Below are 72089 nucleotides of genomic sequence, written 5' to 3' on the forward strand. Positions count from 1 at the left end.
TCTTAAAATCAGCCTCGGAGACAAACTGAATATACAATACAAGTTACCGAAGCTCTAATAATAAAAGACCAAATGTCTTATAAAATCTCTTTTCTTTTAGTTAAAAATATGAGGCAACAAGTAATTCTTGAACTCCTTTCATACAACTAATACAACCTTTTTACGTTACTAACGAAGGTATTGAAACCCATGCTCTAAACAGAAAAATCACCTTCAACTTCATAACAAAACCACAAAGAGAAGCCTAAATATTTTACAAGAACATTCTATTTTAGAAATAAATTGCCTCATAAAAGACAAAGAAAATCAACTCGAATTCTTAAAAAGAAGATTTAGAATTCAAAAGAATAGAAGAAAATCTTATAAAACCAAACATCATAGAGAAAATAGCTTCCTTACAAAAACACATAGAAAACTATATGTTCTACTCTACCCAATGCCTTTTGGGAAAGAAAAAAGCATATCGTTGATTTACCTTATGAACATGACTTTTCTAAAACAAAATACCTACCAAAGCTCGCCCAACACAAATGAACCAAGAAGTTTTGAAATTCTGTCAAGCGAAATACAAGATCTCTTAGATAAAAACTCATAAGAAAAAGCCAATCACCTTGGAGTTGTTCTCGCTTTTTTATGTCAATAAAAATGCTGAACTTGAAAGAGGAGTTCCCAGTTAGTCATTAATTATAAACCTCTTAATACAGCCCTTAGGTGGATAAGATATCCTATACCCAATAAAAAGATTTGTTAAACAGACTTTGTAGATCAAAAATATTTTCAAAATTTGACATGAAGTCGGGATGAGTCGGTTGATAAGGATAAATACAAGACAGCCTTTACAGTCCCTTTTGGCCAATATGAATGGAATGTTATGCCATTCGGCCTAAAAATGCCCCTTCAGAATTCCAAAGAATTATGAATGAGATTTTCAACCCGTATTCAGAATACATCATAGTTTATATAGATGATGTTCTAGTATTTTCTTCCAATATAACATTTATCTACTTTCATAAAAATAATAATACAAAATGGTCTTGTAGTTTCTCCCACTAAAATTGCACTCTTCAAAACCAAGATTAGATTCTTAGGTCATTACATTCATTTAAATACTATAACCCCATTGAAAGATCAATCTCTTTTACCGATAAATTCCGATGAAATCAAAGACAAAACTCAATTACAAAGGTTTTGGGTAGTCTCAATTATATTTTAGATTTCTTTCCAAATATAAATATCCTTTGTAAACCTTTACACCAAAGGTTACGAAAGGATCCTCCACCCTGGACCTCTGTCCATACAGACATTGTCAAACAAATCAAAATGCATGTAAAAGATATATAATGCTTACACCTTGCTGACCCTTCCACTTTCAAAATAGTTGAAACAGATGCCTCAGAATTAGGATATGGTGGTGTTCTCAAACAAGTCAATAACAACAAAGAACAAGTTGTTCAGTTCATTTCAAAACATTGGAATTCCACTCAACAAAATTATTCGACAATCAAAAAAGAAATACTTGCTATAGTTTTATCTATATCAAAATTCCAAGGAGATTTATTAAATCAAAATTTTCTCTTGAGGATTGATTGCAAATAAGCCAAAGACGTTTTACAAAAAGATGTTTTAAACATTGCATCAAAACAAATTTTTGCCCGATGGCAAGCCATACTTTCAGTATTCGATTTTGACATTGAATTTATAAATGGTTCTTTAAATTCATTACCTGATTTTCTCACGAGAGAATTTTTACAGGGGATACAATCATGCCAAGACCCAAAAAAAGACAAAGATAAAGGCAAAGGCAAAGCCACCGCGAACCCTCCAATACACCACCAAAGCCAAAAGGCTTAACATCCGTCAAGACATGGCTCTAAATGGCAGAAAACAACCAGACATTCTTACAACAAACACCTTTGACAACGTAACCCATATCATCCGAACCCATGCTAGCCTTTAATCGTTAGCCAACATACTACCAAAAGAAACAATATTGCTATTTGCCCGTCTTTACAAAATGTAAAAAGAAAAGCCATCCAAAGGCCATAGAGGTAAGTAAAAATCCTTCCCGCTTGCTACACAAAAACAAGCGGAATACAAAAGAATTTCGAGTGAGGTGGTTATTAGGCCTCGGGCAACCCCCTCCTTCTCAAAGGTCAAAATTTTTCCCCAAAACATCTTTCCAAAAATTTTGATCGTGGAAGACGGATTCTTCGATGAAGATCCAATAAAATTTGCAAAAACATATTTCCAAAAAATTGGCTTTTCAAACCCCACAATACAAACAAAACCCTTGCTTATTATGAGCAAATTTTAGTGGAAACAGAATCGGCAAGGTTCACTCACTTTGCCGATAAAAACAATACGTAAAACATCCTTTATTCCACTATATCCATCAGTAAAGTCATACACCCCTCACAATGGGGAGCCTCACCCCATACACCCAGAAAATTCCAAACCAGACTTACCCAAAGCCTACCATACTCCTCCTCATATACATACTGGGACTACCAACAAGCTTGGTGGAACGTCTTTTCAGACATTTAATACAAATTTCCAACACTCCCGGTTATTATTCTTCAAAGACAATTTCCCAAGACAAAGCTTACCAAACTGGTTTGACTCGGTGGGATCTCTTTGGTCCTTTAGACATAATATTACACCCCATAGTCAAACAAGGATACAAGGTTTTCAAAGTGAACAATTCATACCAACACCTCATGATATAAGGTTCCCATGCCTTTCGCATTTCTTCATAATATTCAGAATCTCTTGGGTACAAAGATGGGAATTTGAATACAATACATCCAATAAACCAGGTGTACCAACTTGTCCGAAAATACAAAACAAAATGGTGGGATGGATTCAGATTTTTGATCAAGGATCCATGGCTAAAAGCCAGAAACCCAAATAATCGCATCCCCATCAAATACATCAAGATCCGGATCATCCAAAACAGAGGATTACCGCAACATCATCACAATGTGGAAACACTAATCAAGAAGATCATCCGTCACATCACGGGAAACACTAACGAAGGATCAATGGGATCGACAGAGATTAAACTCAAAGACATCACATGCCAACACTATTACGAGCGGCGCAAATGCTATACACCGTACCGTAATAGACATACACTGTTCATACACTATTCACTATTCACTTTACATGTTCACTCGCACGTTCACTTTACACTTTGTTCAAAGACCTTTGTAGCAATTTCACCGTAGCACCCACTATAAATACACCCTCTCAACATAGAAGAAGGGGACCGAAATTTTCAGATTTCTCAGATTTCTCTCTCTCTCTCTCTCTCTCTCTCTCACTTGTAAACCCTCATCTCTTCCATCTCCATCCTCATCTCTTCCATCTCCAAGCTCTCTTACCTTGTATCCCCTGGTTTCAAAGTAAGTTAGTTTTCACATACATAGTTTTATATAGGGTTACCAACTTACATGATAGTTGGTTAACCATTTCTTGTAATACACATCAATACTCCCTGGAGTGCGGATTACCGCCCTAGTGGATGACTTGATGCTTTAAGTTTCTGCATCTTTCAATACATGTAATTTCAGCTTTTCAGCTTTATTTAATACAAGTTCAGACCACCTTCATGGTTGGTTTTTGTTTATGCATACTCTTACTTTATATCTTATATATTGCTTTCTATCTTTATATTATTTTTAATTCTCGCGATTTTATTTAAGTCATTTACTTTATTGTTCTTATACTCCATTTTGACTTTTAGATACATCTCTCTTCTTTCATATAGATCTGTTAATCTCTATACTTCCTTGTTCTCTCATATAGTACTCCGATCCTAACCCCTTTATGGTATATATCCATGTGGATATATATATACACATGACCATGATTGCTGCACACATCATTTCATGCGGAATCCAATCACAAAACCATAAACAAAGTAAGTCATATACCATTAATTTAGCAAAGGGAGCAACACTCATACATTATCAATAATGCATTCATGCATTTTCGGCACTACACATAGGAATTCGCATATGCAATTACCACACAAGACTATACATTCACACACAAACTCACATGACATAACAATTATTTAGTAATATCATGTTTTCACATTGTCCACCCTCGAGTCAGATTTACACCGGGTCATTGGCTAGTCCGCTCGAGTCACTTTTGGATCGCTGGTCAGTCCACTCGAGTCACTTTCGGATCGCTGGTCGGACTTCCATGAGACGCTAGCCATAGGCATCTCAGTTCGAGATATCTTGGTATCACATAACCGATGCATTTAAGAGTTGCTGGCCTGGGGCATCCCTATACCCCTAGGGCATCAATGGATGTCTTTTATGTTCATTTCATTTCAAGCAGTTCACACTTCTACACCTTGAATTAATCACACCATACCAACATATCTAGCACTCATGGAATTCACAATTACACATAGAGCCATTTCTCACAACATTCACAAGCATAGCAAGTCACCAATCAACTTTCACGCCACAAAAGGCTCAAATTCCAGAATATGTGCTCACACTATACCTTAGATTTCCACAAGTTAATGATATTAGATTAAAACCAAATACACATCAGTGGGTAGCCAAATAAATTTAATTTCTACCATCAGTAGACCACGATTTAATATTCCATCATCTTCCTATAAACTTTAACTAAATTTGGACCAAAGAACAGAACCAACCAGAACTGCACAGTTCCGGAGATCAAAGTCAATGCCAAAGTAGATGAACTCGAAAAATTCTAAAATTTTAGTGTGTTATAGAAAAGACCTTAATACACGTAGATGGCATACAAAACAAGTAGAAATAACACAACGTGACATTGGCCTATATGTCGCAAAATTTAAATCTGAAGAGGAGAAACACCGAATATTAGAGGGAGGTCCATGGTCTTTCTCTAGTCACCCGGTTATCTTAAAACCATGAATTCCTAATACACCGTTACAGTGTTATGATTTCTCTACATGTGCGTTTTGGGTCCAAATTTTCGACTTACCACTTGAATGGTGCTCGGAACAGATGCTGAGTAAAGCAGTTAGACATGTTGGGAGAGTGATTGAAGTCAGAGTTGACATAAAGGAAGGTTCTAATTTCAAAGTAGGTAGAGTTTGAGTGGATATCAACCTCAGTCAGCCTTTAAAAACATGGCACTTAATCCGTATTAACAGAAAAAAAAAATATTTGGCTAGACTTTCGGTATGACGCCTCCCACACTTTTGCTATTCTTGTGGTAGGTTAGGCCACTTTGTCATGTACTATTAGGAAAAAAAAATTTACCGCGGCAAAAATGGAAGGCAAGGAAAAAATGGCTTTTGGTCAATGGTTACGTGCCGAAGTTCGAGAACATAGTCCTTACTGGCTAACCTTTTATGGTGCTCCAAAGAGATCCACAGAGGCTGAGGATGTGATACCATAAACCCCTCTTTCCTTGATAACAAAGGCCCTTGCGCTACCTCCAACTGAAGCTCCTTTTAGACCAGCTGGTGTCGATGGACAGCAAGCTGGACCATCCTCCACAAGTGAGAAAACCCTTGCTATATCAGAACAGAGGAATATACAAGACCTTCATATGTCAGATAAAGAGCAGCGACTAGAGAATAGGCTCCTAACTGTAATACCTCAGCTAAAACAAAAAGGGGAGCATCAATTGCAGGGTAACATGCATACGCAACAGCTTCACTTGGGTTCTATATTTCCAACATCTCCCAAGGGGGATCTTACTTCTGTTCCTGCAAAGTTAAAAGGTATCCAAGATCAGCACTCGGTTGCCCCAACTACCAAAAAACTGAAGCTCTCAAAACTTCCAACAAAAGTAGTTACTACCAAGAAGTTGAAGAGATATAATCCTTATGAGTCTAGAGTTCATGTCATAGAGGACTTGGATGAAAGCCAACTAATGGACACCCCGATCCTTATCGTTGGAGAGAATAATAGCTGGGCTGAGGTGGCTTGCCCACAAAAGCCACCAATAGAAAAATGAAGTTCGTAAGTTGGAACTATCAGGGTTTGGGATCTACCTTAATAGTTCAAGCCCTTAAGGCCCTAGTGGCCAAAGAAAGACCTGATTTGTTTTTTTTTTTTTTTTTATGGAAACCAAAAATAGATCAAAGATGCTTACAAAACTATAGAGATGGCTCAAATTTACGAATTATTTTTTGGTTAATCCTATCGGCTCAGCAGGAGGACTGGCCCTATTCTGGCAGACAAACATCTCTATCAGCGTGGTCCATTCACATCAGGACATAATGTTCATGCACCAGTAGTGCTTCAACTTCGGCAACATCTTTAGAATGATCTTCGCTGAATTGCAAACTCCAACTCTCTACCTTGGATCTGTGCTGGTGATTTCAACGAGATAACCTATCACTAGGAGAAGGTAGGTGAAATGTTAGCAGATTTTCACCAAGTGAACTCTTTTCGTGAGGTAATTCATGACCGCTCCTTATTAGACTTGACAATAAGGGTTGCGCGTTCACTTGGACGAACAACCGTACGGGTGATGAAATTGTTAAGGAATGTTTGGATAGGGTTTTATACATGGATTGGCGTCTTACCTTCCTGGAAGCCAAAGTGTTCACCCTACTAATAGTAGGGTCGAACCACAGTCCTTTATTTTTAAATACTAAAGCCCTTTTGATCAGGAGACATAGGCCATTCATCTTTGAAGCATTTTGGTTACAAGATCCGGATTGCAAGACAATCATTGCCAACGCATGGGACATCACAACCAGCTCCAATTCTAATCTGCCACAGAAGCTCAAGTATTGGGCTATGAGGTCACAAAAAATGTCAGAACTGCATCTTCAGCTTAACAAATTACAAACCAAGCTGTTACCCAATTCGATAAAAAAAAATAGCAACCAAGATCAAAACAGAAATTTAGAAACTTTGGCAACAAGAGAAACGGTATTGGGCTATGAGGTCAAGGATTAATTGGCTACAATGTGGTGACAAAAACACAAGATTCTTCCATGTAACTACCATCCAAAGAAGACAAAGAAACAGAATACGGATGCTTCTAGATGCCAACAACGATTAGGTGAGAGATGAGAAAAACTTGAAGGGATGACACAGGAGTTCTACTCTAACCTTTTCAAAACAGTGGGATACCGAGACTTTAAACCCATTCTTGACCAAGTTTCGAGTATAATGACCCCTGAAATGAATTCTACTTTGACAGCTAAGGTATCTAGAGAGGAGGTTCGCCTTGCAACTTTCCAGTTAGGCGCTACTAAAGCCCCGGGCCTGGATGGTTTGAACGACTTATTCTACCAATCCAAATGGGCCTCAATTTAGGATGAAATCTTTACGTCAGTTCAGAATTTTCTTTAATCAGGTGTGCTACCTCCACACCTTAATAAGACTTCTGTAACTTTGATTCCTAAGATACCATTACTAGAAAGTCTAGAGCATTACCGTCCCATTAGCCTATGTAATTACGCCTACAAAATCATCTCTAAAATCCTAGCCAATCGCCTGAAACCCTTACTACCCGACCTTATATCCATGGACAAACCACTTTTGTTTCTGGACGACAAATCCAGGACAACATTCTTATGGTCCAAGAGATTCTCCACCAACTCAAGACTCGCAAACGACGAAGAAATTTCTGGGCATTCTTAAAGATAGACATGAAGAAGGCATACGATAGAGTAGAATGAGATTTCCTCACGGCATATTTACTCAAGCTAGGCTTCCATCCTACCTGGGTCCAGTGGATTTCCCAATGCATTTCAACAGGGACTATAAGCATCAAATTCAACGGAGAACAACTACAGTATTTCCAACCTACACGTGGTCTTCGTCAAGGCGACCCTTTATCCCATTATCTATTTATACTTTAGGCAAATCTCCTATCAACACTCATCCACCAAGCAATTCATATGGGAAACCTGAGGGGTATCAAACTAAACAGGTCGTGCCCTACTCTTTCCCCCATGTTTTTTGCTAATGATGCACACTTAAGGAATGTCAAAATATGGCTAACATCTTGAATCTCTACTACCTAGCTACGAGACAGGAAATAAATAGGAATAAATCAAGCTTCTTCTTTAGTAGAGATTGCCCGACGCGCCTTAAGGATAACCTAGCAAGTGAATTGAGAATCCCTATGCTGGATAGAATAGGTAAATACTTAGGCATTCCTTCTAATTGGGGAAGATCCAAAAAAGATATGTTTGCCTGGCTCTTGGGTAGAGTGAACAACAAGCTTGAAGGTTGGAAGGTGAATCTCATTTCCAAGGGTGGAAAGGAAACCCTGATAAAGACCGTTGTGCAGGCTATACCTCAGTATTCTATGTCTGTCTTTAAATTGCCTATATCCATTTGCAAATCTATTGAATAGAAGGTCGCTCGATTCTAGTGTGAAAATGATTGTAGGAAGTCAGGAATACATTGGAAGCAATGGAAGGTTTTAAAAAATACGAAGGCTACGGGAGGAATGGGTCTTCGAGATCTACTAGCATTCAACAAGGCTATGCTTGGAAAACAAGCATAGTGCTTATTACAACAACCTTCCTCTCTTTGGAGTAAACTATTTAAGGCTTTGTATTTCCCATCCAAAGATTTTCTTAAGGCTGACAAAGGCACCCGCCCTTCCTAGGGTTGGCAAAGCCTACTATTAGGAAGGGAGTCGATCTTACCTAACCTTCAGTGGTCGGTTGGCAATAGATCTCAGATCAAAATACAAGAAGATAGGTGGCTACCAAGAGGACAACTCTATGGCCCAATAGCAAGAGAGGAACCTGTGTTTGTTTCTGACCTACTGACGAATAACTTAAATAGCTGGAATGAGCCTTTACTCAACCAATTCTTTGATGCATCAACAGTGAAGGATATTCAGGCAATTCCAGTTAGAGTAGACCTCGCTTTTGACCGTCTGGTTTGGACATCCACAACCCAAGGAACATACATAGTTAAAAGTGGGTATCTTTCAATCAGGAAATCAACTCTAACTATAACCAAGCATTAGGCCTCATCTTCCTATCAAGCACCTCCTCTCCTTTGGAAAAAAAAAAAAAATTGGCAGCTAAGACTTGCTGCTAAGGTCAGAACTTTTCTCTGGTCTGTTTGTCAAAACGCATTGCGACGTGTGGACCCCTGGAGTGCCATAACTTTGTCCAAAGGAACACTTAAGTGCCATAACTTACGAAATGTACACTTAAGTGCCACATTTTAAGAAAAGTGGTGCACCTAAGTGCCATCTCGGCGAAGTTTGCGGAAATCATACGTGGCATTAAAATATTAATATTTCTCGCCGATGTGTCTCGCCTAGGAGAGCTAAGTCGGCTCGAATTCGGCCAAAACGACGTCGTTTTGACATCATTCGAATTTTATAATAATATAAATTTATTTAAATTAAATTTAAAATAAATTTATTTAAAAATTTTTAAAAAATTTAGAAACTTTAAACATTAAAAAAAAAGAATTACAAAATTACAAAAAATTTACAAATTTACAAAAAAAAATTAAAAAATTACTAAAAATTTACAAAATTTACAAAAAAATTTAGAAAGTTACAAAAAAATTACAAAAAATTTACAAAATTTACATAAAATTAAAAAATTTAGAAAAAGTAATTAAAATTTTAAAAATTTTAAAAATTTGCAAAAATTTTTAGAAAGTTACAAAAAATTTACAAAATTTATAAAAAAATTTACAAAATTTACATAAAATTTACAAAATTTACATAAAATTTAAAAATCTACATAAAATTTAAAAATTTCAAAAAATTCAAAAATTTACAAAAATTCAAAAAATTTACAAACAATTTTAGAAAGTTACAAAAATTTTAAAAACTTACGAAATTTACAAAAATTTTAAAAATTTACAAAAATTTCAGCCCTCAACCGGCACCTTTTTTTCTTTTTTTTTTAAATTATTTTTTTGTAACTTTTTTAATTTTGCAAATGTTTTTAATTTTTAAAATTTTATTTTTAAAATTTTTAAATAAATTTATTTTTAAATTAAAATTAATTAATTTTCTAAAATTTTTAAAATTTTTTTAAATTTTCTTTTAATTTTTTTAATTTTTTTTTAATTTCTTTTTAATTTCTTTTTAATTTTAAAATATTTTATCAATTTTTATAGAATTTTATAAATTTTTATAGAATTTTATAAATTTTTATAAATAAATTTTTATAGAATTTTATAAATTTTTACAAAATTTTTACAAAATTTTCTAAAATTTTTTAAATTTTTAAATTTTTTAAATTTTTTGAAATTTTTTTAAATTTTTAAATTTTTAAATTTTTTGAAATTTTTTAATATTTTTAGTTTTTGAAATTTTTTTTTAAAAATTTAAAAATTTAAAAATTTTTAATATTTTATAAATATTTAAATAAATTTAGTTTTAAATTAATTTTTTATTAAATTTTTGGCCACATCAAAGATTAAAACGACGCCGTTTCGCACTTGGTTCGCCGGAAAATTAACACGTCGCGCTGGATTTTGGCCGGATTTTGGCCGGATTGGCACTCAAGTGATCCATTTTACTCCGATTTTGGCACTTAAGTGTACCTTTCGTAAGTTATGGCACTTAAGTGTCCCTTTGTGCAAAGTTAAGGCACTTGAAGTGTTCTTTTGCCAACGCATTGCTAACCAGAGACAACTTATTTAGAAGACGAATTACCTCTGATTCAGTATGCACGTTATGCCATCAACAACTACCTGAAATGATTGAAAATCTCTTGTTTCTCTGCCCATGGACTTCTAATATATGGTCTCACCTTAGCCTTTGCATTCCCATAGTTACAACACACATACATCAAGTGGAAGAGTGGATTGTAGACCATATCATTTAGATGCATCACTCACCTAATCTGGAAACTGTAGCTGCCATTTTCTGGCAGATTTGGAAGGCTCGGAACAAAGCCATCTTTTGTCGACAACGCCCGAATCCACACCATGTTGTTGAAGCTGCTTTTGCTCAAGTCAAAATGGCTCATAATCTTGATCATCACTCGAAACGTCTAACAAGCATCCCATCCAACAGCAGCAACTTTTGGAAAGCCCCTGATCCAGGAATATTGAAGATCAATATTGATGGGGCGTATAACAATGGCGATACCGAAGGTTCTATAGCCTTTATATGCAAGGACCACCATGGGAAGATGCAAGAGGGTTTTACCAAGACTGTACCTGCTTCGTCGGCTTTGCATACCGAAACCCAAGCTTTGCTCTTCACCCTTCACCACCTACTGCAGCAAAACAAATTGAAAGCGCCTCTCCAAATAGAATCAGACTGCCTTCTCTTGGTCGACTCCATCAACAATCAGCTTGATCCTTCATGGGAACTCTGTGCCCTGTTCGTCGAAGCAGTGTTCTCGTGCGTCGCTTCTCTCTTCTTTAGTTTAGGTTTTTGCAAGCATAGGGCAAATTTTGTAGTGGACTGGGCCGCAAAAGCCCACGCAAAAGGGTATCTTTTATCTAATTGGGCCGTCTGTCCCCCCCCCCCCCTTTATTCGATCTTCTCCTTTCGGACGCTTTAGCAGCAGGTTGTATATTTGTTTCCTCTTAATGGCATCTTTTTCTGTCCAAAAAAGAAGAAGTAGAAACTAATCCAATCAACACTAACATTTCTCATAACAAAGAGCCACAGTTATAAACCCTTCGTAAATCATATCACATAAGTTACTCCACCAATTTAATCATACTTTGCAAAAGTTAGACAATCAATTCATAATCTTTCAAGAAAATTGCAACCCCTCTACACCAAATAGATGAACACTTATGGCAAGTCAGTTTTGAAGAGGCTATCAATTGTCATCATCCCATGCTTGTTCCTTCCAAGCACAAAAAGAACATATCTTACTAAAGGGAGCAATAAGCATAAATGGCCGTACCAAACTCATTTCCAAAGTTGGCTAATGTCTTGTGCCCGTTCTCTCGATATGCAGAGCTATCCTCTTACCACCATGGTAAATCAGTTCTTCAACCCTAAGTGCAAAGTTTCCCCTGTTCTACACCTTATTGCCTAAAATTCTCTTGATTCTTCATCCCACTTCCCTTAATTCCCCTACGTCTCCTTCTTAACCTCTTGCCTTCACTGTTTCTTCTTCATCGCAGGTCCTGCATCCAACAATCACCCAAACCACCTATTCCTATTTTCATTGGCTTTCATGTTGCGCAGGACTTTCACCCCTCCTTCGCCCTTCTATTCTCCATATTGACATGCACTTTGACTATCCACAAATCCCTCTTTCACCGAATTTTGTCATGCTCACATCCCTTACAAAGCCATCGACACTTGCATGTATCTATAACCTCAATTTCAAGCCTCAATTCCTCTAGCTCTGCATTATGGATCCCACGGCTAACGATGATAGCTCCAGACTTGCTACTCTCTGCCACAGGATGGACCGTCTTTGGTCTTAACAAGAAATTGAAGATTAGGCAGATGTGGCGTCTTTGGATAAGGTGGAAAAATGCAAACTCATGTTAGTAGGTACAATCTTCTCAAATCCCTTTATAAACTTCTAGGCACTTTAGAACACTTTAAAGCGAGTTTGGAAAACATAAGTGGAAATAACTCAGCGGGAGGCAGATATATACGTAGCCAAATTTAACTCGGAAAGTGAGAAAAATCGGATTCTAGAGGGCGGACCTTGGTTATTTGCTAATCATTTGCTCATCTTTAAGCCCTGGATACCAAATACCCCTCTACAATGTTATGATTTCTCCATTTGTGCTCTATGAGTGCAAGTCTATGGCTTGCCGCTAGAATGGTGCTCCGATGAGATGATCTGCAAGGCTGTTAAAAATGTGGGCAAGGTGTTGGAGGTCAAGCTTGACACCAAAGACAACTCAAACGTTAAGGTGGGTAGGGTTAGTGTAGAATTCAACTTAAAGGAACCACTAAAAATAGGCCAGCACATAAGGATAGGAAGGAAAATAATATGGCCGGATTTTCGATACGAAAGACTACCACATTTTTGCTTTTCATGTGGCAAAATTGGACATTATGCGACATATTGTAAAGACATCCCTTTTATAGCAGCTAAGATGGAGGGGAAGGAAAAAATGGCATATAGCCAGTGGTTGAGGGCAGAAGTAAAATAGAATAGCCCTTACTGGATAATATTTTATGAGCCCAAGGATAACCAGCCTGAAGAGGTGGTGCCCAAGACGCCATCCCCATCTCCTCCTTTGGTCCCTGCACTTCCCCCTTGCATTGAAACGCAAATGGCAACATTGCAGTAGCCTTGTATGTACCACTTACCAGAGACTACACAAAGGGCAGAAACATCAGGCAATGTCAAGACTGTGCTACCGTTACCAATGAAGGGTCTTTAGCGATATGCTGACATCAACAACCAGCTGGAAAAAGGAACTCAGCACAAAGCGGCATCCCCTAGTAACAGTGCATAAGGTATTCTCCCTTTACCTCTAAGGAAGACTACACCAGCTTCAGGTACTAACCAACACCTGCACCTACATGAACACACGAGTATTAATCTCAATCCCAAGAAGCAGAAGCATACCTGACTATCTACCAGAGCAAGTATTATAAAGAAAATTAAAAGATACAATCCATATGAGCTGTCTCCTACACTAGTGGACAAGCTGGATGAATGACAACTAATGGATAAACCTGTTATGTTGGCTGAGGAAGTCGAGCAGCGGGCTTTGGTGGCTGGCCCTCAACATCCACCCCGTGACAAATGAAACTTATTAGTTGGAACTGTCAGGGCTTGGGTTCGGCTCTAACAGTTCGAGCCCTAAAGGCTCTAGTGGCAAAAGAAGAACCGACCTTGTTTTTTAATGGAAACCAAAAATCACGAGGCAGTCTTACAGCGATTGCAACTTCGACTTAAGTTTAAGAAATCTCAGTTGGCCTAGCAGGAGGTATGGCCTTATTTTGGCTTGATCATATCGATATTTTGATGAATCGATCACACCAGCACATGTTTGATTGCTTTTGTAAGGATCAAAGAACAGGTGAGTCTACATCTCACCTGCATCCATGCACCCTCAACCTATTGAGCACGTCAACTCTTTTGGAATGAACTACGACAGGTAGCACTCCTCAATACATCACCATGGATATGCGTTGGTGATTTTAATGAAGTTCTCTACCACTAGGAAAAGGAAGGTAAAAGATTAGCTGATCCAAACAGAATGCAATCTTTTCGTGATGCTTTATACGACTGTTCCCTGATGGATATAGTTAGTAAGGGTTGCACTTTTACTTGGATAAACAATCGGGAGGGGGAAGACTTGGTAAAAGAAAGGTTAGACCGGGTTCTTTGTAATTTGGACTGGTAGCTAATTTATCCAGAAGCTGAGGTGATCACTTTCCCTGTAGTGGGATCGGATCATAGCCCATTACTCCTATCTACTTAAATTCTTCCAAAGCGATGACTTAACCGATTTTCTTTTGAGGCATTCTGGTTGCAGGACAGCAAGTGCCGGGAGGTTATTTTTGAATCCTGGACTTCTCTCCAGAGTACTCAGTCTAATCTACCTCAAAAACTACACAAAGTCTCTGCAGCACTTGCAAGGTGGAGTAGATCGAAATTTTCAGTGGCTCAGCATCAAATTTCCAACTTACAACATCGGCTTCAAATACTTGTGAATCAACCACAAAGGACCACCAATACACGACAACTTCATTATCTCAAGGCAGAGATACAAAGACTATGGCACCAGGAGGAACTGTTTTGGGTGATGAGATCAAGAATCAATTAGCTAAAGTGGGGTGATCGAAATATCAAATTTTTCCATGTAACCACTCTACAACGACGACAGAGAAATAGAATTAGAATGCTTCAAGATGCTGGCAACAGTTGGGTTCGTGATGAGAATGACCTAAAGGCTATGCTAACCAGCTTTTATTCCAACCTTTATCAATCAACGGGTCAATGCAACTATGAAGCTATCCTCAATACCTGCCAGTTAGTGGTCACATCGGAGATGAATGCGTGTCTGATGATGGAATTAACTCACGAAGAGGTTCAATAGCTGCCTTTCAATTGGGGTCCACTAAAACGCCCGGACCGGATGGCTTAAATGGGCTTTTTTATCAAACACACTAGGATATTTTAAAAGAGGATATTTTTCTATCAGTGTAGGATTTCTTCATAAGGGGAGTTATGCCAATAGAGCTCAACAAGACCATCATTGCCCTCATTCCCAAGGTACCACACCCTGAACGTCTCGACCAATTTCGCCCGATAAGCTTATGTAATTATGCCTATAAGATTATTTCTAAGATACTTGCCAATAGGCTCAAACCCTGGCTACCAGATCTAATCACCATTGAACAAAGCGCCTTTGTGAGTGGTCGTCAAATACAGGATAATATTCTTATAGTCCAGGAGGTGCTTCATCAATTACAGATTCGGAAATAAAAAAGGAATTTTAAGGTAGTTCTAAAAATGGATATGTAGAAAGCATACAACCGAGTGGAATGGGATTTTCTCGAAGATTATCTTCTCAAGATAGGATTTCACACCACTTGGGTTCGATGGGTGATGCAATGTACAGTCTCTTTCAGTATCAACCTTATTCATCAGGCTATCGATATAGGGAATCTTAGAGGCATCCAACTCAACAGGTACTGTCCTACTCTATCGCATCTATTCTTTGCAGATGATGCTATATTTTTCTTAGATGGGAAGTTGCTGGAATGTCAAAATCTGTCCAATATTATCAATCAATACTGCTTGACAACGAGACAGGTAGTGAACAAGAATAAATCTGGCCTCTTTGTCAATAAGGACTGCCCTATTGGCTTGCAAGAAAATTTAGCCAATGAATTTAGAGTACCTCTGATGGTTAAAACCGGCAAATATTTAGGGATCCCATCAGACTGGGGCTGGTCTAAAAGAGAAACGTTTGCCTGGATATTAGGACGAGTTCATTCTAAGTTAGACGGGTGGAAAGAAAAATTAATTTCAAAGGGCGGAAAGGAAGTTCTTATTAAGTCTGTTGTCCAAGCAATCCCTCAGTATGCAATGTCAATCTTTAAAATTCCTTCATCTATTTGTAAATCCGTTGAGAAGAAGATTGCTAGATTTTGGTGGCAAAACAATAGCACCAAACCTAGTATCCACTGGAAGAGTTGGGAGGAGCTTAAAACTAGTAAAAGCAAAGGCGGCCTTGGCTTTAGAGACCTTATGGATTTCAATAAGGCTATGCTCAGGAAGCAAGCCTGGCGTTTAATTCAACACCCCTCTTCCCTATGGAGCATGCTATTTAAAGGCCTTTATTTTCATTCCTGTGATTTTACACATGCTAAGAAAGAAACTAGGCCATTGTGGGGTTGGCAGAGCCTGTTGGTAGGACGAGATTTACTTCTACCCAAACTATAATGGGCGGTGGGTGATGGGAGTAGCATCAAAACCGGGGCAGATCATTGGTTACCAAGAGGTATTATGGGCGGTCCACACCTTCGCGATGAACCCAACTAGTGGCAGATTACATCGAACCCACTAGTCATACATGGAACCTTCCTCTTTTATCAAGATACTTTTATGAACCCACTGTAAGGGAAATCCTTACCATTCCGGTAAGACCAACTTACATAAATGATCAAATCATTTGGACTGACTCTACGAACGGCAGCTATACCGTTAAAAGTGGCTACCACTCCATCAGAACAGCAGCCTTAAGTAGTACTCAACACAGAGCAACAACTTCTGCCCACTATCCAGATGTTCTGTGGAAGACAATATGAAAGCTGAAGCTCCCCTCGAAACTAAGAATATTTCTGTGGTTCCTAAGCCATGATGCTCTACCAACCAAAGCTAATCTACATCATCGCCACATTACCTCATATCCAATGTGCCCTATCTGTTCTACCAACAAACCAAAGACAGCAATACATACATTTTTACTTTGTCCATGGACAGCGGCTATTTGGGCACATCCTACAATTAATATTCAGATATCGGCCCAAGGTCTACCAAATCTTGGTGTCTGGATGGCACACCGAATAGAACAAAACCATGACTCACCTGGTATTGAATTTGTAGCAACAATCTTGTGGCATATATGGAAGTCCCGAAACAACTTCGTATTTAGGCAACAGAAACCTAATCGGAGCTGGGTGGTTTCTCTCGCATCAGCTTCTATGCGGACGGCTCAGCTTTCCCATACCAACGGACGAGGATCTGGTGACCATCGCCTCACACCGGATGCACTTTGGAGACCTCCGGATCCTGGTGTCACAAAGGTGAATATTGATGGAGCGTTTAAATCAAAGAGTAATGAAGGGACTATGGTGTGCATTTGTCGCGATCACAATGGAAAATTGCTCGATGGCCTTACTAGGAGTTTTCTCGCCTCGTTGGCTCTGCAGGCTGAATTTCTTGCTTTAACAATAACGCTTCGCTACTTGCTGGAGCGGAGCAAGGTAGATGATCGGCTGGAGATTGAATCCAACTCACAGGTTTTGGTGGAAACGATCCAACTTTCAAGATCTCCTCCATGGGAGGTACGATCCCTCTTTGTAGAAGCGACGGCACTCTTTCAACGTTTCTCCCATCTGCGCATTAGGTTTTGCCGAAGAGGGGCTAATTTTGTGGCCGATTGGGCTGCCAAGGCCCTTAGGAATGGTATACTTTCTCTTAACTGGCCCGTTTCACCTCCTTCTGCTATGCTAGACATTTTGTATTCGGATACTTTAAATGCTGGTTGTAATCTTACTTTTTATGAATGAAATTTCCTTTCAATAAAAAAAAAAAAAAAACTCATTTCCCGAAGTGCGCTAACATCATATTACGACTAACAAACACATGCATTGTATAGCGGAATTCTAATACTAATCTGAACTACGCAAACGATCGCATCTAGGCAATACAGGAAAGCGTGAATCAGGAGAACTTCACACGCCGCTATTTTCACCTCTTTTGATGCATACTTTTTCAGTATGAGAGGTGCAAAAATTGGTGAATGCATTGCCCGCGTTTTATGCCAAACACTTTGCTCTCGAAGCCTCTTTACTCTTGTCAGGTGAAACTTGATCGCAAAGCTAACTACAATAGCCAGGTTGAACTGCGAGAATCATTGAACCAGAATGTCAGCTCAACTTGTGCGACATCGACAGTGAATCAAAAGCACCACACGGTTGCACACTAGCCTTGAAGAAGAAAATGTGTGTGAGAACGAGTGAAGAGGATTCTCTCCCGATTTTATTGGTAAAAATTCCATGGAGAGCACTAGCACTGAGAATTGAAGAGCAATGTGGGAAGAAAGAAAATCCACAAAGAGACCGAGAGATCAATTTGGGGTCTTTCCTTTTTAATTTTTTACTTAATTATAATTTGTGGACAAAATTCCTCATGCTCCAATGGCCAGAATAAGTCGAACGGTGAGTTAGGGCACTTATTTGAGACTAAATCGATAACTGTAAATTTTTATTTAAGACAAGGTCCACTATGGATCATTATTTGAGAAAACGGCTCATTTCATGTTTTTATTTGAAATTTTCCCTAAAAATTTATTATGAGTTTTATCTTACTCATTTATAAATCTAATTATAATTTAAGTTGACATAGAATTCAATTGTTATTTTTGTCTCATATTCTCTTTAAAAAATTTAAAAAACAATCCAAGTTAAAATTAGAGATATGAAATCTCTTCAACAAGTGTGAAGATTGTTGTACCGTGAACAATACCATATAATTAGAGGTTTTAATCTTATGATTTAATGTATCTTACCCCCATGTTATGTAATTGAAGTTGCAGGTAATTTTACTATTTGAAAATTCGGTCCAAGTGACAAATAATGTCAACTACAAAATTGCTATAACATATGTAAGCAAACAAGAGATATATACATAAGGATGCGAGAAAAAGGGAGAATTACAACACCAACAAAAAGTCGTAAACTTATAATTTTGCCAATTTAGTTTTAAACTTTTGTTTTTGGCTAATTCAATCCTAAACCTTTTGCAATTACATCAATTTAATCCATCCAGACAAATTATATATTTTTTATTTTTTATTAATTTTTTCCTTTTTTCTCTCTACTTCCTCTTTCACTTTCTTACCCGTAGTGGCCAACGAGGGTCGTAGCCCTTGCCAGATCTCACCAATGAGTCACCTTGGCCTCGCCATATGCGGGAGAGGCTGCTTTCACTCACGGCAAGGCTGGCCTCCTCCAAATTTGAGCGAAGTCGCCTCGCCCACGACCCCAAGCCTCGCCCAAGTCTAGATGAGGTTACCGATGAGGGTGAACGAGGTCTGGCAAGGACCACAACCCTCGCCAGTGGGCAGCAGGGGCTTCGTGGCCCTCGGCAAATGGCTAGCGAGCCCCGTCGAAGCCTCCCCAACCACTACAAGGGAGAGAAAGAGGAAAAGAAAAAAAAAAAAAAAAAAAACTAGAAAAAATATCAAATAATATTAAAAATTAACATGTCAACATTGGCCGGACAACCGGCAACCATGTCAACGCCAACCGACCTAATTTGGCCAAATGGACTGAATTGACACGATTGCCATAAATTAGGACCTTTTTTTTTTTTATAATTGTCCCATAAGATAAATGGTAGAAGTAATAAACAAGGAGTTAAGTAAAACATCTAAGAAATAAAATTTCAAACTAAGTTCTATCTTATATCTGTATCATTGTCCAAGTAGTGCTAAGTGAAGTTTAAATTTACATTCTGGCTAACATTATAGTTTTTACTTTTATTTTTTACAATATAAGGACACAAGCACCAAAACTCACCTATTCAAAGATTCATGAAAACATTAACTATAATTTTTTTGAGACATTTGAACTGTCAAGATGCAAGTTAACAAAATATATGTATGGCCTGTTAAAGCACTCCTACTTGCATGTAAGTTTGTCTTTGTACACAAATAAATTGTCGCCTTTCAAAATATAATCCGTTAAAAAACCAGAAATATACCTTGAAAGAATATAGGCGATGCAAAATAATATATACACAGAATATTACAGACTAAATGTACTTTTTAAAATAATTATTTTTCCTTTTGAGAAGTTTATAATGCGGTTTTTCTTTGCAATTTTTCCCTTTAACCAAGAATTCCTTGGGACAATTGACTAATTAAGACATTAAGACTGTTCGTTTCACAGAGAAACTATTTTCCAAATTTTTAAGCGTTCTTTTCACGAAAAATGAATTGCTTAAGAAAAACATTTTCCATGAAAGGTTTTTCCTTCTAAACTAAAGAAAAATGTTTTCTACTTTTGAAAAATGAAAAACATTTTCCTCACTTGATCTATTTTATCTTGCACCCCTACAAGCCCTCCTCTTCCTCCTCCTTTTAATTTGAATTATTTTTCTTTTTCTTTTTCTTTTCTTTATTTTTCCTCTTCTTCTTTATTTTTATGTTTCTTTTTCTTTTTCTTTTTTTCTTTTTTAAAAAATTGAGTTTTTAATTTCTTTTTCTTTTTCTTCCCTTTTTCTTCTTCTTCTTCCTTGGCCGATCAGGCCACAACAATGATTAGTAATCGGCCATAGGCCAACTCCAGCCTCGCCCAAGGCTAAATCTAGCGAGAGCAAGGCTCAAGCTTGCTGGATCTGGCAAGCCACAAGCTTGTTGGCCTCGATGGAGCTCGAGCTCGACTAGATCGAGTTTGCAAGCTCGAGGCTCAGCCGATCTAAGCGAGCTGAGCTCATCGATCTAGGGATTAAGTCTTAGTTGGCCTCTAGGTAATCAGCCATCATCGAGGCACACGGTGGATAGAGGAAGGAGGAGGAAAAAAAAAAAAAGGAAAAAGAAAGAAAATAAAAAATTTAAAAAATTTAAAATTCAATCTTTAAAAAATATATATATTAAAATTAATTTGCTTGGTCAATAGAAAATATTAAAATTCAATTTTTTGGTAATTTTTCCCATAAAAATCAAGTTAAACAACAAACGGTGAAAAATATTTTCACTTAAATTTCAGATTTTATTTGAACATTGAAAAATATAAGCCATTTTTATAACGAACGCGAAATATATTTTCCACTTAAATTTCAGATTTCAGTCGAACATTGAAAAATATATGCCATTTTCTTGGAAAATAGCTTCTTCAAAAACATTTTCCGAAAACGTGATATTTTCCACGAAACGAAAGAAGACCTAAGATAGACCTAAGATAGAGGATCTCCTTCCTTGCTAAGGGCAATGTTTACGCGTGTATATGCCATCTGCTAAAGAAGATAAGAAAATACAAACATACAGAAAAATTCACAGCGAAACGATCCGATACAGCATGATGGGCAACAAGCATTATCAACCCCTTGAAAATCTCCCCGACCCCATTACTTGGTATAAATACCATTTCATAATCTCGAGCGAATAAAGAGTCTCTTTTCTGTGGCTCTCGGGAGATCCATCAGTTTGGGTACTTCATTTGGCGTCTTCTTCGAAACTTCCAACCCTATAACAGATTTAGCCGACCTCTCATGTTCTTGGCCCACTTTATTCGATCCTTCTTGCCTTTTCTCCACGATTTCATTTATATTAGTCAGCCCCACTTTGAGATCTCCAGGTCTGTTACCGTCATTAAGTGAGGGACAAAGCGCTCGGTCTTTCATGCCTTCGTACATTAACTTAGTTGCCGTCTTCTTTCCTGCTGCAGGAAAAAATGGACATAAATTGAAGCTCAGAAAAGGTAACATCAAAGTGATGATGCATGGCATTGGATGACAAAGGACACGCAATTTAAGAGGAGCCAATAAAATCCACACCAGTGGAAGTGGTTTGACCAGCTCTCATAAGCAAGGAAATTCAAAAAATGCGACTATTACAATGGGATGTCACATGATGCAGCATAGAAATCTTTGACCGACACAAATTTGGCAAAAGCCCTAATGTCGTCTCATATGCACACTAGTATGCATAACCATCCAAACCAAGTGCATCCTTATTTCAATATCTTCATTGTTTCTACCTCATTCAAGTTTACTGTGCAACTCAAAACTACACAAGGTGATGCAAAGTAAGCAACATTGTGCAGGCACTTGCAAGCAGACGTTGTCCACATCCACCAATCAGAATCTCATGTCAACCAAGTGAAATAACCAAAACACTGCCATTGATTAGCAGATGAGTCATTAGTGAACCAAATTTGAAATCACAAAAATACAGGGCCCCAACTTATTTAGACAAAAAGAAATGGACATCACAAGATTTGAAACACTAAACATGAAGAATCATTCAAATTTTTGGTGCGATATTGGTGGCGACTTCCAGATTTTTTAACTTCTAATTTAACTCCATGGAAAGCAGACCACGCAAGAAAGGCCTCATACGGCAATCCAACGGACCACAACGAAAACACCCAATTCAAGTCATCAACCAACACATGATTCCACATCTTCGCCATGAGCGCCCACTCCTCGTAGAGTCGATTCGACCACCGAGCACATAGCAGAATTCTTCCCCGCCCTCCGTTCAGGCAAGCGAAATCAAAGCAGTCGGCTACAATACCTATGTTACCTAATCAAATCATCCGTGAATCATCCAACGCAGACCACAGAGACCACGCAGAACAAAACCCCATCATCTAAAATGAAAAATTAGCAATAAGAGGTGGTGGTATTGGTTACCATTATTGCCCCCGAGGGACTCGAGGATGGCGGAATCGACGACGAATCTGCGGACTGATGTCAGAATCCGGCCGATCCTGCTCTTGAAACCAACGACTTCGCTGAGGTTCCGAAGCCCCTCCGACTTAGCGGGGTTCGCCATGGTTGGTTTGGTGCGATCAGAAACCCTAGGGAGCGAGCTCGATTCTCGTCGGTGATGGAGCGAACTGGGGAGATTATCTGCGCGGGTGGTAAGGGGTGATATTTTTGCTGGGCCGATTTAGACGGTACGCGGGATGAAAATGGACCAATGAATGACGTGGGCCCACTACCAGGCCCAGTTTAGACAATACGAACGTTTGCTCGAGTCACAAAATTATCCATCTGAATAAAAAAAAAAAAAAATTACGGGAGTTCAACAATTTGGAGTGAGCATGTGTTCACGATGGAATTGGGAACCGGATCGAATAGGCAGGAGGAATCAGTACCAAGCATTTTGGTTCCCTCCTGGCTAAGAACTGAACTGGGAACTAATGAACTGTTTTACATGTTTTAAAGTTTTTATTGTTTATTTTATTTTATGTGTTCATCTTTTTATGAAATGTTATACTGACAAATGGGGATTTTATTGTCACCTTCATTTTCACTTTGTTTAACAAAAAAAGAAAAAAAAAAAAGAAAAAAAAAGAGATTAACTAGTTTTTGAGTGGATCTTGAAATCGATTGAAAACGATTGATAATGTTGTTTTCAAGTTTCAAACTATGCAAAGTAAGTTTTAAGTTTCAAAAATTAGAAAAATCAATTCGATAAAATCCATTCCAAGTTCCAAGTGGAGCTTGGACTGACGCCGGAATCGCTCATCTCTAATAATAATAATAATCTCACTTTGAAATAACTCAAAAAAAAAGCAAGATTTTTTTGCTCCAAGGATAAAATTAATGATGGCCATTTTTCAGTGCAAAGATGTTTTTGTCCAACGCGCTTAATAATGACGATATGTATCACAAACATGTTAGTTGAGCTAGTGTAAGTGTAACCACCTTTCTTTTTAATTACAAGGTATGACTAGCTCATATTGCTTTGAAATTAACGGTTTGAAACTCTAATTTACAAACTTGAAAACCCCAAGAGAACTTCACCATTTGCTTGATTTCCTTGAATTCACTCGAAATTAGCGATTTGAAACCCTAGCCTTCCAATTTGCAGATACAATTTGGGGCTTAACTTTCTCTCTCTCTCATTACCTGAAAAGCATGAGCTAAAACCCTATTCAAATTAGTCGTTTGTTTCAAAGAAGCTTCATCTATTTCGGCTCGGTTGGTGCGACAAACCAAACCAAAATTCTGCAAATTTATGATTGTGGTCAATTTTTTATTTTTTTTAACAGATTGTGGTCAAATTAGCCACGTTAAATATCATGCAAGCTCATTTGAGAATGGTTGCACATATTATACATGTCAACATGATGTATCTCTTTTGATTTAAAAAAAAAAAACGCAATGTATCTCGCTTAGATGCATTTATAAATATCTAAATACATTTCTTGCACGCTTTTTTTGTAAACATGTCTTATGTCTGGATTGGAAATTGAAAAAATGTTAGAAAAGTTTTAAACTTATTATATTAGTGTTAATTTATGTTTAAACTTTTTAATAGTGCCAATTTAGTCCTAAATATTTTGACTTATTACTTTCTATCTAACTTTGGTTGAATATCCACATCAATGCCACATAAGCTGTCATTAATATGGATAATTTTTAATTATATTTTAATATTTTATTATTTTTTTTATTTTTTTATTTTTTTTCATTTTCTTTCTCTCTTTTCTATTTTCCTTTCTTCTTCCTTTTCCGATGCCAGCTGCCACCGGCCATGGCCGAGCAATCCATTCTCTGTACTCTTTAGTTGTTTCAAGAAGGCTCATAATCAATCCACGACCATCAACAATTTTAGTTCTGTGACTATGTCATCTACTGTAGTTCTTTTTAGTTTGATGCGAAAGCTGACTTTAATTGTCACACCTGAGCAATAAACAATTTGAAGAACAACACATCTGCCGGTGTGGTCTTATGAGGGGTTTGAGTCTTATTGGCCTGGACCATGGAGAAAGAAGGGCAATGTAAAAAGGGGTTGGACCATGGTCATTTAAGGAGTGGGGACTTTGGCAACCAAGATGGATCGCTCCCATTGAGCTTGCTTCGAGGGCTTGCGGATGCTTCCATCCTCTCTGTTCACACGGGCCGTGTCGCTTTTGGTGGAACCGATGGAGAATAAATAGGTCGTAGGAGTAATGTGAAAGGACACTTCACTCTGAATTCTATAATTTAAATTTCATGTCACCTGTTTCAAACCTTTTTATTGTTTATTTTATTTTACGTGTTGAATTTTTATGAATTGTTACTATTGGCAAATGAAAAATTTTCATTTAATTATTGTGTTTACTTTTATTTTGCTTACCTAAAAAGGAAATAAAAACAAACTAAAGAAATTGGCAATTTCCCAATTTGAGGGAAAAGTACTAAGAAAGTCTTAAACTTATTGTATTTATACTAATTTAGTCATAAACATTTTTACGTTTATACCAATTTAGTTCATCAAGCCAATTTAGGCCTAAAAATGCTGAGGTGGATGTCAGCCAGACCTATGTGGCACGAACGACATTAATATGGACATTTAAAAATATTTTTTAAAGATATTTTTTTTTATTTTATAAAAAATTTCATTTTTTTTTTCCTTTTGGACTTGGCCAGTCCTGGCCATCGTCGGTGGCTGGATTGGCAATAGGTAAGGGCCGATGAGGCTGTTGCAACCGTTGCTTGATCTAGCCAGGGTTACCCTCGCTAGAGGTCGTGAGGGCATGTGACGACCTAGAACGTCACTTGCTGCACATGCTCTTTCATTTCTTTTCCTTTAATGGTGCAAGTGGAAGACAAATACAAGCGTGAGTAACATATTCATATTCATATTCACTTTCATTTCATTTCATATTCATATTCACTTAGGTTATTCTTTAGGTCACTATTCATATATTCATCTTTCTTTCTTAGATCAAGGGTATTAACATATGCCTGGGAGAGGCCAAAAAGTGCCTATTCTTCACTACTTGGCAATCCCCATTCTATAAAAAAAAAAAAAGAATTCAATTCACGATGCTCCATCTACCTATGTGTCGTCCACTACGTCGTCCCCAAAGTGAAGTGGTCCAAAAAGCTCGCCTTCATAGTTGAGGAACCATGAGACGAAGCACGTGGGGATCCATTCTGAATTCCCGACATCTATTTATAACGTGGCTCTGTAAGGAGTGAAGGTCAAAGTGGTATATGGGTAAACCACATCCTCGAACACACCTCTATGTAGACCGGCACCCCGCAGCGTGCGATGGGAGCAACGTCCATGCTAAAAATCTGAAAAATATAATGGGATGAGCAACCCCTAGTAAGAGAAATAACTAAGCTCTAGACTACACGATCCACCTACCACCTGGTCAAAAGTTTAGTCCAAAACAAGCAAGATCAATCACGCAATATCAATTTGGCACGAGCAAAATGCATTCACACATCAGCAGCACTACACACGAGAGTTCAAGCACACAATTCAAGCACGAGAGCACACCATCGCACACGAATTCACACACTTTGTTGCTTAGTTTCTCATGTGGTCACTTTTTTTTGCTCTCGAGTCACTTCTAGGTCACCGGCCAGACTTCCATGGGACGCTAGCCATGGGCATCTTACTTTGAGACATCTCGGTTCATTGTCCAAGGCATTCAAGGGTCACTAGCCTTGGGCATCTTGAATCGCTCGAGACATCACCGGTTCACTCACCGATGGTTATTTCTGACGTTTGATACAATTTACGCGATTCACACGACATAACCTTTGAATTATATTACACAGTCTCCACGACTAGAATATAAATGTTTCGCTACAAGTAGATGACATAGTCTCATCACACTAAATCATATCATGAACGCATTATGGGCGCCCGAACTTCCTAGCACTTGCGGCTCACATAGAACCGAACAGAAAACCCACAACCTTCGGACATTATGTCAAACATATAGGACCATTATTTGGTGAAACACACACTCCTTGGGCACCAATCCCTCTAGTACCACAGCTCACACAAAATCAACATATAGCGAAACTCGTATCTTACAATTTAGGTCGCCTCATTAGTACGACACATCTCTAGGCTCACGTGCATGCACATGCACACTCATACAAATGGTACTTGAGAACATACGAGGATGATACTCACTCTAAACAATGAAATTTATCAGTGAAGCATCATTACATCAATTTTAAGAAAATCCATCACATAACCTCAATTGACATGCACAAGACCATTCGCGAGTCTCACTATCTTCCACTACAAAGTTTTAAATCTAACAATACCAAAACTTCACAAGGGAATTGATTCTTGCATGCTTGAGTGATTCCTAAACACATTGAATCACCATGGACCTAGAACGACTAATACACCTAGACCGCGCTCATCCGCCAAGCAACAAGAAGATCAAATAGCTTAGTTCTTAGTAATTTCAATTACTTGATGGCTTGAGTAGAGTGGCTTCCCTTCTCCTCCTTGTGTGCTTTGAGGTTATGAGGCTTCTTGAGTGATAGTTTTTTAGAGAAAATTTGAGAGAGTGAGGGAGAGTGTTTCGGCCAAGAGAGGAAGGAAAAGGAGAAGGGAGATTGAGGTTTAGTCCTTTAAACCTTTCCCTTGCATGTCACTTGCCGAGTGTATTGATATTGAAGACACTTGTTCAATTCGTTACATGGAATTGAGCAGTTGTAATAGATAGTGATGACACTTGTCTTGTAAGAGGGAGATTAGTGGGGCAAGATTAGTGGTTCATTGTCTCTTCTCATGCAAAACTATTATCCATTTATTAAGGTTTTAAAATAGCTAATTGTCACTTATACCCTAATAGGTTTCGGCCACAATGAGAGGAACAGGTTGTCCAATTGCCAAGAGTAGTTAGATGGTCATTTCTTTAGTGCTACATTGTGAAGATTACAAGTACAATTGTTCTTAAATATTCTTAGGCCATGAAATCACTAACAACAAAACTGAATGATAATATTAATCTAACAATTGTCAAAGATTGAAGAATTGTTCAATCTCAATATATGACCTAGTACCACTATCTAATAACTAGTGTCATCCTTTATCAATTGTGATCATTTTGATATTGAACCACAAGTTTATATCGTATTGCTTGTATCTAAATCTTTTTTTATTAGGATTCCACAATCTACTTAGGATTGTCAAATGAGTAAAACTTAGGACGTCATAGGGCACCCTTCATAAGACCCACCGAGGGAAACCTCACCCAAGCTGCGAGCCCTCGCCAAACTCAGCAAGGGTGACCCTCACCCAAGCGGCGAGGGTCGAGTGAGGGCGACCCTCGCTGACCCTTGCCATGGTCGGTCACGGGCCATGGCCAATATCGGCCACAATCCATAAGGAAAACAAAAGAAAAAAAAAGGAAAAAAGGAAAAAATAATTAAAAAAATCGTTTAAAAATATATACATCAACACTGGTCATATCACATAGGACGGTCGACGTCCACATCAACAATTTCCGACTTAAATTGACCACACAAATTGAATTGATATAAATGTAAAAATGTTTGGAATGAAATTAGTTAAATTAAAAGATTTAAAACTAAATTGATACTAACACAATAAATTTAGGACTTTTTGGTACTTTTCCTCCTAATTAAACCCTAAAGTTTATGATAGGGTAAATTTTAGATTCAACAACCACCTCATTGAGCGCCGACACTGCCAAGAATCGCAGTCGGATCATCACAACCATTGTCAACCACTACGGGTTTCGAACTGTCAAGCTCAAGAGGGATTGATTGAGGGGGTTGATAGAAGCGGAACAAGGGGAAGATAAACACGTAGACTCGATCAAATCCAAGAAGTTCAGAGTAATTATAAGCCCCATATTTCTCACGTCTCTTCATAGGTTCCTTGAGAAGCTTTTCCGTGACACCTTCCGACGGAGGCTGCACCAGCTGTAAGTACCGCAGCATTAATGAAGGAGGAACCTGAGCGAACAAGCACTGAGCTGATGTTTTGATAATAAAACGCCCGCGGGCGGGCCACCCAGGTTTCCTCCAGAGGGGAAGGAAATAAAAGGTCAGTGAATTGCAACGTGGCAACTACCGATGAATACAACAAGGCTCCCCTACGGCAACAGAGGGGAAGGTTCGCAATGCAGAATAAGGAACTCCTATGGTAATAGATCAAAAAAATCTTATTGAAAAAGTTATAGGTCAAAAAGGGTACGAGAAAAGCATCATGACAGTAAAGAACAGAAGAAGAAAATTGTCATTGTGGAGTCTCTCTCTCTCAAGATAGATAAACAATTAAGCAATGTAATTGTAATTGTTAAGCCTACCATGGGATTTCTTGACCATCCCAGGCAAAAAACTTGCCATTGTCTTGAATCTTTGCATGGTCGATAATTCCCAAGAGCTTCTGCACCGAATACTCCTTGGTGAAAAGCTTGCCTTCCGGAACATTTCTCTGAAACGGCTTCGAGAGATCTGTGTCCACTGTGCCTGGGTGCAGCAAAATGCAGATAACTGGATCCTTCCTACGCGCAAACTCTACTGACACCGTTTTTGTCACTGCGAGAATCAACTCAATGTTTAGGAACATGCAAAACAAATTGATTGCCTGCCTCTTCATAGAGTTCTGTGAAAAGTAGTTCTAGATCTACACAAATAATTTTGGCCAAAAGATCAGGGCATACCAACCATACGGTATAAATGTGCAGACCCTTGGATTTTGGGCACATTCAGCCAAGTGATTTATCATACTTTACCGTCAGCATTTTAGATCATGAAGTGAAAAGTGTGTTTCTGTTCATCATCTGTCGGTAATCTCAGACTCGTCACCTGGCCGCTCTAAGGTCAGCCACACAGGATGATTACTATTAGAAACCTAAAGAAAGATGAAAGGAAGGGTTGTTTTTACACATACAAAAAGCAGACCGTCGAAACTTCCTAAAACTAGAGAACTGGACATCACTCGCAAATGCCCCAGAGTACATAGTATGTCTAGACAATTTTCCTCAGACCATTCTAGCAAATTGTCAGGACAAACTTAAGTGCTTTCATGAAGACGAGAAAAGGAAGAAACTTTACACTGATTCAATGCGGCTTTGGAGGATCGATAAGAGTGCCACCCCCCAAGGCGATTGTCCCCAATTGAACCCACCCGGGCACTGATATTGGCCACAACAGCAACATCTCTATCAGTACCAGTGCCTCCGCCAGCCTTTAGAAGGGGCCACATGTGCTGCTAGGGCAGATTGCATGAGTTAGTGATACATAAATGAAGTTTACCACGACATCAAACTGATACCTCTTCTAATTGATTCTCTTACTGAAGAAGAATACGCATTGTTATTGGTGGCCACAGTTTTAAAGGAAAACTGACTGGCTTTGACCTTCAGTCCAGTCATTTCTGTATGTCAAAAGATTAACTTTTAAAATCAATCCCTCCAACTCTCAATTGTGCAGAACAGCCCCACCACTGGGAGTCAATGTTGTAGCCACTCCATTCAAGACACGTGCCATGGTATGAAGGCGGCACTTAAAAACATAAAAAAAAAAAATATAAATAACATGAAAATTCCCCAAGTTTTAACTAAATAACATCAGAGCCCTTGCATTTCCAAAAGAGTGGGAAGCAATGGAGTTTATAACATCAGAGAAGGTAGAACTCTATGAGAAACTAGAGAAACTTTGTCTGCACAAGGGAAGTTCTTTTGTTACCGCAGACTTTTATTCTTCCTACATTAATTTGAGTAGGTAAAACTCTATGAGAAACTTGAGAAGTTTTGTCTGGACAAGGGAAGTTCTTCTATTACTGTAGACTGAATTCCCAGTTTCCTTTCCTTAAGCCAAGAGACAGTCGATTGAAATAAAAGATACAGCTACATTTGGGCCGGAACCACTATAGAGACATAGTTTGGAAGTCCAAGCTTTTATATATCTCATCTGAAAATTCTTTCTTTGATTCTGTTTTACTCACTGTTGTTTACTATGGAATTGGATAAGTGCCTCCATTGCATACTGAAAAGAAGTTTCAATTGTTTCCAGAATTTTCTGCAACTTGGTTAAGACAATTCCCAGTTGCCATACTTTGGGACCAATGGGAGGCTATGAATAAGACCTCCTATGACCTTTCCAAGAAAAAAAGACCCATAATTACTTAAAGTATCAAAAAACCTCTCAGAAATAGAAATGAGCCAGAGTTATACTATAGAAAGTGTTAAACCTCTATCTACCTTGTTCAATTTCCAGTGTCACCGTCAAACGATTTTCTGTGACATGTCACATGCATAAATTCCTCTATCTAAACAAAAAAGGAGATACACCTAAATAGGAAGGCTGAATTAGCAGTTTCAACATTCTCGTTTTGTAGAAGGTGCAGTGTCATTGTGTATTATGCAAATAAGCGTAAACAATGCATTAAGTGCATACGTATCCATTGCTAAGTCGATTGTCTGAAGAAATTAGGAGTTTGGACAGTTACAAACTAAAAGAGTACACACATCATGGCCAAGAATTGGACAGCTCTAACTTAAATTGAAGAACAAGTAATGCTAGAAAAGTAAAGAAGCTCAGGCATGGGTTAAAATGCACTGACAGTTATCAGTAACATCAGAAGATACTATGGAAGTCTGCTATTTCAGAACCACAAATCAAAGGCAATACCTAAACCAGTGATACCAGCCCCTTTAGCAATTCATTTTACTCATATGATTAGCACATAACGAGATATATAAACATCACCACGAAAAGAAACACCTTGAGAAATTAGAGGCTCAATGACAAATATCTTAGTAATGTCAAGCCAACTCATTAGCAAAAAAAAAAATGCCAATGTAAAAACCCAAGAAAAGTACCTTGATGACAAGGATAGGGCCCACAGCATTGATCTCATATGTGAGCAGCAACGATGACTTCTCTACTTTGAGGAGTGTCGTTTCTGCACTGAAAAACAATGAATAAAAAGTTAATAAGTCATCAAACAGCAGGGGAGGTCAATAATGTAACCTAACCTTACCACATACATAGAGCTCAAGGCCATTCAATAACAAGGAGCTTATAACTCTAAAGCGAATTGGTCTAGGTCGCTTTACCTGGTTGGAGTACATCAGGTATTGAAAGAATTCCAGATGCATTAACCAGAAGATTCAAGGAGCCATATCTATCTTTTATGGACTTTGCAGATGCCTAAAAAGAAATTTTGTGTCAGATGAATCTGTCAAAAACATGAGTAACTCATTCATTAGTTTATAAAATTGCATTTCACAATGCCAAAAGACCGTACATCTCCAGATTGCACTGATATATCTTATTGGTAAGGTACAACTTTCCTAACTTCTTTGCCCTCAAAACCAGGAAACAAAGAATCACGGTCTTTCTAAATTTTGATTTTCTGTGAACAAGATTGTCCCAGCTAAACAGGACACCTAATTATAAAATGCTTGCAGATAATCCACAAAACCTTGCAGATTTATTTTTTCAAAGCTCCACTGAGAAATTAATGCTAAGATGGAGAAAAATGACCTCTATGGTGCTTTCATCAGTCACGTCCATCGGCAGAATGCTAAGTCGTTGAGCAAACATATTTTTGAGCGAAAGAAGCCCTGATGCCTCATTAGGTTTGCGACATGTAGCAATGACATGCCCTTTTTCACTTTTTTGCAGCAGCTGCTTGACCTAATGAAGCAGAGGCATAATTAATAAAGTCCTCTACAGGCTAAGTCAAATGTTCTGCTGCAGCAGATATGGAAATTCCACTCAAACTTGAAGACAAGAGGAAGCAGAAAATCAAATCAGTAGAACTTCCAAATGAATCAATACACTGAAAAGCAGTGATCATTGCTTTAGCATTTCAATTTACACTGTATTTAATTGACAGTGCAAGGTCTTGCAGGGTGGCAGCAAAATAATGGGTTAAATCAAGAGGACTCAGGTCTGAGTAAAGCTAAATCTGGTGAAACAAGATTGGTGTTGTTCATGATGAAGCAGTAGATCAACCTTTTAGTAAGGTCAACTGCTGAAGCTGTAGGATCTATCTGCAAATTAGAAAGCAAAAAAGTGCAAGAACAGCAAGTACTGTTCAAGGACTTTCTTATGTTGTTTGCTGTGGCCATGAATCGCCAAGATCGACTACTTGAAGAAACCACCAACTTCATTTGTAAAGCAATAAAACCACAGTACCATGGAAGAAGTTGACAGTTGACATTCTTGGAATTTGTTTTGCCACTGATGATGGCAATAATGCCTGTGATCATGAAGGCCCACCACAAGAGTTCGGACTTTTTTGCCAACAACAATGTGACAATTGAACACTGATTCTGTATGCATATAGCACAAAAGTGCCTATATTACACATTACTGATAACCATCACAAATTGCTTACTTGCATGTGGGATATATGGGATAACATACACATACAAATCACATTAATATACAGCACAAAAAAACCTAAATCAACATACAACTAAAAAAAAGAGGAAATTCTAAAGTTTAGATCTCATAGGGGTCAGGTGAATTACAAATTACATATTTTTAGGCACCCCTACTATGTCATTAATAGAAGACACATGCCAAATAGAGCAACATGATCAACATAAGGTTGGTATAACAATTTGAATGAGTTATAAAGGGCAGAGATTTGTCTTTTCCGTTAGCTCAATTAAGTAGAGAATTAAAGAAAAACCAGCACTTACTAAGATTGACCGAGTTTGATGATACGAACTAATGTTGACTTAAAAAGTTAACTTTAGTTAAAAAGATGCACCAAGCCTGTAAATGAGGGAAGGGATTACCTAATTCGTTCAACAAAAACAAATTTAATGACACTTAGAATGGTAAATCTATATTGATAAATAAGATCATGTAACTAAGCTTACTAGAAGATGAGGGATAGAGGTGAGAATGGATACTCAATTCTTTCATTTTCCTGGAGCCAAGGGTTATATAACATCTCATTTTTGAACACCCATCTAGTGTGGAATTCAGGTGCCACAGGCTTACTGTATTTTTTAGGAGAAAGATTGTGAGATTATACTCACTTAAAATGAGCGATGAATTTGAGAGTAGGTATAGAGCCCAGCATGCCAAAAAGGAAAGTTCAGATAAAAGATAATAAATAGAGAATAGAGTGCATATAGAGCTAGCATGACAAAAGAGAGCGTCTAAACGGTTTTCACTTCATGGAACCCAGAGTTATATATCACCTCATTTGTGCACCCCATCTAAAGTAGGACTCAACCACAGTTGACCAACTTTCATTTAGATAAGTAAGATTGTGGAACTAAGCTACAGTTACATTGCTAAAGCTTGTTGCTTATATCCACCTCCATGTTTAGTAAAAACTAATCACCTTTAAAATTTAACCAGACGAAATTTTATTTTTCTTTCAGCATCTAAGATATCAACCGTTAGAATTTAACATAAATTTTCAGTATGTGTTTTTCATTTTTATCAAGAGGCCTTTAAGATATAAATGAAGTTGCATATGTTATTAATATACCTATACACTGTTGGTGCAAGGACTGTGCAGCTAAGTTGCACAAGCTACAATGCAAGTATGGAAACACAAATTCTTAATCAACTAGCTCTCTACTTTGCAGTACTGATGGTCTCCGAATGGAAGAAAATTATTATAAGAGATGTTGCCATGAAAGCTAAAGAAATAGAAGAAAAACCACAATACAAAGTTCTCTCTCTCTCTCTCTCTGTTTTTTTTTTTTTTTTTTTTTGGGCAGAGGGTAATTGGACCACAGCGTGCATTACAAGTGGCTAATAAAATTGCCCACTTAACTTTAAAAACATTTTATCTGATCATACTTCTTCTAAGAAAAATTGATCTGCTGGAAGGAACTTTGGATTTGGGCCTTCTAGCCATTTCAATTCACACACTTTGACCCATAAATATTGCATATGCAATAGTTTGAAAAACTCATATCGACAGAAATAAATAACAGATGCTTCAAAACAAGATGCAATGTACATTAAGAGAAAACACATTTGATTAATATGGATTGACATTGCAGTTAGCAACAGCTGCTCCATCGCTTCAAACACCCCCCATCCCCCCAAAAAAAAATCTCCCGAAGCATCTATAGTGAAGAAGCATTGTCACAACCCCTCTAGACATGTAGACTCATCAAGCATTGGAAGAGGTGACTATTCTATTATCTCTGTTGCTTTTGAAAGGTGAAAATTATGTCTACCAATTCATGATAAGAAACGTGTGAAGTAGTGATGATAAAGAAACAGGGTACAACCCTCTAGATGCAAAAACACACCAAGGGCTTTGTATGACTGACTCCTTTTGTATCTCTTTTTCCTGGTTTTCGTTATGCGTCCGATTTTTGTAGCCTTCTGTAGAAATTCAGGAAGGCATTTGCTTGACTTATGTATGCTGTCCACGGAAACATGATAAAAGAAATACTCAATTAAACTTGAAATCTTCTTGCCTCATTACATCATTGCCCCGAACAATGGAATAATCCTATCTCCTACCCTATGAACTGCCAAATTACTAACAAGGTCATTCCACTGCTATCAATTCCGAAACTTTAAGATAGTGTCCCACGACTTGCACAAGCAGTGAACTTACACTTACATAGGCGTCAGCGAACCCAGAAGATTAACCAGAATTGTACCACACAAATGAGAAATTCCGACGAGATAGCACGTCGTATAACAAATCAAGGGCAAGAATAAAGAAATGAGGCGAAACCCATTAGGAAAAGGCCATAATCAATCAGAAACCATCCAATTATAAGCCACATTGCACCACTACATGAAGAGAGATGCTCACGAATTCAAGCCCGATTCCCCTAGAACAGCCCTGCACCATGGAAATCCCGCCTTCCCATTTCACGGCATCAGAGGAAGTAGAAGAAGAAGAAGAAGAAGAGCGAATCGTTGTCGAAAGCGCGGGGCGGAGACAACGAGAAATCGCCATCGACGCGTGCTTGGTGAATGCAAGCAGTTTCATCCTCTACGGACTCCCCTCTATCTTTCTCTTTCCCAGAGGCTCATAGCAATAGGCTCTGTTTAGGAAGAGCCGGGGGTTGCGAACGAACAAGTTCAGGAGGAAGAAAGAAATGGCTCAGCTTCATCCACGTACTGTCGACTGTCGACGAAGAAACTCCCATTGCTTAATTTTCAAAGCTTCCGCCATTCTCTAAAGTTCCACCTCACTTTCAAGTTTTGCCTTTCTCTTAACCCTCATCGTTTCATAAAAATAGCTAGTTCACCAAATGTAAACTCTCCCTTTATTTACCGACCAAAAAAAAAAAAAAAAAAAACTCCCCTTTATTTCCTAAAAATGATTGATTTAAAAATATTTTATAATATAAAATCATTTATTTCGTTTGAAATAATTATTCAGTAAAAAAAGTATTCATAATCAATAACGATTGATATTTTAAATAATTTCGTGTCGATGATTGTTTATTCATTTTTATAAGTAATTTAAACAATCATTTTCTACAAAACATTTTCTAAATTATTAGTCTTTTGCGAGACAAATACACCCAACAGTTCAGTAAGATATGTTGATTGACTATGTTAAGTGATGCGTGATGGGGTGAGTGATTCAAGAATGGAGATTTTTTTGAGGGGATTTTTGTGGTTAAGTGTATGGAGTAGTGTATACGGTAAAGAAACAAAGAAGAATAAGAAAAGATAGAACGATCTCCTCCCAAGGTATAAAGGCCACGCCACCAACCGAGGATGAGGATCGAGATCTACGAAACTCACCACCAAGGCCTAAAGCTTCCACCAGCCAAGGATAAAGCACTTCGGGATAGGAGAAACTCACCACCAAGGCCTAAAGATTCCACCAGCCAAGGATAAAGGGCTGCTTGGCTCACCACCAAGGAGTGATCTACGCTCCAAGGATAAAGAAACCGAAAGGAGTTATCCACTCTCCAAAGGAGTTCACTCAAGCAGAGGAAATCTCACCATTTTCATTCATGAAATTCGTATCTCCTACATTGGATAGTTTTCCCCTCTTTATAGGAGGATTTTAACCTTAATACATATTAAAAACAGACTTTAATAGCCTAGAAACTGAAACGTTCGACTCTTGGACTGCATAAAAACGGCTAGGAACTTAATAAAAAGCCTTTACTATCACGGGAACTAAATGCCATAATAAAAAGCCTTTACTATCACGGGAACTAAATGCCATTTAATCTTCGGCCTTCCACATTCTCGAACCGTTAGCTTTCCGTGAACCTCTAGCCTTCCCAAAATTCGAGCTCTTCCCTTGACCAGAAAATAATCCTTGAAGCTTCTTCAATTGGTCATACAGACATCTAAAATGGCCTCCCAATGATACCTATTGATATACCACAAAGTAATTAACATTATTCATTCAAAATGATCCATCGAAGCACATAATGCCCAACTTCTTTATTGGCTTGGATAAGCATCGATGGTTCCAAGTTGGTCCATGGAGCTACGTTGGATGTTCCCGCATCATTAAGAGACTTCAATACAAAAATGTAGCATGATCCATCAAAATACTTGAAGGCGTCACTAGATTCGGTGGGAGAGAATGTCACAGTTCCAAGGTTTTTCGAAAAAGAACTATAAATAATCCAAATAGATTGGGCGAGTCTCAAACTTCCTAGGTCTTCGGTTGCATTTGACAGTTAGAATAAAATTTAGGTAGGATAAAATTTATCTTACCTTGCATTTGGTGTCTATTTAGGACATGATAAAGTCAGATATAAAGAAATACAAACAAGATGAAATTATCTCATGAGAGATGTGGGATTAAAGTGGATCTATGTAGTACTGACACTCTTCAGGAGCTTTCGTGTCATGTTCAACACATTTCAACACATTTTGACACGCGAGTCCAAAATTTTAACACGCGATTCTAACACGCACGAGATCAATTTTAAAAATTTTCAATTCTTAAGGAGTCAAAATGTAAATATATTTTTTTAAAAAGCACAGATTTGGGTGCCACTGCAACCATCGAAGGGGGCCATCAAGGTCCTCGGCCCTAGGTGGTTGATGGGGGTCGGCCCTCGCTAGCTCGGGTGAGGCCATCGTCAGCTAGGCAAGGGCCAACAAAGCTTGCCTAAATCTGGGTGATGCCTCGACTGGGGCTTGAGTGAGGCTCGCCCAAATCTAGGCGACACCCCGCCCTCTCCTGGTTCTGCGAGGCCTCACTTAGGGCTAGGGAGGCTCGTCGAACATAGGCAAGGGCCAACATCACCCAAATATGGGCAAGCCTCGCCCGGGCCTTGCCTAGGTAGGTGAGGGCCGCCCACCCTCCACTACCTAGGGCTAGCAAGGTCGGGGCCCCTTCTAATGGGGGCAGGGGCATGCCAAGCCACCCATGACCCTACTTTTTTTTTTTTTTTTTTTTTTTTACGACCTTGCCTTTTTTCCATTTTTTTTAGAATTATTCCTAGTTGCCCACCTGCCTTTTTTTTTTTTTACGACCCTACTTTTTTTTTCTAGTTTTGTTTTTTTAGAATTATTTTAGCTTTTTTAAAAAAATTAAATATTTTTTAAATAAGATTTAAAGAAAAAAAGTAATAAAAAATTACCACGTATGATAAATAAATTAATTTGAAAATACTACTTCAGCATTTTCGATTAAACAAATTGACAGTGTTAACGGAAGGACTCGATTGCACAAATTTGATAAGTTATAAGACTCAATTATACTTTCATGATAAGTTTTAGGACCTGTAGTACACATATTCTTAGATTTGATAGTAGAATATGGATTACTTGTTTTTTTTTTCCAAGTTGTATTGGTTGTTACAATGTAATATAGTTGAATGTGTCAAATTAAAATAATAACTGATATTAACAAATGTTTGATTAATATTTTTAGTGTAAATTAATTCTAGGCTCTTTTATTATTTATTTATTTATTTATTTGTAAATTTATATATAAAAATATATTTAATATATATTGTGTCAAAACGTGTTGAAATTCTCTATTTTTTTAAAATGACGTGTCGACGTGTCGTGTCGTGTCACGTGTCCATGTTATATAGGTGGATAGTGTTCCTAACATCCATAATAGTAAAAAAAAATCTTGAATAACAAATTCTTAAATTAACAAAATTAAAATTATATTTCAATATAATTAATATTTGAATTATAATATAAGAAATTCAGAACAACAAAACATAACAATTTACTTATTTTAATCTAATCTTTTTTATTCTAATTTAATTCTATTTTATAATATAAACTCAATATATAAATATAAATATTATTACATATATTAGGTATTTTAGTGTGGCATCCCAAAAATAACTCACGGCCATGTGTTTTGTAAGTAGGAGTTTATTGAATTATGATTTCAAGATTTATGGCCAAGTGAATAAGAATGATCTGGTATTTATATAAATGGATAATTATTGTTGTTGGAAATGCATCCTATGTTCATGTGAGACCAAGGATTTTATTTGATGAGGAAATTATGTATTTGGCCATGAATTTTATAAGTTGGATTTTATTAAACTATGTTGCAAAGTCTTTTGGCCTTTTATTATGCAATTAGGTATTTATTTAAATTGAGGATTAAGATGTATTATTAAAAAAAAACTTGGGCCATTTAAGTTTGGACTTTAGGCCCAAGTGAGATGGGCCTAAAGTGGGCCAAGAGGCCCGGCCCATAGAGCCCATTGGGCTGTCGGCACATGGAGGGGGAAGGAGGAGCCGCATGGCTTCCTTCAAGTGTCTTCAACAAGGGAGACACTTGTCTCCTTCTTAGGGACAAGTGTCCCCCATGCAAAATAAGAATACATGCAAATATATATACAACCAAAAAGAGAGAGAGAGAGGGAGTGGCTGGTTTTGAGAGAGTGAGAGAGAGAGGAGGTTGCGAGAGAGAGGGAGTGGCAAGAGAGGGAGTGGCAAGAGAGAAGGGGGAGCCGAGAGAAGGAGCTGTCCGCCCGTCGCCGCCGGCACGCCGTCCGTCCGTCGCCGGTGTGCCGTCCGTTTGCTGTCATCCGCTTGATCTTAGAGGCAAGTTAGGATCAATTTCTACTATTGCATGTGTGTCTTGCATGTGTGGTTGAAAATCTTGGATGTTTAGAGGCAAGAAATCGAAGCAAATGTGGTTTGCTCTTGAAGATGCTTGCTGATTTCGTGTATACCGCTCAACCCAGAAACTTGTGGAGTCTTGCATGCATGTTTTGATTTGGATTTTGAATTTTATTCCTTCATAAAAGTTGTAGCCAACATCTTAAACTACAACATACTAAAATTTGGTGCAAAATGGTGGAGATTTAAGGGGTCAAACCCTCATCCTACGGAGATACTAGATCTGAATGTTTTCGCATGAACCGCCTGAGTCAGAATCTTGTGAGAGCTTGAATGCATGTTTTGAGTTCGATTTTGACTTTGATTTCTTCATGAAAGTTGTATCCAACATCTTAAAATACAACATAATAAAATTTTGTGTAAAATGATGGAGAGTTAAGGGGTCAAACTCTCATCCTACGGAGACACTAGATCTGGAACTGTTTTGCTGACCTTGTGGTAGATTTGTGGTTGCATGTTGATTTTTATCAAGAATCTCTCTTCGACTTCTTCATGAAACTTTTATAGAACATATTAAATACTAACATACTCAAATTTTAAGTAAAATTAACAAGTATAGCCTAGTGAATCGACTTACTCTTGAAGACGGTAAATCTGGAGACGCGGTACTGGACACCCGAGACTTCATGGATCCATATGGAGACTGTTCTTTGGAAATTTGACTTATATTTCTTCATGAAAGTTGTAGGGGACCTCTTGAAGTAAAACATATCCAAATTTCAGAGGAAAATAAGAAGAATAAGTGGGTAAAAACTCGGTATTTCGGAGATGACTACACTGGACGTTTCGGTGTGAGAAGCAGAAGCTCCGGACGAATTATCTAGAACGAATCTGGCCTAGAAGTCTTCATAAAAAATATCCTTAAGTGTCTTAACTATAATTTGGTAAAATTTCATAATTTTCAGAGGTCGTTCGGGTATTTTAATCGAATTATTTCAAAGACTGCGCAATCTGTTTCTATCCGAAATTGCATGCTGTACTTGTGTGAGCTATATCTTCTTGTGTGAAACTCTTTTGGGCATGTGTTCTTCATGAAATTGTTATCTTATTGTCTTATCTAGTACATGCTCTGATTTTGTGATTTTTGAGGATCATATTGATATTTAATTTAAATGATTTCCAAAATTGTGCAAGCTGGAATTTAGTAAATTTCAAAAAGGCATGATATATGGACTATTCTAAGTTGTATGGATTCCATGGATTGTATTGTCTTTAGTGATTGTATCTTGCTGCATGTATGATGATGATTGGAGATGCATATAAGAATTAAAAAGGATGAAAGTGATCTTGTTTGCCATTACATCATATGCCATGCTAATTTTGAGACATAAATTAGTGAACATGAACAATGATAAATGAGGAAATTGTTGGAGGCGGTTGATAATGCCCCGGGAGTGTCGGGATGCCCGGTGGCCTAGTGGCGTAATTCCAGAGGATCCTCGGGAGTTTCGAGATGCCCGGTGGTATACGGTACGTAATTTCAGAGGAGGGGGAAATCCTTGTGGTATGTCGGTACGTAATTCCGGAAGCCCCGGAGGTTTGTGCCCGGGGGGATGCCTCGTGATGCTAGTTGGGATGTGAGATGCCCAACCAGGGAGTGTAAATGCCGGATGCCCGGTTGTATCTTGGATACATGCCCGGAGGTTCCTCGTGATGTGCCAGTTGAGATACGAGATGCCCGAAATGTGGGAGTGTCGGATGCTCGGTTGTATCTTGGATACATGCCCGGAGGTTACTCGCGATGACTGGTTGGATGCGAGCGATGAATTGTGGGATGCAAACATTGGTCCCTAGAAAGAAAAACTGATGAGATCCTTGTGAACAATAAGAATTGAAAATGAATCATGCGCATGGGTGTATGCATATGGCATGATGCATGATCGGCTTATGAAAATAAATTGAAAATGCGATCATGAAGGCATGAATGGATCTCATGGTGATGTATGCTTGATAGCATGGATGATATGAATCATGGTTGTATGTGCACCTATGGCATGGTGATATATGCATGGTAATGATGATGGTACATGTGATATGATGATGACATGTGCATGGATGCATGGTAATGATGATGGTACATGTTATATGATGATTGATGAATGCATGGATGCATGGTAATGATGATGGTACATGTGATATAATGATGATATGTGCATGGATGCATGGTAATGATGATGGTACATGTGACATGACGATGCTAAGTGTATGACATGATGGTGATGACTATATAATGATGTATGTACATGAGGTATGATGACATGTGCATGATATCAAGGTAAATTGTGCATGGATACTTCATTGACATGTAATGTTATGATTGTGTGGCATGATGCATTGAGTGGCTTATTAGTCATTTACCTACTGAGTGGTTGTACTCACTCCTTTTGGGGACCAACATTTCAGATTAGTAGATGGTTTGAACGATTGGATATGACTGCAAGGAAGAGGATAGCAAGGGAATGAACTTTTGGACACCGACACTGATTGATGAACTTTAAGTGTATGACTGTTGGAGGAGATGTCGGTCATCTTTTGAAATGTAGCCGAATATAGAAGACTACGGCATTTTGATGTACCAATGAATGATGTCCATCTGGTTTAAGTAAATAAAAGTGTACGGCTTTTACTTATAAATGTTTAATTGGTGTGCATCGTTTTCTGAATATAAGGAAGGGAGTTTGTTGGATGTGCTTCTGTATATGAATTGCGCAAGGGACCTATCAAAAAAAAAAATTAAAATGTGTAAACCCCTATGGTTGTATGGATCCGTTGCAATTGAAATGGTATCAAAGTGACATGTTAATAGGGAGTGAAAGATAAGCGAACTGTGGCAACCCTAACGGATCGGGGGCCGTCGAGGGGTGCCACATTTAGTATTTTAGTTCTATTAGTACAATTTACTATTTAATAAAATTTATTAGAGAATGATGGAAGGGGAAGACAGAAATAAAAAAGAAATTAATTAAAAAAGGGATAAAAATAAAATTAAAATGCAAATAAAAATAAAGTAAGCAAGAGTGTCTCGAGAGATCTTTGTCATCTCAGTTTGTAAAATTTTTATTCATTTATACTAAATAATGTACATGATATTATATAAATATATCTGATTTTATTACTATAATTATCAAATAGTAAATAGAATAAGAACAATCATGGATACGCAATTTCATGAAATTAGGATGCCACAAATGTCATTCTTATGTAAAGTGAAACACATCACCAAGAATTAAAACATAATATGATAGAAACAGAGGTCCATCTACCATAAGAAGTGAGGAAGAGCTTCAAGAGCATGGTTGATCAAGTTACAGATACTCCAAGTGCCAAAACTTGGCACTGGTAGACTCATAAGTGCTAAAATTTCTAAAGGTACACTTAAGTGCCAAAATTGAAGAAAAAAGGAACACTTGAGTGTTAATGGTGAAAATTTCCAGCCAAACAATTGACATGGTATTTTTTGACAATAATTTTAAATGACATGGCACTTCCTTAAAAAAAATTATTATTCACATGGCATTGACGTGGCTAGACAAGCCTAAAACAACGTCATTTTGGGATGAGAATTGCTAAGTGGACATTCCAACAAGCCATGTAGATGGTTTTATTAATAAAATAATGCCATATCAAATTTTCGGCAAGTCTTGTCGAAATTGGCACTTAAATGTACAATTTGGAAGTTTTTATAAGAGTTTTTCTGATATGGGCTACATTAATTGATATTATAATTTACCGTTTTATAGGATTGGTCTAATAAGATAAGATAGAAGGTTTTTTAATTAGTTTAATACGGGGCTAGCTAGTGTAGGCTGAGTTGAGCATGACCCGTAATAAGAGGGCATAACTGAAAACTCTATAAATAGTACTCAAGTTTCTTCTCTAAAGCTAACACGCAATTATCTTCACATAAGGAGCATTTACTAAATGCTAAAGATTAGAGGCAATCTCATTGAGCCAGTGATATAGAAGGTAATAGAGGAGAAGCTTTTGAGTTTAGATTGTCGCTATTTCGCATAAAAAATGATGAATTCCAAATCAGGTGCATAAATCTATTTATTTGATTACATATATGATATTGATTTTAGCTACAGAGATCTTGGGGTGCGTTTTGGCATCTTACATGTAGTATCAGAGCAACCATAACCTAGAACTCGAACATATAGTTTTTGCTCTTTTTTGTGTAGAAAAAATCGATGTTGATCACATAAATGGAAAGAACTCGTCGAGACAAGCAAATTGGTGGGTGGGCACACCTCTAGGGAAGGCCGAACACACCGCCACGCGCAGTGAACACGCGCCACCACGTGCTCCCACGTGCCCTCACATGTTGTGATGAACTAGGGCTGATGTATTAGTGACATCAGTGATCAAGTGACACGACCCGGATCCGGCCCGACCTAATTGATCGTTGACTCGACCTGTTGACCCACCTAACCTAATTCTCCATTGATCGGACCAATCAACAGATTAGACTAATGGTTGATCATTGACTGGTTGGACCAATCGAACCAACGATTTAGACTGGTCCAACACACTCGTACATGCGTTACATGCGCGGCGCACTTACACGATGTATATGGGTGCATTTGAGCTTCGATTGGGGCATTCTTGATACTTATGTGCTCGATGGAGATGCTCTATACTGTATTTTCTTTTTATAATGTTTGATGATTTTATGGATGTGAAAATACGTATGGAACCATAAATATGTGTATTTTTAGGGTATTTTTGCATATTTTCCTCTCTCTTTTTATGATTTTGGAAATGTAGATGCAAGCTCACGTGTGTATTATCATATAAAGAATGTATAGAACATTGATTCATTGATAACATGTATAAGGTTCAACATGTATTAATGAATGAATCAATATAATTAGCATGGTATGTGATTTTAGTAATAAATTACCTATGTTATCAAGTCTAAAATCACATGTATAAGGTAAATGTGAGACATGAAGTTTATATCCACAGTATAAGAGAGTTTCAAAAATTCAATCAAGTTGTGATCGCCAAAGTGGCACATCTAATTGGGTTTGAGAAATATTAGTCTCGTATTATAGTAGGATGTCTCATGTCTTAATATGTAGTCATACTCTCAATGAGATGATTGTGTATCAGTTCATGTAGGGATACATGTACAACATATGGTTGATAAGTGACTAATCCTAGTAGTTCATACACCCAAATGTCGAAGGTTGGAATAGATTCTCATAATTGTTATGATGTGAAAAGTATACAATTGCATGTCATGTATTATATCACATATGATGATATATATAACTCTTTAGATGTGTATTTATATGGTCTCAAGTTACACAATACTCACATGATACCAATTATATTTTAGCCACATTATTTGTAATCGATAACTCCATAACTATTGAAGTTCTTACTAGTTCAAACTTAAGTAGTGGAGAGGATTTTATGTTCGAAATAGAGCTGGATTTGCTCTTATAAATGATAGGGCAGTAGATCACACTACCAACGGTGCAAAATTCTAGAAGGCACATTTTGTCACTTAGGAAAAGAACAATCAAATTTGCTTATTTTCCATGAAGCATTCCATTCATGAACAATTAAAAAGTGGTTTACCGGCTAACTGCACTGCTAAAAAGATGAAGGAATTCTTGGTGGCTTGAAATTGTTTTTCGTCTAATGCCAAGATTGAGACACATCTATAAGGACTCTTCAATACAATGTATGCTGGTTCTGATAAGGCTATGGATTACATCCTAAAGATGGCAATTTTGAAGTCTAAAAATCACACTCATAAAGAACTCTTAAAACCACTAGTCATTCTGACAATCTAGGTTCTAAGATAAAATCATTCAAGAAGAATTGGTGACTGTTACTTATATTTTAAAAAGAAAGGTCACGTAAAGATAGACTATAACAAATGTATAAAACTTGGTTGTCCAAGCATGAGCTTATAGTTAATGATTCTTTGGCATTCGTTTATGAATTAAATCTCTACCAGAAGCCCCGTCCAATTCTTGATGGCTAGATAATGGTGTAACAAATTTGATGCGTTTACCATACGGGGATCCATAAGTCTAAAGAAGTCAAATCATGATAAATCATAGCTAACCATGGGAAACAATGATAACATCGACATTGAGTTCGTGCAAGCTATCATTTTAATTCTAGATTCTGGTTTTAATTTGATACAAAGAAACACATTTAAGGATAAAGAATAATATTATGTGTGGCTACTCTTTTGAAATAAAGAATAATATCATCTCTATGTTTTTAAAAAAAAAAATCAAATAAGGATGGGTGTTGCAATTTGTCCAATGGATTGTACAAATTATGTTTATCTTCTAATGATATATATGTCGCTTATACGTCTGAAAATGTTATTTCCAAAATATCTATGTCTAAGGAACAATCTTATGCATTGTGTAGACTGGTGTAGAGGTAGAATGACTAAGATTAAAAAAAAAAAAAATGCAGTATGAAGTTATGACTTGTTGGAGGTCATTCATAATGATTTTCATAGATCCTATAAGGTAATGTTATGTAGATATTTTTATTTCAACGCATTCATTGATGATTATTTCTTTTGTATTTGATTAAGGAAAAATCTGAATTTCTTGATAAGTTCAAGATTTTTTTTTTTTTGGATTAAAATCAAAAAACAGTTGAGAAAAGTCATAAAAGTTGTCAGATTGGCCATAGTAGTGAATATTTTGGCAAACATGGTAATGCTAGATAGCTTAGAAGGCCATTTGCTAAATACTTGAAGAATTCTTATACAGTAGCTCAGTTTACTATACTTGGAATTTTTTAACATAATGGTGTGGCCTAAAGGTGCATACGTACCATAATAGACATGATGATGAGTATGATTAGTAGAGCTAATTTACCCGGTTTTCTATGAGGTAACACTATCAATGCAACCTTTCACATACAAAATCGTGTTTTTACCAAAATTGTTCCATTAACTTTTTGAATTATGGACTGTACATAAATCTAATTTGAATCATCTTAAGATTTGGGGTAGCAAAAAATCATTTCAAGTGCCATAACTTCGTACAAATGAACACTTAAATGTCAAAACTTACGAAAGTGACACTTAAGTGCTAGGGGTGTGCAACCGGACCGGGTAAACTCAGTTCTCGGACCGGCCCACCCAGAAAACAGGGTCGAGAACCGGTTCCCGATGAAGCCGGTCCGGGAACCGGTTCCCAAAATTCAAAATCGATTTGAACAGGTCCGAGAACTAGTTCCGAGAGATTTTCCACCCGGGAACCGAATCGACCGGACCGGTTTGAGAACCGATTTGTAAGCCACCCAAAAGTATAAACCCTAATTTGTTCCCTTGTTTAAGAACTAGGTTGTATGCCTTCTTGTCGACCTTGCGGCTTCACTGGTTGCTGGTGTCGCAAGGAGCCGAGCGGCGGTGCTGGTGTAGTGGCGGCTTTACAGGGGTAAGGACGACGGCGACAGAGCTTCAAGCGATTAGAGGTGTCGCGTTGTCGTGGCCACAGCAGGGGCGACGAGTGGCAATGCGAGCTCGCGGGTGAGGGGGCTACGACGATGGCGCGGTGGTGCAGCCGCGGCGACGCAAGCTTAGCGGTCGACGGCTGTGGCGTACAGAGGGAGCCCGTGAAGAAGATGAACAATGCACTGTTCTGTTTCTTCTTTTTTCTTTTCTCCCTGTTGGCTTGTCACGTCTCCCTCACATCCCTCTCTACACCGCCCATGTCTCCTCTGCCTCCTAACCTTGACCTGAACTCTCAAGCTTTTCCTTCCCTTTTTTTTTTGTGTTTCTTTTTTCCAAGGAACGAAGAGGCCTCCTGTCGAGTGATCCAAAAAAAAAAAAAAACCCCAGTGGAGTCGCCAAGCTATCACAACCTAACCTCGAATGAACCACCTAGGGTTTGGCTATTACATATGAAATGAGGTAGAAATTTACTTATTAATTACGCTTAATATTTCAATATAAATTAGAAGAATTATATTGTTTTCTCATGTATTAAAATAAAATTCGAAGTCGTATAGATGGGTAGTTGCAAAACAGGTTCCAATATAAACAGGGTTAACCCTAGAACCGGACCGGAAAAATAGGGTGGGTCAGCTACAGGGTCCAAAAAAGGAGAACCGGTTATAATAGGGTCGAGTACAAGGTCCAAGTCTGGAACCTACCCACCTTGGATCCGATCACCCCTATTAAATGCCACATTTTAAGAGAAGTGGGACACCTGAGTGCCACCTCCTGCCAAACCGGCCAGAAATCATACGTGGCAATTAAATATTAATATTTCTCATCAAGATGGCTCGCCGGAGAGTCGACTCAGCTCTAATTCACCCCAAAACGACGTCGTTTCTATAGTTGGTCAAAATAAAGCCCTTAAATTAGTCAAAACGACATCGTCTCCCTAATTGTCCTAAATCTAAAACCCTAAATCGGGCAAAATACCATTGAAGCACCGGAGTCCTAATCTCGAACCTTAATTCGATTTGCCCCAAATTCTACAGTTGAATATTGGAAATGGAGAGTAAAACTTTCAGCAGTGACTCAAATTTCTCTCGCCGAAGCGAAGGAGAAGGCAAACGTTTCTATTTTTGTGGGTTACCAAGTCCAAGAAGAATATCGTGGACTCGAATGAATCCCGAAAGAATATTCTATGGATGTGCTTAATACATAAAAGGGTCGAAATTCAAATATTTCAAATGGATCGATGCGAAGTTCTCTCACCGACCCATAGAGGTGATATTGGACATACTTGATGGATGTCATCAACCTCCATCTACGCTTGTGGACGACTTGGACAATGTTGACTTAATGCAACCTCAAGCATCTTTTGCTAAGCATTTGAAGAAGGAAGTTTCAATGATGAAAATTGAATGGAAGTGTTACAAAGCGTTTATTATGTTGCTATTTTTTTTTTATCTATCCTATTTTATGATGAAATGTAAAGTACTAAAAGATGAGAAGAAGTTTCTCCGACTGCCATAGTTGTAAATGAGTGGAGAAATGTACTTGTTTTAAATGAAATGTGACTTATTTTTTGGAATATGAGAAGAAGTTTTGTGTTGTCTACAAGATCATTGTGGCATTTTTATTTTTATTTTGACTGTCATATGTATTATGTATCTAGTAGGGAGGTCAAAGAAAGGGAATGAATGAATGAAATATTGTTTGTACTATGTTTTTGCTTATTCTTAAATATAAATCGGTGATGATGGAATGTATATTGGGTCGATGTGTTGTGATGACTTCTTTTCTTGAACTAAATGTAAACTAGCAGTAAACATTGAATTGAATGGAGTTGTCATAAGTTGAACGGTATATATAAATCAGCAACTTCTCTAGTTTGCTGCAAACCACCATATACATAGGACAGACACGAGTGATTACTCGAGTGCTATAAGTTGTATCAAGTAATCACTTAAGTGCCAATCATGATATAAAAAAAAAAAATCATTTAAGTGTCAAGTTATTATTAAAAGTGATCACTTAAGTGCCACTTATGATTAAAAGTGAATATTTAAGTACTAGGTTTTTTAGAATGTGATCAATTAAGTGTCAATTTTTTTTGTACATTCCTATATAAATTGCACCAGCCATCAGCTACTACCAGCCACCACCATCGGCCTTCAGCCATCACCACCGGCCACACCAAGCATCCCACGCATCCACTTGAGCCACCACCAGCCACCACTATCTCGGTGGTATGCTGCTGCAGAAGTTACTAGTGTAAGGTGCCTTACATCAGCTTGCACCAGCACTACCTGGTGTAAGATGTGCATATTGCACACTTACATCTTGCACTAGGTGCAGCAAAAACCCCCCAACTCAACCCCTATAATAGACCTACCATTAGTAGGCATCAGCAGTTACCACTGGCCACCACCACTAGCGACATCAGCATCCCAGCTACCACACCAGCATGTAGCCACCACCATAGACCCACCATTAGCAGCCACTGTTGGTGGTAAGTCATGGGTCTGTTGCAAAAGGAGCTTGGTTATGCACACTACACTCTTACACTAGTACTAGCTACAGCAAGAGGCCCCAACCTAACCCCCACAATGGACCCACCACCACTAGGCTTCACCAGCCGCCACCACCAGCCACACAAGCACCCTAGTCACCATCACATATCCACTACCAGAAGTAGTAAGTAAAAATAAAAACAAAATCAAAAAAATGAAAAAGGCAAAAATGACAAGTAACAAGATCGTTCCATTGATATTGAAATTAAGTCTCACAAACTCAATGACAAACTATTATTAAAAAAAAAAAAATATCCACAGTAAAACAACTGACTCCTCAGCCCCACAAACCATATCACATCCCATTTCATCAATCAATATGCATAATGCCTCTTGTTTGTGTTCCTTTTGATGGACTTTATTCTCACATATCATCTAATGTTCTACTCAAATGCTATAGTATGGAAGAGATGGGAGACATCTTAGTCAATATTTGGTGCTGGAAGATTACGTAATTAAGTAAGCTTTGACTTGAACTTGCTTCCTAATTTGAAAGTTAGCTCCTTCGTCTTCTTCACTGTTCATTGTTTTGAACGTGAATCCGATCAATGATCATCGGGATTCTAGGACACAGCCCCTAGTAAAAGTCGAAATGTATTTACTATTTATCATGAAATACTATTACAGTTGTGCATATACCACTTCTTGTGTACTTTGATATGCATCTTTCTTTTTTAGATAAGCACTAGTATGCATATGCGGGAGAAGGAAAATACAATACTTGCTAGGCCACCGATGTTTCTTTTCCTGTTTATAGCTTGCACATAATAAACATCTCAAAGTTAATGTTTCGAATTGGAATAAATAAATACAAGATCTCATCAGTTAATTGCTCTACCTGCGGCTTGCAAAGATTACTTAGCAGAGAGTGATCTAGTTGATAAGGGATTTGTCATTTTAGTGACGATGCTATCTGTTTTCAACCAATGGGAGATTAATAGCCATTGAGTATATTTTTATGCTTCAAATTCTAGATGGAGGCTAGATTAGATTGTGTCGTTCAGCCTTTCAATGGGAGTTCTAAAAAAAACTCATATGATTTTTAGCTTGTGGAATGATTCTTTACTTTTATATGCTAAAAAAACTCATGGTTTTTAGTCTATTACACGATTGCCGATGCAATGTGCTAGCACTTTAGTCATATGTGGCTTGAGTAAAAGAGTATCTGAAGCTTCTATTTCTCTGAGCTTACTAGTTTAGGACTAAATATTCTATGGAGAAATGGCATTTTTAGAATGATAGGCATGAGAATGTTTGCATGTATTACTTGTACTTCCTACATGACTATGTTATTAACTTAATGCATAACTTATATGATACTCAACCGATCAAGATCAAATGGCATCATAGAAAGAGATATTCAATGCAAAGTGGACCAAGCCTTTAACTAACCCGTTTGTAAGTTTATTGGTAGATAAGGTCAAAAAGGGAAATCGCACCTCTTCTACTTATAACAAAGTAGGTTGAAATAACATACTGGCTGAATTTATTAAATAGATAGGATATCAATATAGTCTACTGTAGTTGAAGAACAAGTTGAACAAACTGAGAAAACAATATAGTAGTTTTAAGAAAATTATTTCACAATTCGGATTTGGTTGGGATAATAAGAATAAAACAGTTGTTACCGATGATCCAAGTATCTGGAACTCTCACATCAAGGTATCTTTTAACTTTTGATTATTTTGATATCATTGTAGATGTAAGTTTTAAAATGTTTGATTATGTTATTGACATATGCTATTATTATGAAAATTACAGGATAATATTGAGTGGACAAAATTCAAAAAAGTTGGATTTCCTCAATATCCCGAGCTATGCATTGTATTTGGAGATACGTATGCTACTGGGAAGCATGCCATAGGAAATGCCAACAATTTATCGGTGTTAGAGGAAGGTGACAATGGTGGTGGTGATGCAAACGGTATCTAAAGGACTTAAATTAACACCATATTGATGATGGAGTTTTTACATCCGACAATACTACAACTCTTGTTCATGACAAGTGCAAGTTGGATAGGACTCCAAATGCCAAAAGGAGAGGAAAGAGTAGCTCATTTGGTGTTGTTGAGACGTGCAAAGCTATATGAAGCCTGATCTAAGCCAAGGCAAGTCAATTTATGAGTGGCTCTGCCACCTCATAGGTCACACCACCACCTTTAACCCCCTCTCTGTATCAACTGTAATTGATGTCATTGTTAGTATGCATGAATTAGAGAAAGAGTTTTATAAGAAAGCAATGGAACAAATATATGATAGTGCCACATGGATGGGGGCTTTTATCATATTCTCAATTGAAATGAGACATGGACTTCTTCAATGTCTTTAGTGGATATTGAGAAATGTACTATGGATTGCGTGTGGTTTCATTTGATTATATGACTTAATTGTTGAGATTCTTGTACTTGTGTTGTGGTATAGGTATGATGGATTGTTTGAAATTTTTATATTTGGTTTACATTTACTTTACAACTTATGTTATTGATTATTATTGGAATTTTTTTTTTTTTTTGGATATCTTTATTGATGTTATTGTATTTCTGTGATGGTATAGGTAATATGGAAAGGGAGATCAAATAATGTATCTAATGAGCAGGTAGAACTAGTCGAACAATTCTTGGATGAGGATGATCTTGGCATATTTATAGCATGGTTATGCATTATTATAGTGGATATGTTCTTGCATACAAAAGAATCTATTAGGGACAGCAAACTATCGGGACCTAAATGGATAGGAGAGATTGTTTATGGGCATTCAAATAGAGTATATGAAGCCTTCATGATGGAGAGACATTTTTCTGAACTTATGTGATTTAATGGGGCTAAGAGATTGGTTGAAAGATTGTTGGTATTTTTGGGTAGATGAACAAGTTGGGATCTTCTTATCTTTAGTTAGTCACAATAACTCAAATAGATATTTATGTAAGAGATTTCAATGTTCAGAAGAAACAATTGGCAAGTATTTCAATTTATTTTTGAAGCAATTCTCAAATTTACAAAAGAGGTTATTAAAACACCATCCTTTGATGTTGTCCCACAAGAAATTCTTATGGATCCTAATCATGAATGCTACTTCAAGGTATGATTTTATATCGATTCTACATCATCAAATACATGTAGTTGATAATCTTGTATGACATTGGATTTTCAAAAATTCACATGGTTTTTTTTTCCCGAAATAAATTCACAGGATTGCATAGGTACTACTAATGGCATCCATATAAATGCTACCATCTCTGTGTCTCAGCAAATCCCATTTAGAGGCAGAAAATGAAATGCTACTCAAAATGTGTTACGTGTTTGTTCGTTTGATAAAAAATTTACTTTCATGCATTCTTGATGAGAAAGATCTACCAATGATTGCCGGGTGCTTTTGGCAGCATTCGAAACTCATTGATTGGAATTTCCTTTATCACTATCAGGTATTTGACTTATCTATAAGGAAAAACTTATTTTATAATTGTATTATAATTACATATTATAACAAAGTTACACACACACACACACACACACACACACACACACACACACACACACACACACACACACATATATATATATATATATATATATATATATATATATAGATCATATAGTAGGCAAATACTACGTGATAGATTCTAGTTATGTAGTACTTCCAGGATTTTAAACTCTATTTAAAGGTGAATGGTATCATTTGAACGATTATAGGGGGAATGGAAGATGGCCAAAAACAGTAAAATAATTTTTCAACCATAAGCATTATTCAGGATAAGTACACTAATGGTGCCATAAGTTGTGTACGGCGCTCACTTTGGTGCCAAAAGTTTCCGTCGGATCACTTAAGTGCCAAATCGGAGGAAAAACGATCACTTTGGTGCCACCGGCGAGAAATTCCGGCCAAAATAATTACGTGGCATTTATATTTAAAAAAAAAAATCGATGTGGCTTAAGATTGTCCACGGTGGATAGCATAAAACAACGTTGTTTTCCTTTCTTTGTAAGAAACGACGTCGTTTCTTGCCATCCATCGTGGATTCACATAAGAAACGACGCCGCCTTGCTCCATAGCAAAAAACGATATCGTTGCAGAGGGAGTAAAATAGGGTTCATATACGGTTCTCCTCGACACCGGCCGTAGCTTGCTCACCCACCGTCATTCACCCACCGCTGTTCGCTCGCCCGCCGTCGCTCAGCCATTGCTGTAGTTGCGCTGTCGTTCACGATCATTCAGGTTTGTCATATTCTCTACGTGGATCAATTTTGCAAAAAATTTAGGGTTCCAACGGGCAAGTTAGGGCACGGAGGGCAAATTGAGGGTTCGGCTCAGGGGGAAAGTAGTGGGAAAAGTGGTGGGGATGTCACTTTTATGGGGATGGAATAGAAAAATTGATTCTTCCATCGTTCGTTCGCTTTCTGTTGTGGGGACCGAATAGAAAAACAGGGTGCGCAGGGGCTTGACTCGGATGGAAACAGTGATGGGACCGAATTTGTTTGTTTAATTAATTGGACTGCTTTTGTGAGGGACCGAATGTGAATGTGATTAAATTGAAAAATGGGTGGTGGGGACCTCACTTTGTTTATTTAATTTGGTTTCTTTTGTTTCTGTAAATGTACCGAATTGGGGAAATTTTAGTTGCATTTGTTCCTTGACAACAAAACGACAAGAACCTGCATGTGAAGTTGCCGATTCTGTCATGTGTTTCCAACAAAACGACAATGACTCTTTTTCTTTTCTTTTTTTCATTGGGTGCAGCATCGACATGGACGCAAATCAGGTAGGCGTCATTGTTTGCTATGGTGGAGAGTTTGTTATTGGCACTGAAGATTGGGAATATAGTGGTGGAAATGAAGGTACTATTTATGTCAATATTTGGAAGCCATCATATATTGATTTTATGAGGGATTTGGTATATTTTTTATGATGCAAGGTACAAAAACTACATTACTGTGTTCCTGGGAAAGAATTGAAGGATGGGTTGAGATTTTTTAATGATGATAATGGTATTAAAGAGATCATTTACCATTATCTTCACGGTGAAGAAGCTAAGGTATATGTTGAGTATTATAGTGAGGATGAGGAGAGGATGACCAGACCACCACTGAAGGAGGAGAAGTGAGGGATCCTGTTCAAGCGAGTAATCAAGATGGAGGGCAAAATGATAGGGAGATAAGTCATATTGATAGAGATGAACAAAGAGGGAGATGTACTGAAATCTTGGATGAAGATTTGGGTGAAGATGTGGGCGATGAAGACTTCATTGGATTAGAATGGGAAATTGCTTTATCTAGTGAATCGAAAGATGAATGTTTGGCTTTAGTAAATTTCCCAAGTGACGAAGATGATGATGAACTCACACAGTCAAGACAAAAGCAAAGGGAATTTCTGAGAAAAAAACTTGCAGCTTCAGCAAAAAGGCCCGAACCAGTAAATAGGGATGGAGATCCAACTGAGGGTAATAGAAGTGAAGATGAAGAAAGCTGTGGTGATGAAGTTGCTGGTTCGGAAAATGAGCTTAACAATGATGATGAAGAACCTGCTCCTCGAAGAAAAAGTAAGTACCATTGCTATGATCCGACTGTTGATAAACCTGTTTTGTTGGTGGGCATGAGATTTGATGATGCCAAACAATTCAAGGGAGTTGTTGTGAATAACTCAATTGGTGAAAAGAGGAGCGTTAAATTCATTAGAAACACAAAGGAGTTTGTGAGAGCTAAGTGTTCACAACCTAATTATCCGTGGAAACTCTATGTTGCGCTTAGTAAGAATGGGTCATTCCAAATTAGGTCATTTCAGGAGGAGCATACTTGTCCAATTATCTTTAACAATAAAAGGGTAACAAGTGTGTGGTTATCAAAGCATTTTTTCAATACTATCAAAGCAATGCCCGAGATCAAGAGTCCTCAATTTCAACAGTTAGTGAAGGAACAAGTGGGGGTTAATGTGTCGAGGAATCAATGTAAGAGAGCGAAGATGAGGGTGATGAAGATATTGATGGGTGGGTATAAGGAAGAATATGCGCAGGTATGAGATTATGCTGGTGAATGTATGTTTCAAAACCCATCTAGTAGGGTATATGTAGAGGTTGTGGAGAGGCCACTCCCTGATCTTTAGCCTAGATTTGATAGATTTTATGTATGTTTTGATGCATGCAAACGAGGCTTCTTGGCTGGTTGTAGAAGAGTTATAGGATTGGATGGATGCTTTCTAAAGGGTTTATACAAGGGGAAGTTGTTGGCTGATGTGGGGAGAGATGCCAATAATCAAATGTTCCTGATAGCTTGGGCGGTGGTAAAGATAGAGAACAAGGATATTTGGTCCTGGTTCTTAAAAAATTTAATAGTTGACCTTGAGATAACCGATGGGGGGGATGGGCATTCATGAGCGACCAACAGAAGGTAATTTCATTGTCAATTAATTCACTCTCTTTTAATATTAGTCACTTGCATATTTTTCTTGACTTGTACTTATTGGTTTGAATTTTTGTATGGACTTATTCCTGCATTGGCTGAATTGATGCCACATGCTAAGCATAGAATGTGCGTGAGGCACATATATGCAAACTGGTCAAGGAACTTCAAAGGAGATAGGCTGCATAAGCAATTTTGGCAAATAGCAAAGAGTACGAATATGGCTGATTTTAGATTAGCCAAATAAGGATTGTTGCAGTTGACAAAGGAAGGTTTTGATGCACTCTTCCAGACAAAAGCTAAGCACTGGTGTCGGGCCTTCTTCAGCGAAGAGTTCAAATGCGATATCATTAATAACAACCTCAGTAAAGCTTTCGATAGTAGAATTTTAGAGGTCAGGTGCAAACCAATCATCAGCATGCTTGATGATATTCGAGTTATGGTTATGACTAGACTGCATAGGCAAAGAGATGAGGTTACAAAATGGAGTAGAGACTATGGCCAGGATTGTGAAGAGATTGGATGCAAATATTGCTGCTAGTAGGTTCTGCCATCCAGTTTGGAATAGAGATAATGGATATGAGATTATTCAAAATCAGGGTAAGCATGTTGTCAACCTGGATAGAAGAAAGTGTTCATGCCGATCCTGGCAACTAAATGGAATTCCATGTGCCCATGCCATTTGTGCTATTCAGATGAAGCAAGAAAACCCAGATGATTACCTACATGATTGGTACAAAAAAAGCTCATACCTTACTTCATACCAATTCATGATGCAACTTATCAAAAGCAGCAAATTTTGGGAGCCAACAAATCATGAAAGCCCTCTACCTTTACCGCTAAAGAAGCAAATAGGAAGGCCAAAAAAGAGACGAAGAATGCAGTAGGAAGATGCATCAAGTCAAATGATGAGTAGGACTAGATCAAAGATGAAATGCTCCTATTGCCGCAAGGAAGGGCACAATAAGAAAGGTTGTGAGCTAAAAAAGCAGCATCAACAGCAAGATGTAATGGCTGATTCAGTGCTAGGGACAGGACCTACTGAAGAGTTTCTTGTTGGGCCTATTGAAGGGAGGACAGAAGGCCATGCTGTAATGCCTACTGAAGGGCAAACAAAAAGCCATGTTGTAAGGTAAGTATCCTCTTTGTCTTAGTAACTTTACAGTTCTTATTCAATAGTGCTATTGGTCATAATCCTAATATAGTACATTGTTGTAAGGCCTACTAAAGGGCCAGAAAAATGCCCTGTTGTAGGCTCAAGTGCAAGGATAGGAACTGGAATGGGCAGGACATCAACAACAACAACAACCGAGTCCACTGTTGAGCAAACAAGAAAAAAATATCATGTAAGTTGTAATTTGCTCTGTTTGGTCTTTTATGGGCTAAAATTTACATTTGTTATGTGTTTCTTAGGTGAGAAGATGAGCAACTGCACAAGTTGCAGAGATTGCTACAAGGATTATTATTGCTGAAAATGATGCACCACAGCGAACAAGAGGGGCTCTTGGGAAAATATTAAGGCAATGTGGTTATGGGATTTATACAGATGAACGTACTGAAATGACTATTTTGAATGTAAGATTTATAGGCCTCATGCATTTAATTTGTTGTATTTCAATTCATTTGGTTGATAATATCACTATGTTCTTGTAGCCTGGGAGAACTTCGGAGGTACTTCTCTCTCAAGGTGGGCCAACTCAAGAATTAAGGGCTCAGCCAAAGAAGAGTGCTCCAAAGAAGAAGAAGACATCGGGTACAGCTGCGAAACAGCCATCCAAAAAGAACCCAGCACCAGTTCCATCTCAACCAACAATTGGGAGCAGTAGTGATGATATGAACCAACACATGACACGTGGTAAAACAAAAATAGCTACCGTCAAAAACAAGGAAAAGGAAAATGAGGTGACAGAAAGCCCAGCTAAAGAACCTGCACATCCAATTCGAAAGAGTGCTTAGATTATGAATCAATTCAAAGCTCCAAGAGGAAAAGGAGATCAAGGTGTTGTCAATATTGACTGATGGGAGGGTGCTGGACATGGTTTCTTTTTATGTGATGCTGGACATGGTTTTTTTTCATGTGATGCTGGACATGGTCTTTTTCATGTTTTCTTTTTTTAGGAGTGTGCTGGATTGATGGTAGTTGTTGCTTGCAATGCCTTTGTTTTTTTTAAGAGAGTGTTGAGCTTTTGATGATTGGGGAGTGAAGTTAGATATGCTTTTCTTTTCTTTTGTAAACAATCAATCAATGTTAATGGCAAGTACTAGAATGACTATTCATTTTCCCTTGTGTTGGTTTCGGCTAGAATGCTAGCAAGTTAGTTATGCTGCTGTATATTTTATTTTTGTTGTTACTGCAATGTTGCTATTGCTGCACTGTTGATGTCAACATTGTTGGTTAAAGTTGTGGATTATAATGAATTTGTGGGGTTCTGATTATATGTGTTGCTACAAGAACACTTTGGGTGCTAGTACATCTTGTTGCACCTGAGCTGGTGTAAGAAGATGCACCAACAACACAACTGGTGCAAGAACAAGATGCATTTGGAATGTGACGTTTGGCATAACATGTTCTTTTAAAAAAAAACTTGTGCAACATAAGTGATCACTTTGTAATCGCGACTGGCACTTAAATGATCACTTTTATAAAAACTTGGCACTCAAGTGATCACTATTTACAACTTATGGCACTGAAATGGTCAATCGTGAATTTGCCACCATCCTTTAATTTTGGCCATGGTTTGCAGTTGCAGCAAACTAGCAAACCAGCGAACTATTATCAAATAAAAAATGCAGCAAACCATCATCAAATAAAAAAAATGCAGCAAACCATTACCAAAAGCTTTCAATGCAGCAAACCATTATCAAATAAAAAATGCAGCAAACCATTACCAAAAGCTTTCAATGCAGCAAACCATTACCAAACAGAAAAATGCAACAAACCATTACTAAAAGCTTTCAATGCAGCAAAGCATTACCAAATAAAAAATGCAGCAAACCATTACCAAACAAAAAAATGCAGCAAACTATTACCAAATAAAAAATGCAGCAAACCATTATATTTGAAGCAAAAACTAACCAAAACAAACATTAACAATACACAACTAAACAACAAAACTTTTAAGTGCTCATAACTAATGCATTCCAAGTCCAACCTTGCATTTCTACCCATAGATTACAACAACAAAACATTTTGCTCCATACAAAAATTGCAGCAAACCAAAAAACACATTTTACTTATAAATAATCCAATACAAGTGTATATTCCACGTCTTTGACTATGGTAGACATACAAACTTCTTCTCATTACTCACTTTACATTTGAATAAACTACCCAGGAGAATAAGAACACAATCAACGCTCGATAAAAGTTTCTTTCGATTTTCAGCCTTGAAACCTCCCTCTTCAAATGGTCCACCAGAGATGTTAAACCCTTCATTTGAGCTTGCATTGAGTCGACATCCTCCAACTCGTCCATTAACATAGGTGAAGGTTGATTTCGGCCTTCAAGTAACTTCAATATCACTTCTGTCACTCAATCAGAAAATTTTCTATCAATCCATTTGAAATATTGGCACTTCGAGCCTTCTCTATATCTACCGCACCCATGGAATCTTCTCCCGGGATTCAACCGAGTCCAAGATGTTCTTCTCGGACTCGGTAACCCACAATAACAGTAATACTCACCATCTAATTCGCTTTTCTTATAGGAATGTGAGCCGCTGCTGAAGCTTTTGTCCTCCATTTGTAAGAGCGAGCTGATAACTTTGGGAGAAAATCGAAGTATGTACTCGAAATGATCGAATTGGAGATTTAGGGTTTTCAACTTCCAGTTCTAATCGAAATTGGGGATTTATGGTTTCTTATTTGGGGAAAAACGGTAAACGGCATCATTTTGTTCTTTGTATGCTGATTGTATTCTCCGGCGATCCACGTCGGCGTCAAAAATTAATAAAAAAACTACCACGTCGGATTTCCGGCCAACCAAATCGGCGATGGCACCAAAGTGATCGTTTTTCAAAATTTTTGGCACTTAAGTGATCCGACGGAAACTTTTGGCACCAAAGTGTGCGCCGTACACAACTTATGGCACCATTAGTGTACTTATCCCGGCATTCTTCATTAAGAAATGTCATTAAGAGGTCATTTGGGGCATTAAAGAATCACTTCATATTTTGAGACACATGCCTTCATTTACAATTAGAAAGCGAATACTTAGTGTAATTGTATATTGTGCTCTTCATAATTACATTCGTGATCAAGACAATATAAACAAAAAGTTTTTCCTATAAGGAGATCTGGAGTATCCATTTGGATCTAGAGAAGTTGAGGTTGTAGATGATACATCAAATAAGCAAACAATGGAGATAAACATGCTTAGGAGAAATATTGCAAATAAAATGACAAGGGATTGCAATATGCCCGATATTCCATAATTTTATATTTCCAACTTTTATAATATTGTTTTTAAATACTGACTTATCAAAACCAATCTTTTGAAGTTGAACAATGGACTAAGTTACTTCATTATTGATTTATGAATAAGTTGTGAGTACATTTAAAAGCATCGATTTTGTGTTAAGAGCACCGCTTGGAGGAGGTTGTGCGTCTTGCGACAATCCCCATTAACTAGTTAAATCTTGTGATATTGATTTATGGATAAATTGCAGCGATGAGTTTCTCATTTTCGCCTTTTCTTTGCTTCTTTTGGAAAGAGTCATTCTGGTTTGAAGACTTATTTTTTTATTTCCGATCAATGCTGAATTTTACTTTGTGGGGAATTCTAAAGCATAAAGGTGATTAAATTTAATTTGAATGAGGTGGAAAAAAGCGTTGGAAAAACGTTGGGTGTTCGATTTGGAAGGGAGAGGAATGTATCCCTCCTTCACTTCGCCCATTGAAGGGGACAAATCAAAGTCCTTCTCAAGTATGCACGACCCAATTGGATGAGAAAGGGGGAAAGAAAAAAAGAGAGCAAAGTAGATAAAAAGTAGGAGGGAAGGGAAGAGAGAAGGGGGAGGAGAGAAGAATCTTGGCTAAATTAAATTTACATCCATCCATATTAAATTCAAAATGGATTTGATATTTAATCATATAAAAGTAAATATTAATTAAAAATGAGCAATCACCATGATAAAAAGAAAAGAATGTATATATATTTTCTTCACTCATAAGAAGACAATTATATTGGTGAGTGGTCCATGAAAATTCAATACCAACTTTACACTCTTCTAAAAAGGTATTTGAAGAAAATTTCGAATAGAAATTTTATGCAATTACCAAACACATTTCTGTCATTTTTCTGTTCTAGAATCAGAAATTTTATATAGTTACCAAACACATTCTTTTAATCAGAAATTATTCCCAAAACATAATAAAAATAATCATTTCTAATCAAAAAATTGTTTCTAGGAACAAAATGATTACCTAACGCACCCAAGGTGTACCCTCAATTTTTCATGAAAAAGAGAATTCATATAATAAGGTGGTCCGAGTGATTAAAAATAATATCATCCCAATTTGCGTGTGAATAGAGCGTGTATCTGCATGCTGACATCCTTAGTCGCAAGGTCGACCAAATATAGTTCACTTACTATTTACTAAAATACCGATTCACCAATACGAGTTCAATTTGATTAGCACTATTTTCCAAAAAAAAAACATTTTGAAACAAAATATCAATTCACCAATCATACTTCTCTAATGGCCAAAATCTGAGAAGAATTTCAAGTATGAAAATTAAGCATAGATTTAATAGAAGAGAAATTTTTTTTACCACATGTATGAAGCACACGACCTTCCAAACCAAAATACATTCATGGATAAACACAATTTAAAAGTTAGGAGTCCTTTGCTGAGATCCTGAGATAAGGCTGGACAAATGGGAAACAAAACTAATCGTACATAATTGGTTAGTAAATACAACCAAAGCGTACAACCTTAAAATTTTATTATTGGATTATTTCTAAGATTATAGAAATTATTCACAAATCAGACGTAACATAGATAAACTGCTTTCAAGAGAAACTACATATTTTCAATCTAGAGCGTATATAATTTTCCATGTGGGTCAGTTCATTTCAGTTCGTGTCAGCCTTGGCAATAGAAAATGACAGTACGATAATCAAACTTTTGTCGAGGAAACTTCATGTTAAACAAATAAAGGAAAAAATAAGAACTATAAAAATGATTTTGAGATGCTTGCTCAAGCATATGCTAACGTGGCGTTGGAGTGTTCTTATATGAACTCTTCAACCTTCAAGAAAGCATGCCGACTCTTGATCTCTCTCTAAGACTAAAGGTTGTGCCTCGTGAGGGGATTACTATTTCTTTTTCCTAGAATTTAATTGTTACACGATATCTATAGTAAATAATGGAAAAATGTTAAATAATTCTCTGCAATCTGATTAGTAATTAAAACCCAAAAGGAATCTGATAGCCATCTAATCTCTTTCATCATCGATGGAGATGACCTCTTCCTAAGGAAATTGAAACACTGTTGAAAGAGATTGGCCAAGGTGATAAATTAGCAAAATGAAAGAGAACGAAGTTGACGGGGCACACGATATGAGCGGTCGATGTTCTCTTACCAAGTTCCATGTGTTGAGATATTTTATAGATATTTGCAACTCCAATTATGTTTCAATTCAAACGTAGGTTGTTTTGATTTCACAAACAACAAAAGAAATCTTTTAGTCATGTGCCGATCTAGGGTAGCGTAATTCATGGAAAAGGAATCGTGTGAGAAAAATAAATAAATTTTACACCCACAAATTAAGTAAGTAATAGTAACCCCAATTTAAACATTTGGTCACATCTCGAATAGATAGTCTTTTTTTTTTTTTGTCAAAAAAATCTTCCATCCATTATTAAAATGATACATGATAGAAAATCTCAAAAGTCATAACAACGAATTAGAATTCCAAAACAAACCAAAAACTAGAAATCAAAACATAGATAGATAGTTATATATGAGATAAGTGTGGTGAAAGTCTTAAAACTTGTTAGGAAAGTGCAATTGAGTCCTAAAATTTTTTAAAAATACGATCAAGTCTTAAAACATATCATCAAATTGCACTTGAGTCATAATACTTTCCAAAAATGTAATCAAGTTGTAAAACTTATCATAAAAATACAATTAAATCCTAAAACTTATAAAAAGTGCAATTAATTGAAGGAATTTATTAAATCAATTTGATAAATTTTATGACTTGATTGCATTTTTTTTAAGTTTTATGATTTAATTGCACTTTTGTAACAAATTGTAGAACTTCCAATGCATGTAACTATTTATATAGAAATATTTCCTTATGATAGAATCCACAATACTTCCATGTTGTGTATTCGACATGTTTGTTTGGAACTGTGGCAAACAAATAAATAAGTAAATAAGATTATAGTACAACTTTTCCCTCGCGCTAGATGAGAATTTTGTAGTTTAGTTCATTATGATCATTTTCCATGTATAAAATGCATTTATTTTCTGTTATATGCAATCTCAAAGTATGGATTAACTCAACCAAATTTCGCAACGTGCACAGTAATTCGCATAAATTTTGGATTATCATGAAGAAATAAGAGTTTGCATAAAGGGCACAATTGCACTATATTTCATATGCGGTAGCCCCCTCTTCTTAGAAGCTCAACCTGGAGATGCACTTCCACCTAATACTAAAAAGAGAAGCTAAAAAATAGATTCCTCCCCTGATGTCGTGCTTTCAAATAGCATTTCGGGTGCCAGGATTCGATCTATCATTTCTTATTTCTTTCTTTAAGGCATCTATTGCTGAACGTTTTAGTTAGAACTAATGAATAACCGATGGCATATAGGCTTCCTCAAAGAAGCATTACATCAGGAAAATATTAGTAAATTTTGTGCTCCAAATTCATATGTTACTTTATATAATAATGAGTGAGCATAACGCAAGTCAATTGAGTAATTACTTTAAGTAATCAAATCAACTTAGTTCTATATAGAATTTCAGTTGAATTCTAAAGTTGATTTACTTAAATTATTATGAATTGACTCCTCATTTATAATATCTTATCATTTGCAAAAGTACACTTTCTATTGTAAAATAAGTCAAACGATAAAATAAGTGGAAGGGACTTACTCTATAATAGACTATAAGCTTTCAAGTCCATTCTATCAAATCTTACCTTTTTGTTAAGACACTTTACATTGACTATTGCGAAGTGATTTCCTGAGAAGAGGTAAAACCTCCTCCTATTAAAATGGGGTTGACCCCTTAAATATGGCCTAAAAAACGTTTTTCCTATGGAAAGTCTTGTTCTAGAGTTAGAGGAAGTTAGATCGAATTGGTGTAGTAATCCTTCGCTAATATCTTCTAATAAATGAAAAAAAAAATGTTGGAAAAATATCTCAAAGAATTTTGATGATTCCAAAATTATCCTTAGTATAATGATTACTATAATATTTACAGATGTTCGTGATAATATATATAAAAGACAGAAGTGATACCTAGGAAGGAAAAAGATCACAAATATGTTATGTTCATAAACAACACCAATGGACTTAAAGATCAGCTGAAGACAATGTGTCAATGCTAGAGATATTATGTCCTTCGTGATGTTGAATAACAACCATTCATATGATTGTTGCTCAAGTCCCATATAGTCATTGCCGCCGAGAGATGCGCACCAAAATAACTTGGAGTCATTAGAGTAACGAAAACAGGCTTTTTTGAGGAACTTGTCAAAGCCCTCAGCGATGGGACAACAATAGATCCTCAAGATAGCTTGCAAATGTTCAAGATGAACGACTATAAAGGCAATTCTATCTCCGGACAGCAGCATAAACGGATCTCTAACAGCTCTTTCCTTCTCTAAGACATCTCCAACGGGAAGATTAAAGACGATTCGATAAAAGAGAAGATCTCAACGGCCATATGCTAGACACATGAAAAACCAAAATCTTGAAATCTACTGAAAGCTATGTTCTTAGCAAGAAGTGTTTCATTCTCTTACGATATTCACTATTGTATTCTTATTGGCTTGTAATTGTGTGGAAGATTAAGTGTCCATGAGTGACAACAACACTTGATTCATGATAGTGTGATTTATCATCCGATAGAATTTAGTGTTGCTAGTTGCAACTTGTCTAGCAAATTACTAGTGCAATCCAACCCAACTCGTGGCTGTTAGTGTGGACAATGAATGTAGGTTTGGGGAAGTCGGATGATTGTATATCATTGTGTGCTATTGTTTCTCTCAGTCTTACTTACACAACTTGTTTACGTTATTTGATATAACTGCTTGACCTGATCTTTGCGCAGTAATTGCCAATTTCCGCAAAATCATTTAAGTCTTTTAATACAACCTATTCACCCCATCTAGGTTGCAATGTTAGCCCCAACAAAAGAATGCCTCTATTTATCCTATGTTCAAGAGGAATCAGAAATTCCTTAAATGGATAATTTTCATATGGGATTTTTCATCACTCAAATGATCTTCGAAACTTATATTCCAAAAATTTCCCTCTCTAAAAAGCTATCCTAATTAGCTTAGTTTAGAAGATTCCGTGAGGCGACTAAAGCCACACACACACACACACACACACACACACACACACACACACACACACACACACACACACACACACACACACACAAGAGCCTAAAGTGTTCTCATTTTCTCAAATAAAGATATGAAGTGATCATATCCAACGGGAAGATTAACCGATGCGCATGCGCGCGCGCGCACACACACACAAGAGCCTAAAGTGTTCTCATTTTCTCAAATAAAGATATGAAGTGATCATATCCAATGGGAAGATTAACCGGTGGCCAACGGACGGCTGGTTAGAATAGGAAGAAGAAGAAAAGAAAAAAAGAAAGGAAAGAAAATGGCTTATTCCAAAAATTGTTCCCGGGAACAGAAAACAACTTTTTCTACTTCTTGTTTCTATTCCAAATCTTTTCATTCACCACCTTTCTATTTCAAGGAATAGAAAAATTAATTGATGTTACCAAATGAATTTATGCTCTTTTTCTATTCTGAGGAATAAAAGAAAAAAAAAATATAGAGAAATAAAAATGTTAGCAAACAGAGCCTTATAATGTCTTGATTTTCATCAAATCTGGGTTTAGTATGAATTGATCCAACCAAAGTTGTGTCAAACGAGACTTGATTAAAGATTGAAAACAATTTCCAACTACGCAATCAAAGTCCAACACGTGGTGGACCACAGTGTTAGTTCGTATGTCTTAAGCTTAACATAATGTGAACAATGATCAATTTAATGTTAGAGCATGTCATGTACAATAGGGGCAATCGGTTTTAGGTGGGTAGGTTCTAGATCAAAACTTGTAACCGGTATGGAACCAAACTAACCGATCCCATTTCAATGTCGACTCAGGAATCAAACTTTTTTTTTCTTTTTTTTTCACTTTTTTGTTTCATTTCTATATTTGTTTGGCACAAACAAAATCTGAACAACAATATTCAGAATTTAGCCGTGTATTTTGTCATACCATTATCCAACGAAGCAACTAAAAGAGAGAAGGACACAAATGGCCCCTGAATTTTGGCCCTATATGCAATGTCATCCATAAACTTTTAATTTGTTTAATATAGTCTCTAAATTTTAGCCCAATGTGCAATGTCATCTTTGAACATTTCATACATGTTCAATGCGGTACTTAAACTTTTTGCATATGTGCAATTTAGCTCATTGGATCATATGGAATTATTCAATATTGTCCTTCCATTAATCAAGTTCATAGGATTTGTTGATTTGGTTTCCAATCTTGTACGTTTGAACGATGGATCAAAAAAGGTTACACATGTATTATCCTCGTTAGATGTTCAACTCAAATTAGAATATAACAATCCTTTAATTAGTATAATTTGTTCAATTTGAAAATTATGATTATACATGTTATTTGATAACATGAATTATTATATATTAATTTGAGTTGAATATCTTATATAGATAATCCACTCGTAATGTTATTTTCTTGTAAAGCTTCCACCATATTTTAAAGTTTCGTCTCACTTTTAAGTTTTGCCTTTAGCCAACCTACAAATCTTTCCATGCTCGTGCATTGAGAAATGCATCCGCAATGAAATATTATCATGTGGATGAGTCGCTCTCTCTTCTGCCATGGAAGGATTCCCTCTCACCTAAGTGAGCTATTCCCTATCCCCATAGTGATAGTTAGCCCACAAAAACCCCCTTCCCTGAAACTTTAAATCAAAGCTAATCGTTACTTCTCCTTTCGTACCCATAGCTTACAAACCACATTAATCTCCTTCGAAAAGAAAATCTAGTTATCTTATTTACAAAACCCTATAAATCCAACATTGTTTCATTACTACAAAATGTAGTGTCGTAGCTTCTGGTAAGAGATCCCCTTCAATCCCAAGAACTTGAAGATCTGATGTTCACCCTTCACACAAGGTGGAAGGACCCAAATCCAATCAACTACTGGAAACACATCCGGTAAGAGCTACTCTCCTCCCTAGAAGCTTGAAGCCAGGAAGCCCCTAGTAGCACAAGGTGGAAGGTGCCGCACTTCAGCAGCTATTGGAAATCCACACCTTAGAGGCCCAGATGAACAACCAGAACCCAAGTATCCTTAGAACTTTGTTGTAACAACGCAATGAATGAAGGAGAAGAGAAGGAGAGATGGCTAGCAACCCTTTGAAGGAGTATGGGAGAGTTATGGTCTGAGGAGGATGTGGTCACGATTAAGGGAGATGTACTTGTATAAAAATAAAAAATAAAAACATGAGTGTGAATTAACCCTTATAGGCAAACTTTAGTCCAAGCCAAATGTGAATCTACAGGCTTTCTTCAACACCATGAAAAGGGCATGGAAAGTAGAATCAATTCCATGTGATATGATAGGACCAGGGCTGTTTTCATTCACTTTTACAATTGAAGCTAAAAAGAACAAAGTCTTGACTTTAGGCCCTTGGTCATTCTCTAGTAATATGCTAATTTTACAGCAATACAATCCTAATATCCCTAACCATTCCTATTTATTTACACATTTTGACTTTTCGGTACATATCTTGGGGCTCTCCAGGGGTAGAATTACTAAACAAATAGTCTCCGATATGTGGGGAAAGCAAGGGTGCACTTAGACCTATCTAAACCCCTGAGGTTTGGGACTATTGTTGAGATAACAAGAAAATTTTGGTGGATTATACATTTGAAAGACTCCCACACTTTTACTACTCTTGTGGACGTATTGGGCATTATGCGACCTACTGCAAGATTATCCCTTACGAACAATCAGGGCTGGAAGAAAACAAAGTGGCGTTTGGCAGCTGGATCAAAGCGGAAGCATGAGAAAGCAATCCCTTTCTAGAACATTTTTAATGGAGAGATGAGCCCATGACCTAAAATTGATGAAGTAATACCAGAAACTCTTATTCAGAGCAACATGCAGGCCACTTTTCAGCAAAAGGAACAGGAGAACGTGAACACACTAGCCATGGCCATAGTGCTAGAGAGAAGTGCCCTAAAACAATAGAGGGCCAGCAGCTTGGACCTAGATTTTCTTGGGGTAGATTCACACAACAGGAGAAACATCTTATGTTAAAGGAGGCATCCAATCCCATGGCACTTACTAAATATCTAATGAAAGAAAATAGTGGGAAGATTTAGAAAATAATGGGTAGAAAGCTCATATGACAAAGAAACTGAAACGGTTTAGCCCCTATGAACAACAAGGATGCCTCTCTCAATCCATCGATGAGGGGACCGTACTAGACACACCAATCGAATAAGCAAAAGAAACGGAGTAGGCTTTGGTGGCTAGGCCTAATAAATCATTGGGGTTTATATGAAAATTTTAAGCTTGAATTGTCAGGGTTTGTGTTCCCCTAACTTTTTAGCATTTTAGAGCCCTAATGGCTCAAGAAAAGCCCGGATTAGTATTCTAATAGAAACAAAATAAATAAATAAATAACTCATAGTGAAAAGGGTAAAGAAGTGCCTGCAACTTCAAATTTTGATGGCGGTTGACCCAATTGGAATCGCTAGGGGGTTGGCTTTAATGTGGAACAATGTTGTGTTGGTTGAATTTGTATCACGCTCTGGAGAGATGTTTGAGGTTATTTGTAAACAGTTGAACAACAATATCAAGATGAGGGTTTCATTTTTACATGCCTCTACAAACTACCAAGAAAGACTCCAATTATGGCAGAAACTTAGAATGATTCATGTGAGAAATGCCCTACCCTGGATATGCATTGGAGATTTTAATGGAACCTTGTATCATTGGGAGAAATATAGTAAGAGGGAGACAAACTATTATCAAGTGGTAGCCTTCTGAGAATTGTTAAATGATTGTGCACTCATAGATGTGAAAGCAAAAGATGCGCCTTTACTTGGGCAAATAACCGAGAGATGGAGGAGTTGGTTAAAAAGAGGTTAGATCGGGTTCTCTGTAATATAGTGTGGGGAGTTACGTTCTTACATGCAAAAGCCTATGCTTTACCTGCTATTGGCTCAAATCATAGTCCCATAGTATTGGCATTATTTCCACCGCTGACGAAAAGGAAAAAACAATTCAAATTTAAAGTTTGCCGTATAGAGGATGCTAAATGTCAAGACATAGAATAGTTAGTGTGGAATGAACAAAGAAATTCACAGTTGAATCTACCCACAAACAACTGAATGAGGATGCTAAAGCTTTTTAGCCAAGTGGAGTAAAACGAAATATTCTAAGCATTTAGAAGGATCAAGAACCTCAAAAAAGAGCTTATCGAGATAACTAACGACAAGGAAAGGGGATCAAGAAAGAAAGAAACTCAGCAACTAAAGATGCAAATTGAACAACTATGGAGACGGGAAGAGATGTTTTAGGAAATGAGATCGAGGATTGAGTGGCTAAAATGGGGAGATAAAAAACACGAAGTTTTTTCACGCTACAACGGGGCAAAGAAGGCAATGGAATAAAATAGCAATGTTGAAATTCGTAGACCAGAATTGGTGCAAGGATCTAGAGCTAATTAAAGAACACATTATGAACTTCTATCAAATCTCTATGGCATGGTTGGCCCAAGGAACTTTCAGCCAATGCCGGATCAATGCTCTTGCATGGTAAGAGATGCAATGAATGAAGCTTTAACAAGGCAAGTCACAATGGAGGAAGTGAAGTGGGGGCCACTAAGGCCCCAGGTCCAGATAGATTGAATGGAAGTTATTTCGGCATTATTGAGTAATATTTAAAGAGAAGTGCACAAAAAGTTTGAAGACTTCTTGGTGTGAGGTACCCTAGACCCCTCTCTCAACAATAATCATATAACCCTTATTTTAAAAGTGGCTAACCGATAATCTATAGCACAATATAGGCCCATCAGTCTATGTAATTACAGTTATAAGATTATCTCTAAAGTAATGGAAAACAGGTTGAAACCATGCTACTCAATCTAATTGAAATGGAGCAAAGTACCTTTATAGGTGGACGAAAAATTCAAGATAACATATTAATTTGTGGCACCCCTAAACCACCTAAGGTCGCCACAGTTACCTATCGCTACACCTAATGAACACTAGTTACATCTCTTAGTAGAGGCATCGTAGTTCATAGGCATTTTTTTTTTTAAATGGTCCCAGCACAACTTATTAGCGGAAGCATATTTTAATATCACCGTCTCTCCCTCCAACAATCATGATACAATGCACACCACTAAGTACCATAGGAAAAGATAAAGCCGAGCCACTTTTATTTACATATTTTCATGATGGATTTTCTTGGGTCAATACAACAAAAGAAAGCCAAGATTTTTAGCTACACTATCCCAAAAGGATATTTCGACCCCTATAGTGATCACGTGTCGTTCTCCATCCATCAGTGGCGGTTACTCCCAAAAAGAAACATCAGCTCTCTACCCCTCACGCGGCCATCACACCCATCCTGGTGTGTCGGGCAGTGGTGGCGGCAACATCCCCCTAAACACTCCATCTCGGCGGACATGAACTGACAGAAACTCCTGAATGACAGGGCCCTCAATTAGGCCCACATCGTACATGACCAGCACTCGCACTCGCACAAATGTCAGTCCAGGGACGGTGACGCAGTCGATCTCCGTACACTCTACCTCTACATCCGATGGGAAGCCATAGAAGGTGCCCCGTGTGACGGTAGGGAGCGGCATCTTTCTAATATGAAATATTGGTCCCTGAAAGGGTGAGTACAACCACTCAGCTGGTAAAAGATCCAATAACCACTCAATGCATCACACAATTCAATCATAACAATCATAGCATAGTACATGCCATTCATGCGTCCAAGCATAACTTACCTTGTAGCCATGCATATGTCATCATACCATATGTACATACATCCTCATGTACTCATCACTATCATGTCATACATGCATCATCATGCCACACACATATCATCATACCATAGGTGATCATCATCATATCACACACACATCATCATGCCATAGGTGATCATCATCATGTCACACACATATCATCATGCCATAGGTGATCATCATCATATCACACACATATCATCATGCCATAGGTGATCATCATCATATCACACACATATCATCATACACATCATCATGCCATAGGTGATCATCATCATGTCACACACATATCATCATGCCATAGGTGATCATCATCATATCACACACATATCATCATGCCATAGGTGATCATCATCATATCACACACATATCATCATGCCATAGGTGATCATCATCATATCATATATGCATGATTCAATTTCTACTTTTAACTTTCAATTCGATCACCACATCTCTCTTTCCCAGGATCAGTAATTGCATCCCATACTTTATCACTCGCACCCCAACCTGGCATCGCGAGAAAACCTCCGGCACACACCACCGGGCATCCAACACCGCCACATTCCGGGCATCTCGCATCCCAACTGGCATCACGAGGCATCCCCTCAGGCACAAACCTCTAAGGCTTCCGGCACCCAACCATTTCGGGCATCTCGAAACTCCCAAGGACATTCGGGCATGTATCACAATACAACCGGGCATCCGGCACCCCCCATCCCGGGCATCCTGACACTCCCAGGACATTATCAACCGCCTCCAA

The 72089-nt window shown here is 37.4% G+C and overlaps 2 protein-coding genes across 3 annotated transcripts; both read right to left on the reverse strand.

Moving 5' to 3' along the window:
• Positions 1-21058: 21058 nt before the first annotated feature.
• On the reverse strand, positions 21059-22754 carry LOC104441227. Of its 2 annotated transcripts, none has more exons than XM_010054263.3 (2): positions 22514-22754; positions 21059-21534 (listed from the first exon to the last, which is right to left on the reverse strand). In XM_010054263.3, exons 1-2 carry the CDS (start codon positions 22653-22655, stop codon positions 21245-21247), a joined length of 432 nt encoding a protein of 143 aa, XP_010052565.2. In that variant the 5' UTR covers positions 22656-22754; the 3' UTR covers positions 21059-21244. The 2 variants fall into 2 exon arrangements, with proteins under 2 accessions (XP_010052565.2, XP_010052564.2); XM_010054262.3 differs by having other exon boundaries at positions 21059-21537; positions 22514-22750.
• A 5992-nt stretch (positions 22755-28746) lies between these two features.
• Positions 28747-35755, reverse strand: LOC104441228 (C-factor). Its single transcript, XM_010054265.3, has 6 exons — positions 35370-35755; positions 32099-32251; positions 31669-31762; positions 31432-31514; positions 29663-29816; positions 28747-29143 (listed from the first exon to the last, which is right to left on the reverse strand). The coding sequence occupies exons 1-6, from the start codon at positions 35547-35549 to the stop codon at positions 28908-28910; spliced, it is 900 nt and encodes a 299-aa protein (XP_010052567.2). The 5' UTR covers positions 35550-35755; the 3' UTR covers positions 28747-28907.
• Positions 35756-72089: the final 36334 nt, after the last annotated feature.

Source organism: Eucalyptus grandis, chromosome 1, assembly GCF_016545825.1.
Source record: "Eucalyptus grandis isolate ANBG69807.140 chromosome 1, ASM1654582v1, whole genome shotgun sequence".
In the NCBI taxonomy this organism is placed as follows: Eukaryota; Viridiplantae; Streptophyta; class Magnoliopsida; order Myrtales; family Myrtaceae; genus Eucalyptus; species Eucalyptus grandis.

Excerpts from the sequence above, each read along its gene's own strand:
- LOC104441227 (XM_010054262.3), bottom strand. The coding sequence starts at position 22,655 with ATGGCGAACCCCGCTAAGTCGGAGGGGCTTCGGAACCTCAGCGAAGTC. Across the intron at positions 21,538-22,513 it reads GTCCCTCGGGGGCAATAATG|CAGGAAAGAAGACGGCAACT; the intron begins GTAACCAATACC and ends TTTTTCCTGCAG.
- LOC104441228 (XM_010054265.3), bottom strand. The coding sequence starts at position 35,549 with ATGAAACTGCTTGCATTCACCAAGCACGCGTCGATGGCGATTTCTCGT. Across the intron at positions 31,763-32,098 it reads CTGATGAAAGCACCATAGAG|GCATCTGCAAAGTCCATAAA; the intron begins GTCATTTTTCTC and ends ATTTCTTTTTAG. Across the intron at positions 29,817-31,431 it reads GCCCTATCCTTGTCATCAAG|CACATGTGGCCCCTTCTAAA; the intron begins GTACTTTTCTTG and ends CTGCCCTAGCAG.